This window comes from Lactuca saligna, chromosome 3, assembly GCF_052625555.1.
Source record: "Lactuca saligna cultivar CGN05327 chromosome 3, ASM5262555v1, whole genome shotgun sequence".
Classification (NCBI taxonomy): Eukaryota; Viridiplantae; Streptophyta; class Magnoliopsida; order Asterales; family Asteraceae; genus Lactuca; species Lactuca saligna.
In genome coordinates, this window is record NC_136419.1 from 34,111,433 (window position 1) to 34,183,521 (window position 72,089).

Genomic DNA, 72,089 nt, shown 5'->3' on the forward strand with positions numbered 1-72,089 from the left:
AACACAAAAAATTTGCAGTTTAATACAATATATTCACAACTTATTTACAAGTATAATCTCATATTTCAGTGTACGAAAAACTCATTTATATTTTAATACATACATAAGTTATCTCATACTTAATAAGCAAACATCAAAAGAAAAATATATACGTGAATCATAAAAAAGAATAATTTATCTGAAATCAACGAAGATGATGAGTGAGAAATAAAAAATATCATTACTCTTCCACAATCGCCACCATTAACACTGCCAAGTACCGGTCTACCATACGTTGCCATCAACCATCGTCACCACAAAGCATCAATGTCAACACCAACAACATCATTCCCTAAAAAATCAGAAAAGGATTAAAAAAAAAACAAAATTCGCAGTTTAATTCATTATTTCAGACACTAATTCACAACTTAATTTAATATTTCAGACATTAATTCAAAACTTAATTCAATATTTCAGACACTAATTCACAAGTTAGTGCATAAAAAAAACACATTCATAACTTGACTTACATATTCACAATTTAATGCATAAAAACACATATTCACAGTTTAATACACTATGTTCACAACTATTTTATAGGTATAAAATTCAAATCTTGATAAAAAAAATAGAATTCATAGTTTAATAAAGCATTTCAAGACTCTTATTCACAATTTAATCAAACACCTTGTATGCTCTATAAAAAGATATTCAGATGATCGATTTAAAAAAAAAAAAAAAAAAAAAAAAAAAAAAAAAAAAAAAAAAAACCTTAAAACTTATAAAAAATAATATATTCTCATATTAAAATTAATTAAAAAAAAGTCATGTATTTACAACATAAAACTTATACTTTTTTATTAATAAGAGTTAAAATTAACATTAACATAACTAAATAATTTATGAAACCTTAAAACATCACAATTTAATCACAAGAACAATAATACAAAAAACAATCATACACAAATCATTCATATTTTAACTCAAAGTTAATTAAAAGTTCAAAATTTAATATACTTAATTCACAGTTTAAACGACAAATTCACAACTTAAGCTTAATGCGGTTATTCATATTTCTAAACACACAAGTTACAATTTAATACTCAAAATCCATAGCTTAATAAAATCAATTCACAGTTTAAACAGAAATTATACAGCTTAATGCAGTCAATTTACAGTTTAAAACCCAAATATCACAACTTAATACACAAAATTTATAGCTTAATACAATAAATTCATAGTTCAATACACACATTATCCATTCACAACCATATTATCAACTTAAAACTCTTAGTACAGTCAATTCACAGTTTAGTACACAAAATTCACGGCTCAATGTAACAAATTCATAGTTTAATACACATAATATATGTTCATAGTCATATTCTCAAATTAAAACTTACATATATACATTCATGTATAGAGGCATTTCTATGTACTAAATTGTGAATTTAATATAATAAGCTGTCAATAAAATTCATAGATTAATATAAAAAAAATTCACAGTTTAATACAATACATTCAAAGCTCATTTACAAGTATAATCTCATATATCATTCACAATTAATACATACATAAATTATCTCATATTTCAAAAGCAAACATCCAAGGAATAACATATACATGAATCATAAAAGGGAATAACTTATCTGAAATCATCGAAGAAGATAAGTGAGAAATGCAACATATCCTTACTCAACCATCGCTACCACCAACCACACCGCCAACATCCCTCAAAAATTAGATCTGGATAGAAAAATCAAAATTCACATTTTAATAAAACATTTCAAACACTAATTCTTAACTTAATTCAATATGTTAGACACTAATTCCCAATTGGTGCATAAAAAATCCACATTCACAACTTAATAACTTGCATATTCACAAATTATTACATAAAAACACATATTCACAGCTTAATGACTTTCCAAATTTTTTGGCATTTCATCAAACACCATGTGTGAACCATCACTAACTACCACATGCTACTACCTACCAATATTAATTCACTCATTCACAACTAAAATTTAGTTTAACAGAATTAAACAATAGTTTAAACATTAAAACATCACAATTCACAACTAAAAAAAACTAAATTCACATTATTTGAAAAATGCTAACATAATAACACACATTTAAATTTAATTCACATCATAACAATCATAAAACATAAATTGTGAATACAAATTGATGCAAATATTATAACAAATAAATAAACAAACATGGATTCACAACTTAATTGTAGTAGATTTAAAACTTAATATTTTACGCAAATATTATAGCAAATAATAAAAACAAACTTGGATTCACAACTTAATGACACTTAAAACTAAGATTAACCAAAGCGTACAACAAATTAAAGATTTAAACTTAAATTCACATGTTAACAAAAGAAAAAAAAATCAAAATAAACTATTCTTTCAGATGGATCAAAGGCATAGGAAAACTTTTAGAATACAGAGTACTTACACTATAATATAATGATATTTCTTAAAATATCAAACTAAAAACATGTATAATTAATATTTCAAAATGTTTTTAGATTTAAAAATAAAAATAAAACTAAAAAGTATAAGAAGCAAAAGTAATTTGTATTTCATGTTTTTAATTAACAATACATTAATATTATACCACACTAGCTTCTAGGTTGTAGTGGTAGAAGCAAAATTAAATTACATGTCAATTCGTATGTTATCCATAAATAAATATAAAATTTATTAGATTAATATAATACCAACTCATCGGTATTGGTGATAGAGATTCACGATTGTATTGGTGATATGATTTCAGATCTTAGATATAGTGGCATGTGGTGGTTGTTTTCACCGGTTTCTCTCAAGATATGAGATATTCTGGCGATTTAGATCTAGATCTGATATTTTCCGGTGGTTTAAAGAGAAAAATAAAAGTTTATGTGGTGGTTTGACGGTGTTTACAGAGATTTTAGAGAAAATGGATCTAAAGACCACTGACATTGCTGGTGGTGGTTTGGAATATTCACCGAAGATCGAAGCAATGGTGGAGGAGAGAAATCAGAGGTTTTAGATCTGAAATTCCGAAAATAGATTTAGGTGTTATCCTCGGTGATATGACAGGAAAGAAAAGTGACGATGATGGGCTGGCCGTCGTCGGAGTTGAGTTTGTCGGCGGTGGTGAAGCCATCATCGGCAGTGGTGGTTATGGTTGTGGTGTTCATTAAAACTTGTTGATATATATGAGAGGATATTATTTTGTTTTTGGAATATTGTAAGTAAATGTATCATATCTAAACTTATGGAATGAGTTTAAAAAAAACATTACGTCCTTTTATCTTTTTGTAACTTATACAAAAAATTTAAAAATCAAAATATTAAAAAAGATAAAAATATATTTTAAATTAGTGGTTCTTATGGTTCTTAATTCTCATATATATATATATATATATATATATATATATATATATATATATATATATATATATATATATATATATATATATATATATATATATATATATATATATATATATATATTGTGTCGAGTCGCATTACATTAACGATTTTAATTATAATATAATATAGATATTGTTTACAAATTTTCAAAACAGTGTGTGTATGATTGAGTTTGGGTTTATAAAAGCAAAATTAGTATGAATGTAATAATATTAATGTAACCATTACCATCTTTTAAGACCATAAATTGTATAACGTTATAGATTTCATATCGTAACTATACACCAAACATAAATGCATTCATGGTTTAGTTACGAAAAATGTAACATTCAATTTCCAAAGACAAGATTATTAAACATTAAGTCAATTTATGCAAAATTAAGTGAGCGCCAAATTGAGGTTGAAGGGTGACGATAGGACGTGGAGCATGCGAATATGATGGAGAAAGCTCAAACGAGAAGCGTGATAGAATCATAGAAAGCGCCAATTTTGCTTCCAACATAGCAAAATTTTGTCCAATACAAACACGAGGACCCCCTCCAAAAGGGAAATACACCGATTGCCCCTTGGTTACCTTTGACACACCTTCAAAGAATCTTTTTGGGTTAAATTCCTTCACATCGTCACCCCAAACATTAGGGTCATAATGTGAAAGCATTGTGTGTAGTTGGATTATTGATCCTGCTGGTAAATTTATGTCTCCTAATTTTGTTTCTTTGGGAATCATCCGTGTCATTGCTACCACAGGAGGGTATAACCTAAGTACCTCAAGGAAGATTGAATTAATCTGCAAATAGAGAAATCAAAGCTTATTAACCGAAATATATTAAGAAGATATAGGAAGGGAAAAAAAACTTACAATTTTCAGTTGACTCAACATGTCACTCAAGGCATCAATATCAGGTTTTCTCTCACCGAAGACCTGTAAAGTTTCATCTCTAGCACGATCTTGCCAATTTTTGTGTTGTGCCAACAAAATCATAGTCCAAACAAGTAAAGTCGCGGTAGTCTCTTGTCCCGCAAAGTAGAAGAGCTTACACTCTTCAATGACATCGTCAATACTTAGTCCAAATTTGCTATTCCCTTGTTGTTTAATTTCTTTATAATTGGAGTCTAGAAGTATGCCGAGAAGGTCGTCGTTGCTACATTTCCCACTTTTCATTTCAGTCACTCGTTTATCAATAATACCCCTTACCAAACCCTTTACTTCGTGGGCAATCGATTTAATTCTCTTGTTGCTTTTTGTTGGCAAAAATCTATAATCGAAAATAAAACAATTGTTGAACTTTGAAGTAGTAAGTTTTCTAATAACCAGAAGAATGTCCACAAAAGATTGTTGGATAGATGTACTCACTGTGATCCTGGAATGTAGATAGATTGGGAAGCCGTTATGATTAGCTCAGCCAATTCTCGTTGAAGTTCAAATATCCTTCTTCCTTCCACATAGCTACTACCAAAAGCCGTACGTGAAATCACGTCACTAGTCATTGTTGTGAGATGAGGCCACACATCGATTTCGCAGGAGCTTTCTTCCTTTAATGTGTCTTCCCATTTTTTGATCATCTCATCGCAACTCACATAAAAAGCAGGTACCATATGCTATAAAGAAACATGGTCAAGAACATATTTACAAAACTAGCATTAAAACATAATCACTATCTTTAGGAAAGTAGGATTTTTGGTATTAGACAACATAAATTAATTAATTTCTCGCATGTCAAACAATAATGGATTACACATGAAGCAAAACCTTAAGTTTCTCGACATGAAAGGCAGGATTGATGATCTTTCTGTGTTTCACCCATTGATCACCCTCGACTAACACCAAACCTTTTGCTAGCAACGTTAACAATGGATTTGACCCTTTTGCCTTTTGAAAATCTTCATATTTTCCGAACATCTCCCGTATCATTGTCGGATCTGTTATATGTAGTATAGGCTTCGGCCCCGCCCATGTAAAACAATTCTTACCTATCCAGTCATCAATCAAAGTGTAACGAAAAGGAAATACAACTTCAAAATGGAACTTTAATTAGTATATAAAATTCTAAACTCATACATCAAACATTAGAATTTTTGGCAGCCATCTACTACTACTTCTTTTAAAATCTACCAACCAATACACAAATGTGATATTCGAACATGTGAAGTCTATATGCATCCCCATAATTCGCCTCACCAGTCATGAGAAAGATAAATCATAATGTTTATAGGTGAAGAATGTTATTATGACCACGTTTATTTTATTGAACCTAAAAAGTGGATTCTCACCTTCTTGCTTCAAAAGCAAACAAATACGGACTAATTGAAAAGTTTTAAGTATAGCATAAAGTGATAACAAAAGTAGATACCATGAGTGGTAACGACGTTATGAGCAAACGACAGGACTCGTGGAAGAATATCGTCGGTTAGGTTTATAGGTTTTAAACTCGCCTCAGTTATCATCTTCACGATCTCTTTCACGTCTCCATATAAAAACTTGTAGGAGGTTCCCTTGAGTCCTTGGTCTCTCAGAGACTTCTCGGTATTCTTTGGGGTCAACCAAACCCAATCCAAGAACCTCCATGCATATGTCAACACCATCAACATAAACCCTATACCACCAAACACTCCAATCATGCTTAAGGTTGCCTCCATCTTGAAAGGAGCTATTAGTTTTTGGTGTAGTAATGAAGAATGGAACGATGGTATTTATTAATGGATATGTCACTTTCGCTCTTTAAGGTTTGGTAATTACGTACGCTCCATACGTTCTCTTTTATAATTGTTTCTTAATAATATTATATGTCCCTTCTGCGTTTCGACATCGAAAGTAACGGTATCTATTAAGAATGTCATCATATTTAAGGTACACTTTTTATTTTGTTTGGCATTTTTCTCTTGATACGATGCTCGTAATTTACTATGTAAAATTGAGGATATTAAAATAACTGTTTGTTAATTAATAATGATAATAATGACATTTTCATGATACTTGATGAATTAACAAGGATAAATTTGTTATTTACACGTGGCAGCGCATATTTAACCCCTCGAATATGGTTTATAGGTCCTTTAAAATTTTACCAGGTTTTCAAAAAGGATAATAATAATAATCACAAAAGATTTACCGGTAATGCCGGGTCGGAAGGTATTGCTTTGTAAGGTAAAGTAGCATGTTGAATTGCATTGAGATAATCTAGTAAAAGAAGATAAACAATGTAATCTAATTACATAAGTAAAGAAATCTAAATCATTATTTCTTGCAATAAATGAGGAAAATAAGGAAATTGTCTCATAAATTTAACTTTATTGTTATGTATAGCAGCGGCCGGAAAACCAACCCAGAATATATAGACCGTTGTTTATTGTCCGTTAATGTGAGAGTAATTTGATCTTTTAAGGTAGTAGAGACTGAATTTGTGATGACGGCTAAACCATATGGACCATTTATGTAATTTTGGCGGTGGTAGTGGTGGTGGTGATGACAGTTGGTGGGTGGCTTTATGGTATTGGGTGAATATTTTCTAATAAATAAAACATTAATTTAAAATCAAAAAGAGAAATATAAATTAATAAAAAAAAATAGGATTAGGAGTAAAAGAGTGATTTCAGTTTCCATCGTTGTACTCAATGTGTTAAATTTGGTAAACCATAGGGACCAATCGTGTAATTTTGTCTAACAATAATAATAATAATAATAATAATAATAATAATAATAATAATAATAATAATGAGGGATCATTTCTGCCAAAAGACTAAATACTAATAATATGTAATAAAAAGCGAGGGTTATGAAAAATTCAAACGAAAATGAAATTGTTGTTTGTAAACAAAAGCATAAAGGTGAAGGGTCTGTAAGTAGTTTTTTAAAACCAATATAAATTGGAGGATCAAAAGTGATAAAAATTGACAAAGAAAAAGAGCAAACATACATAACCTTAGGGATTAATCTTATCAAACACATCTTATCAAACACTTAGGAAGTTTATTATTCCTAACTTTCGTGTCTTTAATATATATATATATATATATATATATATATATATATATATATATATATATATATATATATATATATATATATATATATATATATATATATATATATATAAAACATAAATCATTTGGTTTGACCAATGACCATAGAGAATGATTTTTTTTTATTTAGCCGTTTAGAATATGTTTTAGTATAGAAAAATGATTTAAGTTCGGTCATGATTTGTTAGGTCAATAATGACGATTCATATTAGTTAATTTCATTAGACTTGAACGGTTTGAACATGAAGGATGCATTTAATATAATTATGAAAATATAAATATATGATTAACATTTTTTACTACTTTGAATACGAATACGTAATTGAAATAAAAAGTATATATATATATATATATATATATATATATATATATATATATATATATATATATATATATATATATATATATATATATATATATATATATATATATATATATATATATATATATATATATATATATATATAAAAAGTGAATATACCTCAAGGATATATAAATTTAGGTATCCAAACTTATATATCCTAGGTATATTCACTTTAATAACATTTGAAATGACCAACACTCTTTATATTAAATTGTTGATTTGTTAAACCTTTTCATGGTTCTTGCCCTTTAAATCAACCATCGTCTATTTGACGCTTAAAAGCAATTTATTTATCTTCTAGGAAAATCTTTCATGATAATATAGTTTGTATAATTACCTAAATGACAATGGGAACGATAGGGGATTGATGCCTTTTCATCAAGAAAAGAACAAACTGTTTTCGTAAGTATTGATCTCATCGGGATGAGAAGTAAATTTCAAGATTTGTGCGCCCTAAATAAAGGACAATAGATAAATAACTCCTATGGTCGTGTAACCCGAAGAATGAAAACTTGAATAACAAGCCCAAAAGCTATCAGAATTTGGGTTGGAATATTTCATAAACATTTGGATAATTTCAATTTTCAGGGAACATTTAGAAGATATTTTCCAAGATTTGTAGTATTCGACTATTTGAAAAAGCCAACTTAAATTAAAAATAAAACTAACTAATGAGAACAAAAAACTAGAATGACTTTAAAGGACTTACAACCATCAAGTCCAATTTACAAAATATTTCCTATTTCTATTAGAAAACCATAAAATAGAAAACTCATGAATAGAATCAAAAGTATCCCCTCGTTTCAACTTTCCACGGGCAAAAAACTTATCAGTAAATCTCAAAATATCCACATTGTAGTTCAAACCACTGCACCAATTGCACTCTTCTTAGGGGGTGTTTGGATATGAAAAAAGAGATGCTTATTGCTTATTCCCACAATAAACTAATTTAAGTGTTTGGATAAAATCTAGCTTATTAGGCTAAATAAGCTAATTTTAATAAGCATTCCTCCCCATGCTTATTGCTTATTGCTTATTGCTTATTCCCACCACAAATAAGCTATAAACAATAAGCTAAAAATCTAATCCAAACACTCCCTTAACTAGGGCTGTTAATCGGGTTAACCCGATCGGGTTTTGGGTTAAACGGGTTTTTCTAGAAAAAATATTCACCCGAAACCCGACCCTAATAAGGTATGGGTTAGTCGGGTTCGGGTTAACCGGGTTTTGGGTTTGTAGGGTCGGGTTAGTCGGGTTGAAGTTGAAATGTAAGATTAATTTATGCTGTGCCATTTTAATATATAATCCACATGTATAGGGACTTAAAATGTAAAGTTGGTATACGATATGATTTTTTGGAGTTTCTTTTACCATATTAGTACTGTAAACAGTGAATAGAATTCGTAAAACTGTTATAACACAATCTTACTGCACTAAGAAGAGAGGAAAGTTATGTCATTTTATACATCTTTATACATAGTAATTTTACAATCTGGTTTGTTTAAATAAGAAATATGTATTAGTTGTAAAATCTCATGGGATCTTGAATTCATATCATTCAAGGCAATAAAAAAGTTTTGGTAATAAATTCTTAATCGGGTTATTCGGGTTGACCCGAAACCCGAATTGTTTTGAAAAAATCAACCCTAAACCCAACCCTAATAATAATTTGGGTTAGTCGGGTTAACCCAAATAACCCGATTAAGAGTTCTGACCCTATTAAACCCGACCCTAATTACCTTATTCGGGTTCGGGTCGGATCGGGTTAATCGGGTTCGGGCTTTTTTGACACCCCTATTCTTAACAGTCACACACGTTCATATTTTGGAATTCGTACTTAGGATAATCCAAAAAAAAACAGAATATGGATTTAAGAAAAAATATGAGATCAATTGCACTCTTCTTAACAATATTCGACTATATTACTTGAGGATAATCCAAGAAAAAACGGAATATGGATTTAAGGCAAAATATAACATCGAAAACATAGAAGTACCTTGCTTTTGTGTTATTTGAGACAATATTTTGGGTAAATTATTGAAATCGTCCATGTGATTTGGTCAAAACAACTTGTTTGGTCCCTAATTTTTATTTTGCACTTGGATCGTTCCTATACTATGTTTTCATTGTGGTGTTGGTCTCTGCTATACTTAAAAATACTAAATTACCCTTATTATTTCTTTATTAATTATTTTATGGTTTATTTACTTTTTATTAAATAACATTATTTATAAAATAAAAAGATAATATGTATATCCCCATCACCAGCCTAACCGTTCACCTCTATATCCCTCTGTGGGTTTAGAGAAATGAAAACGTGATGCAGCCTCCACTGCCACTCCTTCAACACCGGAGTCATCCACCACTACAGGCGACTAAGTGCATCACGCATCGGAATCCAACCTCACAATTTATCTCCCAAACCGTCAACCCTAGATCGACCCCCTTCATTGTGTCTTTAAAGCAACCACGTCCCTACGCCTCTACTCACTCCACTGTCGTAATCCACTCTCTCAGCCCTTCCTCACTGGTGAAAAACTGTTCATCAGAACCACCGGTCACCACTACCTTATCCAGGAAACCCAAAATCATGGTAAAACGTTAGAATCTGAGACTTTGATCCTCCTTCACCGCTCCATCTCTTCGCCCCTAACCCCAAATGTAATCCGGTTTCATCTATGTCGACTGCATCTACTCCTTCATCAGCTCCTCCATCTCTTCCCTCTTCATTTGGTTTCATCACCATTATTCTTCTTTACTTTCATCCGTTCAAAATAAATCATTATAAAAAAACGCGATTTTGCTACGGAAGGAATCAGTTGCGAAAAGCTGAAATTCCGTTGCAAAAGATGATTTGCTATGGAATTTGCAACGACCCATTTCTGTCCCTAAAAACATCGTAGCGGGGGTTTGTGTGACAACCCGATATTTCAACTCTATGTAACGACTTAAAAAGTCAAGTATTGTAACCACGTTTGTTATAATGAAATTAAATTCGAAAATAAAATATCCAAAAATCACTAATTAAATTACCTATTATGTTAGATGTCATTAAACTGTGATCGTACGTAAAAAGAACGCCCAAATCTGACTTCGTATAAGGAAGTTATGAATTTTACAAATTCGGCTTAGCAACGAACAGTTAAAAACTCAAAACAGAGATCGAGCGACTTTTGACCGGAATGACCTAAATGAGAATCAAAGGTCTCGACAATAGTTTTTCAACGGTAAAAAGTTTGACAAAAACAGACGTCAGATAATGAAATTATGAATTTCTAATGAAATTTTCTTACCGCGACCTTTTAAAAATAAATAATAAAAATAATTTCAAAATTTGCCGATGGAATCTAAACGAAAGTTGTAGAGTATAGTGTCACCTACGCGTGGATATAAAGAACGTCGAAACGGAGTTCGTATGAACAAGATATGAATTTTTGAAGTTTATTAAATATTAAAAATATATTTTTAAATTTAATTTCGGTATTATCCGAAGGCTGAGTCACGGGCCGAGTACGCCCAGCTTACACGCGTACGCCCAGTGTACTCGAGGCCTAGACCTCGAATCGTCCATGTCGCCCCTATGCGAGACTATGCCCCGTCCCATCCGGAGTTCGAAGCAGTCGAGGATGCGGTCACGCATGACGCACGAGTACGCCCAGCGTACTCGCGTACGCCCAACGTACCGAGGCGGTTCCCACCCCCTATAAAAGGGATGCGAGGGTTCCGAAGAGAAGGGTCAATTCCTCTCATCTTTCTTGCGTTTTTGCCTCGTTTTCCGTGCACGTGCTATCCCGAAGTCCCGGTTACCTTGCTCAAGTCCCGAAGGTCGTTTGTGCTCCCAAGATTCCCGAGAATCCCGAGAAAATCCACTTTCTCGAGTTGAAATTCTGTCCAGTTTTCATCTCGCCTTCTTCAATTTTTCAAGTGAGTTCATACCCCTACAATCCACAATTTTAAATGTTTTATAAATACTTTTATATGCTTTTAAGGGGGGAATACAAGTAAAACACTCGATTATTATCGCGTGTTATATAATAAAGTTTCATTATACGCTTTTTATCAATGGAATCATATATGATTTATAACTATTATAGGGAAACTTTCGTATGCAAATTATACCACGATAACATCTTATCTTTTGAAATAAGAAATGATTTATGTATTTATGTAAATCAAACACTCTGTTTATACTACATGTATATGTGTCCAGTTGTGGCACTATAAAAATTATACTTTTCATAACAAGTGAGCATTTTCACTATAGATTATTATACAAACGAAACGCACTTTTAGGAAACTATAATAGGTATAGTTTTACGAGAACACTACGAACTTTTACATACTGGAAATATTATTTCAAGAAGTTACTTTCATATACAAGAACAAACGAACATTTTCACACGTAAATCTGTTTTATACCAAGTTTTGTGAGACATTAAACTTCACGTACGCTCGAGTACACATTTCAAGTCCTGTATTATATACCAGAATTTCTTGGAGGGGAGCATGGTGTTTGTGTATAGATCTATACGGGATTGATAACCCCACACCCTGACATTTAGCTACAGTACACCATTTGGGGTGATAAACGTCAGAACATTCCAACGCCTGAAGAACGTTGTGTATAGGCATTTCTAGTCAACAACATGGTTATAAAACTCACATAGAGTATTAAAAACACATTGATTTACGGGGTTTTTCAGACGTATTGAAGGTTTTATACTTACATAAATTAACTACTTTAGGCATGAAAAAACTAATTGTGATACAAGTTTGGAACTTCTAAACCACTACTCACAGATGGGAAAACATCAACTTTCTAACAAACATTGGTTTTGATTTAAGGCTACATTTATACCAGTAGGAAATATGGGATTTTCTAGAAACTAACAAACAAAAACAAACCATTTCATTTTAGTTCTTACAAATACTATCATTTAAATACTTATGAAACTCACCAACTTAAATGCTGATCTACTCTTTCAAAACTACTTGTATGTCCCAGGGACTCAGTAATTGCAGGTACCAAACAACTTTTTGAAGAAGGAACGCTGCGGCGCCAGTTTAAATTCATATTTTTGGTATCATATTGTAATTGGTTTTGAACATGTACTCTTTTAAACAATGTAAACTTACAATTATATATATGATGGTTGTATTGCTTTCTTTACTATGTATTCATTTGTTACGTTACCACATGAAGTCATCCGCCCCCGAACGTTTCCGCCGTTCTGGTTTGGGGGTATGACAGTTTGCAACGAAAACGATAATTCCGTCACAAATGTGACAACGGAATGAAATCCATGGTAGATGGTATTCCGTTGTGTATTCTGTAGTAGGATTTCATCACATAATCCGTGGTAGTTATTCCATCACAAATTATATGGTGGTAATTCCCTAGCAAGTTTTATGGTGATGAATCCCTAACAAATTCCGTGGTGGTGAATTCCTAGTAAATTATGTGGTGGTCATTCCATAGTTAATTCTGTGGTGGTAATTTTGTAGCAAATTTCGTCGTGCTGAATCCCTAGCAAATTCCGTTTGATGACTTCCTAGAAAATTTCATGGTCATGAATCCCTAGCAATTTTCGTGGTGTATATTATATACCAGATTCCATACGAACTAATGGATAATTGTTGTTCGTATGGATAATTGTTTATAAATTATATCCAAATTATTTTGTAGTAATATATGAAAAACAAAAATAACAAAAAAATCTAAAGATTATATCATAAAATAATATAATAATTATTTATTACATGGAAAAAGGGAAGTCGCTAATGTAAAATAAATAATCTATAATAAACATATATCAATACTTTATGACTTATTAGTGTTGTTTTCTAAAGACAATAATAAGATTCATTGTCATTTGAAGTTGTTTTTCAAGATGGTCGACCCTTGTTTTGTTTTCTTCTTGTTGGGCATTCATCATCTTTAAGCTCTCCGTTTTGCTCTTTTTTTTAGCAACACGCTCCCTCATTTCTTCTATTTCATTATTATTTTTTTCCGGAATGTAAGATACATCCGTTTTACCGTTCCTATTGGGAACCGCCTTTGAAAAAGAGTCTAATCCATAAAGTTTTCTTTTTTGTCATGATCACCAACAACATCATAAAATAGCTTCTCCTCCTCAAATTCAGCACCTTCAGCTTCCAACTCTTTTTATTTTTCTGTACATGCCGCCTACAAAATAAAAATAATATAAGTTAAAAGATATCAAATTTATGAATGATATTAGAGACTACCTACAATATAAAAGTTTAACACTGAAATGAATATTACATGGGGTGGATCACGTCTTAATTTCCACTTCTGCATAAATACCATAAAATGTCAAATATACATATAACGACCGTCTTCGAGGTATTATTTTATTTTATATTTGTTAATTTATTGATGGGCTAAATGTAGATAGAAGGACTAAGGAGTGGACTTAAGCTAGTGGGCCGAGACCTTGGGCCACCCATAAGTTGTACGCTGGGCGTAGCCTTGGCGCACGCGGGGCGTAGAGGCACATTGGATTCGGGGGACGCATGTACGTACGCGCATCATCGTAACACCCAAAAAATTCAAGCCAAATGTAAACTTTTCAAAAACACTTTAAATCAATTGTGAGATTTGGCGATTAGTCTTAATTGTTTAAGACACATATGAGCTATCTTGGATAAAGGTGTATGAGATTAAGAAGCCTTGATAAAGGATTATCAAAGCATTAAATATTAGAAACATGAACTTAAGAAATTCAATAGGCATTGTTTTTCTGTAAGTTAAGCTGTTTTCTGAATACATGTCAAAGCTAGTGGGAGCATAAGTGTTATGTTTATAATAATCATCATGATAGTAGGAGCATAAATGTTATGATTGTATGATTATTAATGCAAGTATTGCAAGTTAGCAATATTAATTATAGAAAACAAGAGTCATGCTTTGCAAAGTTGTAAGGGTTGCATAGTTGTTTTGCTATAATTAAGGGAGAGAATATTATGCTTCATTTCAAAATGTAAAGGCTTAGATTGTGGAATGTTAATAATTTAGTCAAGGAAACATAGTGTGTTCACGAATTTCGATTATGATTACGACATTCCTCTTCATAACTGAAATTGCGAGAACATAGTACATAAAATATTATGGCAGAAGATTGATAAAGTATCAAATATTTATGTAAAACATTATGAATCGTGTCCTATACACTTCAGGTATAGGATCGATTGCAAATGCTATAATATTTGACCATTCTAATATTTTCCAAATGTCTAGCGCATTTAGAGGGAAAAATGACAAGAATCGGTTTTGACTAAGATAATTAAACAACTATCAAAGGACAATCCAAAGTTCGCCGAGGATTGGTCGCTTGTGAGTAGTTGGAAGTATAGTATTGGATGGAGTATATCGACATTATTATGAATGCATAAGATTCTATTAAGAATAAGTTGTCATATGGTAAGTATGGAAAGGTTTCCATACTGGAAGTTAGATATTGAGAATCTATGTCTAGATTAGAAACTTTATGCAAATGGATGTTCAAAGAAATGTACTTTGAGTGAGAAACATCACATCTATGGAATTGTCTTGTAACAATCTCCGATAGAGGACTTTGTAATTTCATTGGCAATAGTAATTGTAACTTTAGTGCAGTGACATTACGAAAGGATCATTGCATAAAATGTTAGAATCTAACACATTCTATAAGTGGGAAGAATTTGATATTCTATCACTTGTGGAAAGCATTAGGAGTTGTGAAATGAGTATGATTGGAAATGTGTTCATTTGATCTATTTCACAAAGTAAGAACCATAGGTAAGCATTGTGTGCATGCTAAGAGCATGGGACAAGTGTAGTAATAATTCAAGTAAGAAGTTTATTACCCGAAACGACAAATAATGAGTAATCGATATGGTGATAAATAAAAGGTGTTTTATTTATACTCAAAGGTTTGAGGCCATATGGGATTAGTATTATTCTTGTGTTTCACTTTGCATGTTTTGACTTCCTGAATAATTTAATTGGTTCAGAACAGTCAAATTATTCAAATGGGCCACAGTCGTTCATATGTTGGAAGTAGGTATGAATGAAGACTGTCATGAATTGGTGTGTGGATTGTCTAAAGAGTATTAGACATAAGTAAATGTTTGCTGCAACGTTCATGAGTGCTTAAAAATATGATTTGAGCATTGGATTAAACCCACGCTCATTTGGATCACTTCATGGATTTTATCACGAGTGATTGGTGAGACGATAACATCTTTTATTCTTGAAACCGAGATGTGTGAGTTGTATCTTGCAAATCGGTTGCACATTGATAATATGTAAACGCACCAGTAACTTGGTGTTATAAAACATATTGTTGTGTGTGATTCGGTGAGTGAGTGCAAGCGAACATTGAGTCAAAGTTTATCCGTTCCTTTTATCCAAAGTAGGATAAAAGCGATATCTTTGGGCCCCTCGATGATTTAGTGATGACAAGCGCAAATGCTCGGCCGGGCTAGGGATAATTTGATTTGTTCAATTAGTCAGTCGTCATAAATCGGAAGTCGGGAAATAGTACAGAGAGAATGATTAGAAATCATGTATTATACGATATCTAGAATGGAGGAATATATGATCTCTTATCTAAAGGACACGCGTATCTGATAGGATCAGAGTTGACAGCGGCTTTGGAAAGCTACGATTGCAGATCAGGATCTGAAGTCATACACGGAATAGTTATTAGACTTATCCAAGTGGGAGACTGTTGGATTAGTGTCTAAGTCCATAACTATTTTGGTATGTACTTGACCCGATGGTGCATGGTCCTTTTGGGTTGCCTTCACCAAAGCAACTTGATAGGATGAATTATGGAGAGAAAGGATTAAACATGATTTATCATTTAATAAATCATATTGTTTAATTAATATTAGTCAAGAATTAAGTTTGTGGCTAAAAGAGATTAATTAAACTTAAGGGACTGGAATTGTAATTATATGATAATTGCAATTGGGCTATGGATTACCTTATTATATAAGGTTGGACGAATTCTATGGGGAGACCCATAAGAAATCGTCCAAGGCCTTTAAGAAAGGAATCCATGGGCTGCTTAGGTCTTAAGTAGTCAGATTATGGTTTCCTAGTTTAAATCCCTAATAGCCTACATGTATAAATAGCACCCTTAAGCCCCAAAAACGTGGTGAACTTGTTCTCTAGAGTTTTGGACGATTTTGGGCAGCCTCCTTCTCTTATCCTTTTCATCATCTTGCTCTTGGTGTTTGTGAACCATTAGAGGAGTGACATTTGTGACTCTAAGCTTTCTAAAGTCAATACAAGAAGGATTTGAGATTGTTATTACTACATAACAATCAAGGTAATATCTTAAACCCATTATTATGTTAATATTGATTATCATATGCTAGATCTAGGGTTTATAGTCTTGGATAAGTTGCATGTACAATAGAGAAACCTAGATCCAAGCATTAGGGTTTGTATGAGCACATAGGATGCTCTTATGACCAAAACCCATCAGGAAACTCACCTCGTAGCCTAGCTGCTGAAAGGACTGCTCCAGAATCCGTCTGTTGCATCTCCGGTTTCACCCCGGCTACAATATCCATGAGCATCATCAATCAAATACTGATAATAATAATACTGAGGGTAAAATGATTCTCATACCACTGGTCCAAGTCAACCTAACTGTCAAAGACAACATTCAGTTGACCTGAATCGTCGAGTTGGGCCGCCAACTCATCGAGTCCTTACTCTTACTTCCTTGATTCCACTCGCTACTACTCGTCGAGTTTTGGCGCAAACTCGGTGAGTTCCTCTTTGCTACTAACACTCCGACAATCTACATCCGACTCGCCGAGTTGTATGAACAACGTCGAGTTCTCCTTCATCAGATGATCATTCTAGTTGTGACTCACTGAGTTGTATGAACAACTCGTCGAGTCTGTTCTTGAAGTATGAAGATGGCCTTGGACTCGCCGAGTCAGGGCATTGACTTGTCGAGTTCTTCCACGGATGAGTCTAACCCTCGAACTCACCGAGTCCACCTCTCACTCACTGGTTCCACTCGGCATAACTCGAAAAAGGAAACATAGGGGACTCGCGACTCGACTCGCCGAGTCAGAAGAACGACTCGCCGAGTCGTATGCATGCAAATACTATACACTCGATTATGCTTGAAACTAGTTCATGCTATTAGTAGATCTGGGTTCCTGGGACTTGATTTACACGTAACGTTTCCAACTTTACGTGTAAATAACATCAAATGAAGGTTTTAAGGTTAAAAGCACACTATAATAGTAGATCTAGAGCTTTCATGCAAAATGGATCCATAAAGGTGCTAAATCTAAGCTCCTGGAAATCAAATCTAGCTAGATCTGAAGGTTAATCAACTCCATGAGTCCTCTATGCTACTACTAAGCTAAGAAATGGTTCAAGAATGGCTTTAATGGCTTCGCAAAGGAGATTTAAGCATAGAAACAGAAAAGGGCCAAGATATACCTTACTTTCTTCTGAAATTCCCCAAGGATATATGATCTCCTTCTTCTCCTCTTGATCTACCTTCCTTTATCTCTCAAAATCTTCAAAGAATACACCAAAATCACACAAAATGCAAAAAGGACTCTAGGGTTTCGAGAATGATGCTCTGAGGGGTGATGGGGGCTGACTAGAGGCCCCAAAAGTTGTTTAAATAGGGTGCAAACCCTTGAAATTAGGGTTTCATCCAGACTGGCGGACTCGCCAAGTCCGGAATATGGACTCGCCGAGTCGCCAACTTAAACGTGCTCGAAATCGCAACCCTACTCGACGAGTCCAGCTACTGACTCGTCGAGTTCCCCTTAAAAACTTGAAAAAATATAACAATAAATAACAATATAAATATCATACCAGAATTAGGGTGTTACATATTTAATAGCAAATACTTCGTATTTATGTGTTAGAAGAAAGTAACTACACACTCACTTGATCAGAAAATGATCGGACAGCGCCTTGTCTCTTGGACTAATCTTTTCCGACGAAACCGGGATGTTTTCTCAAAAAATCAAGCTTCTCGCGGGCAGAGCTTCGGCTTAGGAATTTTACTTCTCGGGATCTTTGGGGCTTCGGGACTCGCTTCAGGGTTCGAGATTAATATCGGGGATTTGGGGTATTTTTTGCACGCAAAACGATGCAAAAATGAGAGAAAAAGAAAGAAATGAGCAAAGAAACTCGGTTGCTCTTGTGTTCTATTTATAAGGGCTGAAATCCCGAGTTCCGCTGGGCGTAATCCTCCGTCGACATGTACACTGGGCGTACATCTAGGTACGCGGGGCGTCCCGGGTGGATTGGACTGACGCGTCAAGGCTTTCGATATTATCCGATTTTATATTTAAATAAATATATTTTAATTATTTAAAAACTTCAGAAATTCATATATTCCTCATACGAACTCCGTTTTCGACGTTCTTTATATCCACCCGTAGGTGAGACTATGCTCTATAACTTTTGTTTAGACTCCGTTGGATGGTTTCATATTTATTTTCATTATATTATTTTTAGTAGGTCGGGACAGGAAAACTCCGTTATAAATTCATAACTTGTTCATCCGACATTCGTTTTCATCTGTCTTTTTACCGCTGCACTACCATTGACGAGATATTCGATTCTCGTTTAGAAATCACTCGATCTAAAAATCAAATTTCAGGTTGCATACTGCTAAGCTGAAACTTAGAAAAATCATAACTTCCTCATACGGAGTCGGATTTGGACGTTTTTTTTATGCACACTCTCGGTTTAACAAACTCTACGACTTTCTTTTAGATCACTAAGGCTAAATATCGCTCTAACATAATTCACTTTTTACATCACACAACGTTGTGTCGGTTCTGTCGCGAAACTTTGACATGTCATAACTTCTTCGTTATAACTCGGATTTCAACGTTCTTTATATGTACGGAATCCTTGTAACATATATACTAAAACTTAGTTAAGATTATTCATTGTAAATAATCTTCTATAAAAAAGTCATTTTAGACGCTTAACGTCTCTAAATTGACTAGGTCGGATCTACGGGCGTTACAACCCAAAACCGAGACCCAACCCAAAAGCAACAGAAGCCCAAAATAGCCTAACTTTCTAAACTCATAGTTGGGAGTACGCTAAGCGTATCCAACTCATACGCCATATGTACTCACCCTTGACCAACTTATGGGGTTCCAACCTAATACGCGCATCGTAGATGGAAACATGCCCGCCGTACCAGTCTATGAGCCGATCCTCATTTGGATGGCTTAATCCCTTAAGATCCTCTCGTCCAAACTTTAGATCTACTCTAAAACAAGATCTTAATACATAAATTTGGAAGCTTTAAGCTTATGTATGGCTTAATAAGCCCCAAAACCCAATTTTTACACTCTAACATCATGAAATGAACATCAACCCTTGCATGGTTGAGTTAAACCCATAAAGCTACCATTTTTATGCACAAGGGACCTCACAAACACTAAGATCTAACATCCTAAACTTCTAGAGTATCTTATACTTACAAGAAACAACTTAAGGGACCAATATATGCCAAGAACTTCAAACTATCTAGATCTAAGAGATGAATCAATAAGGTTGCAACTTTATACCTTCTAAGACTTGCCAATATGATGAAGATTTTGGATTTTCAAGATCCACACCAACTAATGCTTGATCACTAAGCTTTTACTTCTTCACAATGCACAAAAACACCAAAAGTTTACTTCCAAGGCTTAAAAACACATAAAGAAAGGCTAGGGTTTTGGGGGGAGTCTTTAGAGTGAAAGAGGCTGATGAGGGGCAGCCTCAAGGTCCATAATAACATTTAAATAGGGCTAAACCCTGAAAATTAGGGTTTGTGGTTTGCTTACGTATGCATGGCGTACACATGGGTACTCCCAACGTATGCCATCAACACCCACGACCCACTTAAGGGAGTACGCCCACCGTACTCCATGTTATGCCCAATGTACTCAGTGACCAAAAATGCAAATTTTTCTAAAACCAATTCCAATATTGAAGAGTATCTGAAACTCAATCATTTCAGATTTCAACAAATGAATGAATACTTGTTGTGATGTAATTTTTTTAACTATATTTGAAAGACTAATTCTTAGTAGAGTATTAACGTGAACATTAAGAAGAATGTGGAAGATCGTTGATTATTTATAGTGGTTAGTTATCTTGATTTTATATTGGAAACATCGGTAACTTTGAAGGCTAATTCGCAAACAGCATGATTATTTTCATATTTTGTGATGTTAGTTGAGAATATGGTCATTTTAGTAGCTCTTTTTAAAACTAGGGTGCGTATATGTAATGATTAGTATTAGAAGGGCATAAAGCAAACTTTGTCTATGAATGAATGATATGAAAGAGGCGCCGGAACCATTTAGGGTAAAGCTGTGCAACGACAATCTCTCTTCTCGGTGACTACCATCCAAACGAAAATATCCAAGGCGAAAAGGGAACAGTTGGCATGCAATCTCTGTACCCTTTCTTGTAACTCGATCGTAAATCCAGTTTATCGTCTGTTCTATTATGCCCACTATGGCTACTGAAAAATCAAGCGTTTCATTGGCTGAAGAAATCAAAATCCAAGCTAATGAAGCTTTTAAAGGTAATCTATAAGTTCCATTCTCTTCAATCGAACCGTTTATTTAACCGTATTACATGAAGTTATATGTGTACTCACATATGTATGATTGCCGATGGGTTTTGACAGCCAATAAGTTTTCTCAAGCAATTGATTTGTATACACAAGCAATCGAGATTAACGGTGAAAATGCTGTATATTGGGCGAATCGAGCTCTGGCTCACACTAAGTTAGAGGAGTATGGTAGCGCAATCCAGGATGCATCCAAGGCTGTTGAGATTGACCCCAAGTATTCTAAGGCATGTTGATTTGTTTTGGTTTTTAACTACAACGCTAGAGTTGTATACTTTGAATCGTTGATGACACTTTTACAAATTTAGGGTTATTACCGGCGAGGTGCGGCATATCTTGCAATGGGAAAGTTTAAAGATGCACTCAAAGATTTTCAACAGGTTTGTGTTACTTTTGACTCATTTGATTAACATGGAGAACGATTCGTTTTTATCTGTTAGATTAAACTTAGTAGATGTAAAACATATGTATATGAATTTCTCTGCAAGCATGTGCGTGTTTAACACTTCTATGAATTAAATACATTGGTTTCCGCTTGAAATTGAGAGATTTTTAACTGCATGATGTATAGAGACATCAGTTTGTCACTGATGTTGTAGGAAACGATAGGATGTTTGTACTGATTTTAGGGTAATTGTACTTCACTCTTTTTATCCACTTTCCTGTTAGGGTTTTCTTGATATGGTTGATATCTGTAATACCCCAAATCCAAAGTACACCCAAAAGTTAAAAAACAATGAAAGCTTTACAAAGCATTACTAAAAGATTTACTTCAGTTTCTAAAGGAACCTGCCAAAGATTTCAAGGTTTGAGCCACAGCTGCTATATGACATCTAATAAAGATAAAAAAATGTTAAAAAAGAGACTTCTATGGTCTTCCCACTAATTCCACGTTATTATCCCTTATGCCAATTATACTTTTCTTTATCACATTGGCTATATCAGCAATTTCATTACATCAATATTGTTAATCTCCGGTTAATAGAGTTAACCCATAGATGATGACAAAAGCAAAGTGCTTTCATTTGTGTGCAAGATAGTTTTAGACCCCCGTTACCTTTTTTCACTTAAATCTTTAATGGTGTTTTTGTGCTCAAGTTTATGCAAATAATCTTGTACCCATGTATACTATGCAGAAACAATAGTCAATTGAAAGCTAACAATTGTGTATATATGAAACTAGGTAAAGAGAATATCTCCAAATGATCCAGATGCTTCAAAGAAATTGAAGGAATGTGAGAAAGCTGTTATGAAGCTCAAGTTTGAAGAAGCAATCTCTGTACCTTCTTCTGAACAACACTCAGTAGCTGAATCTATCGACTACCGAACCATAGGTAGCATTCTTCTTCTTATTTATTTTCTACTTTTACTCAGCTTCTTTCAGAATTATGTTATTTTCAGAATTAAGTGGATGCAATTTCTGGTAGAATGTTGCATGTTTTTGATACCTACAAATATAATTTGTTGTTAGCTACATACAAATGTGAAGTGATTGGAAAAAAAAAGTGATTATTGCTTGTTATCAAGTCGATTAGTTGTTGCTAATGTAGCAATTTGTCATCAATACAATAAGTCAATAACAAACCTTGTTAGGTTTTAAACAATGGTTAATGGTATAACTTAAACACACTAACATAAAAATAAGAAACCCTAACTTAACTTGTCTTTACACACTAATGTAGCAGTTTGTCATCACTCATCAGCCTCCTCCCACCAAAGCCACCACCTTCCACCGCCAGTGTGCCTCTTCCGCAACCCACCGGGAACATCCAAGTGCGCCACATAAGATGCCATGTGGACATAGTGTCATCAGATTTTGCTTATATGGATTCCACACATGCATTAAAACTTAAGTCATAATGGTAAATACAAAACATAAAGCTAAGTGGCAAACTCGTCCCTTCAAAAAGGGTAAAATAGTCTAATAAATAATAATAATAATAGTCGTTGTGTGAAACATTACATTAATGCTTATGCATTTTAATAGTTATTTTGATCATTTTAGGCACGGGCACAGGCTCATCATATCATAGCCCTCAGGTTACTGCAGTAGCAGTAGCAGTAGCACTAGTGGCTGTAGTGATGCTGGTGGTGGGGCCCATTGCAGCCACTGTGGTGGCATTTTCAACAATCACAACTTTTTTGGTGGTCAAAATCAACAACTCTGGTTGGACTTGGTGGGAGGATGGCTCCACTCCTGGTTTCTTAACCAAGAGTCAAGTACTCAACATAGGTTTGAACTTAGTAAGGAAGGATCATAAAAAAAAAAAAAATTAAAAACTCTTATAAACAATCCCATGAAAGATTCAAATCTTAGAATATAAGACTGATGATTATTAGTATGCACTTGTGTTTTATGACTTTTATCTTTTCTTCCTTCCCAATTCCCATCATCCAAACAAAAGCTTTTATGTGTTATATGCTTATGTGTCTTAAAATTTGTTTATTTTTATAATAATGAGTTATTTATTTATTTATTTATTTGTGAGATGTAGATGTGGAGCCACAGTATACTGGAGCAAGAATAGAGGGGGATGTGGTAACTTTGGATTTTGTGAAGAAAATGATGGATGACTTCAAGAATCAGAAATGCTTACATAAACGGTATGTTATGTTATGTTGAGAAACTTGTAATTATTTTTTTATTTTTTGTTATTGTTTGTGTTGGTAGGTATGCATTCCAGATTGTTCTACAAACGAGGGAAATCCTAATGGCATTACCTTCACTTGTTGACATAAATGTTCCAAATGAAAAACACTTCACTGTTTGTGGTGATGTTCATGGTCAATTCTTTGACCTTATCAACATCTTTGAGCTCAATGGCCTCCCTTCAGATGAAAATCCTTATCTCTTCAATGGTGACTTTGTTGACCGTGGCTCCTTCTCTTTGGAAGTTATTCTCACACTGTTTGCCTTCAAGTGTATGTCTCCATCAGGTAATAATAACAAGAAGGATATTTACCATTCTGCCCTTGCTGGTTGTTCCAACATTCAACATATATATACATCTTTTTTTTTTTTTTTTTTTTTTACAGCCATACATCTTGCTAGAGGAAACCATGAGAGTAAAAGCATGAACAAGATTTATGGGTTTGAGGGAGAGGTTAGGTCAAAACTGAGTGATAAATTTGTGGAGCTTTTTGCTGAGGTTTTCTGTTATTTACCATTAGCCCATGTTATAAATCATAAAATATTTGTGGTTCATGGGGGTCTCTTTAGTACTGATGGTGTCAAGCTCTCTGACATTAGAGCCATTGATCGCTTCTGTGAGCCTCCAGAGGAAGGTAACGTGTACTGGATTATTACCTACCTACCTACCTACCCTTTTCATCTTATGTTTTTGTTAATTAAATTATCTTTTTTTTTTTTTTTTTTTAGGGTTGATGTGTGAGATATTATGGAGTGATCCACAACCTAACCCTGGTAGAGGACCAAGCAAACGTGGTGTAGGTCTCTCTTTTGGTGGAGATGTAACAAAAAGGTTCTTGAAGGATAATAATCTAGGTAATATTTTTATTTATTTTTTATTATTATAATTGCAAAAATGGGTTTATTTATTTATTTGTTTATTTTTCAGATTTAGTTGTGCGATCTCATGAGGTGAAAGATGAAGGGTATGAAATTGAACATGATGGAAAGCTCATCACTGTTTTCTCTGCTCCAAACTATTGTGACCAGGTAATAATCCAATTTCATCTTTTTAAATAATATTAATTTCATTTTTAATAGTAACTTCTGTAAAATTTTATTGGTGTTTGCAGATGGGAAACAAGGGTGCTTTTATTCGATTTGAGGCCCCCACCATGGAGCCCAAGATTGTCACATTTTCAGCAGTGGTTAGTCTGTTTTACCCTTTTTCCTGACACAAATTCTTATTTGTTTATTCAGGGGTATTTTTGTAATATCATATATTTATTTGAAAATTCAGCCACATCCTGATGTGAAGCCAATGGCATATGCAAGCAATTTCCTGCGCATGTTCTCTTAGGGTTGGTTTTTGATTGGTGAAGATATGATGGATGAAGTGAAATGCTTTCTCTAATCTACAATTGCACATATTGCATGAAACTTCTGGGACACGTGCTGTTTTTGTTTTTGTTTTTGTTTTTTTTTTCCCTCTCTTTTTGTTAATTTTACGTGTTTCCATTTATAGTTAATGTAATGGAAAATCAGGGTTGCATGAATTAAGATTAAGGACGTTTTGTATAATGTGTTTCTGTTTGTTTTAACCCTGTATTTATTATCATTTTCTTAGAAACTTTGGTTTTTTATCCTTTCTTTTTAAACTCCAAGACACCAATTGAATTGTGTAGAACAATAAACAACTTATGCTTACTTCCTTTGTCTTTGGAATGTTAGAATTTGAAGCACTCAAGGTTATGTGAGTAGGTTTTAAAACCCTGGATTAGTGAAATAATATGTCAAGATATTGTATGTATTCTTGGGTTAATGATTGTGCTTTGGATAATAGTTTGGACTTCTACGTTAATTTGCTACTTCAATTTATGAAAACTCCAATGTTATAAATTATGAGCATAAAAGCTTGCAATGAGCTTCAGAGGAGTTTTTAGCTTTGTATTTTATATGATTACTGTTTATAATCCATTTAAACGTCAAATTATATATTAAACCAAATTTAAAGAATCAATTAGAATCACATATAATGGTATTGAATCACCAACAGAAGTTAATATCTGGATTGGAAACTAATGTAACATCTAATGGAGTCGAACAGGGTTTTGAAATTAAAAATAGTTATATCTTAAATCATTGGTTAATGTTGATGATTAGTATGTTAAGGAGTGTTTAAAGCAAGAATTTTAATGCGAGATAATCATACTAATTCATTAGGAATAAAAGGAATGAGGCGAGTTTTGGTTTGGACATGTTTTAAAAGCTTAAAATTGCTTAAAAGTTTGACGATTAGCCTTTTGATTATGGATGAGGAATCTAGTTATATATAGGGGGAGGTACCACGGTGCATGATTTTTGACGTACGACATAGAAAATGGGCTTATTTGGTTAAGAAGTAGCATGAAAGGAACATGGGGTATCAGAAATGAGGATGTTGTTGTGGATTTGTACTTAAAATCTTATAAATTGATACATGGGGACGGAGCAGGGTATATTATTCTCCAATTAGTTCTTTCATACTATTTTATATTATATTATAAAACATATTATTAATATCTTGAATTTTAAAAGGTATAAGTTACAAAGTTTTTTTTTTACAAATCAATTATGCATAAGTAAATTATTAATACTTGCTAAAAGTTTAAAGATTTGAATTAAATAAAATAATTAAGAAATTCAATTTGGAGAAAATAAAAATTTTAAAATATTAAATTCATGTATATGAAATTAATTTATATTTCTTAAACTAAACAAAATTTTAATTAATTTACATGATTAAAATAAAATTATAATATAAACATAAATATTTTATTTAAAAGTGACATTATTTATTATATAATAACTAATAATAATATCTAATAATTATTTCCCCGTAAGAAATTATTTGTAAAAAAAAAACTATTTATCACGGCCGCTATATGCGGGCGCACACATCTAGTATACACACACACACACACACACACACAGAGAGAGAGAGAGAGAGAGAGAGAGAGAGAGAGAAAGAGAGAGAGAGAGAGAGAGAGAGAGAGAGAGAGAGAGAGAGAGAGAGAGAGAGAGTAAATTACACTAATGGCTCCTATGGTTTAGGGAAATTTGTAGGTTTGGTCTCTAACTTCTTTTTTAACTCGGAATGTCTATATTGTTTGTTTTTGTTATGTGCTTGGTTTCTGTCTTACCTAAAAAGACTATTTTGTCATTGATTTTTTAATTTATTTAAATAAACACACTCGAACCCCACCCGCCCTCACCTTATCTTATCTGCCCTACAATTTTTTATATTTAAATAATACTATTATTAGGTAAGATAAGAACCAAACGCGTAACAAAAACAAATAGTAGGGACCAAATGCGCAAGAAAAACAAGCAACATGGATCCTCCGAGTTATAAAAATATGTTAAGGACCAAACACGCAAATTATCCTAAACCATAGAGACCATTTGTGTAATTTACTCATATAAAATAAAAGAAAGATATTTGAGAGGATTATAAAATAAAAGAAGGAGATTTGAGAGGATTCTTGAACACTTAGACAGTTGTATTCTAAATGACGTGTTTATTTTTTTCACATTTGATGGGTATTAATATACTATATTAATTCCTAACATAGTTAGGAATAGTATTCTTCATACCTTTTATATTTTGACGATGTTATTTTCATTTCTTTGCATAATTTCACTTTGTCTTGAATCGACATCTTTTTAATTTTTTTTATTTGTTTTCGATTTTTGTTTTTACCTTCCCATCTTCTTTGCAGTGTCTTTCACTTTCTATTCTCTTACATGCACCGTCCTTATGATTCCTACTGTTACTGTGAACTTGGGGATTCCGCTTTTATCTACACCGGTCTTCTAGGTTTCTAATTTGGGTATGTATTTTGTGATTTGTAATTGATTTTGGAATGTATGGTTATGTACTGGTGCTTCTGTTATTTTTTATGTTTAGATTTGATACAATCTTTTGGTGCAATCTGTTTCTTTCTTTTATTTTTTGTTTGATGCTCCATAATCACCGTAAAAGGGGTTCCACATTTTTTCCATCGGGTTCCTGTCGTACTTGTCGAAATTTGCAATTGATTGATGTTTATGTCTTACCGGCTTACTATGACTATAGGAACTTTTTTTGTGTTTGTGAGAATTTTGTGGCGTTATTTTGGTTTCATGAAAGGGTTTTGTACTTATCTTAGGCTGATCGTCCATTTTATACAAAGTGTTGCGAATCCGCGTATGTTGGTAGGCTATTTTGACAATGACCACTTTATGTATAACGTAAGGGCATACAATTCTATGTTTGCTATGACATCTTTTGGTGCACAGGTGAATAAATCTATCAATAAAGGTCGTGGACCATATATCTTTAAAGTTTATGGTTAAATTTCAAATTGGATTGGGTTATTTTCTCATGAGCTAGGAAAACCTTTGCGCTTTCTGCAGATATACATGTGTGACACATATAATGAACTTTGTAATAGACTTAATTTTTTCCGTGATGAAGATACATAATGTTGTATTGTCTGTAGATATTGTAGAATCCTTAATGCAAATGTTGGATACACATAATGAGTATGTGCGTACCTTTAGGATGGCGAAGGAAGTAGCTCGTGATTTTCTTAGTAATTGGATGGTTTGCTAACAACAACACCAAGAACTAGATGGATAAAGTACCATAACCACAGACCCAATAACACACACGAAACTTCCTGAACCACTAAAACGAACAACACTTGAAAGCACATGTAAAAACAAAAAATAACTATACACGAATAAAGACAACACTAAGCTAATATCCACTCACTATACATGTACTGTTATTGAAATGCCACATTTGAAATGTGAAAGATACAAAGATGATAAACAACCATACAATAAAAAAAGCAGAAAGAAGTAGTATACTCGTTACACCAACGTATGTATAACCTTTTGCAAAATTATTTTGTACAATGCAACATTACTTTTGCAACATAAAGTACCCTCTGATCTAATATACTAATCATTTTAATAAAACACCCATACTAAATGAAACCAACATAAGACCCCCTTACTGCTACAAACTCTAAAGTTCATAAAATTAGTATTATGGAAACTACACACAAAAAAATAATAATCAAATGTATCATCCTTGAAAAGTAAATTTAGTTCTAAAAACTCATATATTAAAAGGTCAATTGTCCAAATTTTGGTGAACATTAGCTCATTGAACCACTTTATAAAACTCACTTAATGTAATGTAGCACTTGGTTTCCGGTATGTGAATTTTATTTGAGCATTTCCCTATTTTAGCCTTGGACTCGGCGAGTCATAAGGTCTGACTCGCCGAGTAAGGACGAGACTCAGGACACGTTTAAGTTGGCGACTCGGCGAGTCCATATGCCGGACTCGGCGAGTCACCGCTGTTGGATGAAACCCTAAATTTCAAGGGTTTGCACCCTATTTAAACCCTCATTCCGCCCCAACCTCGTCCCCATTCACCCCCAGAACTCCCAACCTCACTTTTCCCTTATTTCCTTGAGAGATTGAAGTGTTTTTGGAGTGTTCTTGAAGATTTTGAGGAGAAAGAAGAGTAGATCAAGAAGAGGAGAAGGAGACCAGGCATCTTTGTGTCATCCCAACGTTTTCCTTGAGGTATAGCTCGTTTCCCCCCTGTTTTCAAGCTTGTAATCTCTTTTAGCTTCATAGGAGTCCTTCTTGGGCTCTTCCCCAAGCTTGTTTGTGCTTTGTGGGTTGTAATAAGTTGTTAGCCTTTAGATCTAGGCATGATTTAGTCCCCGGAACTTGGATCTAATGCCTTTATGGGGTCATATTGCATGAAAGCCCTAGATCAACCTCTTTTGGTGCACTTTGAGCCTTAAAATCCATATTGGTGAATATCTACATGTAAAGTTGGAAACTTTACATGTGATTTGTGTCCTAGAAGCCCAGATCTGTGAATGGCATGGACTGGAATTGAGCAAATCGGCGTATTTGATGGATGCATGGCTGCGACTCGGCGAGTCGTATATGTGACTCGACGAGTCTGGTCGCGAGTCACTGTACTGGTCCTTTCATGATGTGTCGAGTTGAGTCGTGAGTCACAGGGGGTGACTCGGTGAGTTGGGAGCTGAACTCACCCATGTTTGGACTCGGCGAGTCAATGCCCTGACTCGGCGAGTCCAAGGCAATCTTCATAGATCAAGAACAGACTCGGCGAGTTGTTCATACAACTCGGCGAGTCTTAGCATATGTGTTCTTCGGATGAAGATGAACTCGACGAGTTGTTCATACAACTCGGCGAGTAGGATGAAGGAGTTGAATGTCAGTTTAGAAGATGAACTCGTCGAGTCATAGCCCAACTCGACGAGTAGAATTAGGGACCCAGGACAATTGTCTGGACAGGGACTCGGCGAGTGGAGATCCACTCGGCGAGTCGGGTCAACTAAAAGTTGACTTCGAATTGACTTAGGGCTAGACCAGGGGAAAAATGGTTTTTTTACCCAAAGGACAGTTAGCAGTGTATGATTAAATATATTGTGGGAATTACAGCCGGGGAGTTTCCGGAGTAGCAGCAGCAGTAGTAGGTGATCAATTCCCACACAGATCAGCAGCTATTTCGAGGTGAGTTTCCTTCCAGTAGTAACGGGTCTAAGGCACCGAGGCCGGCCCGTATAGACGAGACGTTAGTATTAGAGTGTGGGCCGAGCCCGTATCTATTAGTTGAGCTGATTATGATATATGCCAGTATGATAGCATTGTTTACACTTGTTGTCTGTGCGATACTTGTATGATAAGAGTTGGCGGTTGAGTGTGGGCGAGGCCCGTATCTCTCCGAGAATGGAGTGTGGGCTAGGCCCGTATCTCCCAGATAGCGAAGTGTGGGCGGGGCCCGTATCTTCATGAGTGTGGGCGGGGCCCGTATCTCCTAATTGCATGTTATTTGTTAAATGCTTGTATGGTATGGGGTATTATGGGGGAGCTCACTAAGCTTTGTGCTTACGGTTTCAGTTTTGGTTTCAGGTACCTTCTCAGCTAGGGGAAAGGAGCCGGCGCGGTAGCAGCATGTCACACACACACACCCTCTTCGGTTTCCGCATTTACGAGCTTTTCTGGGATTGATACTCTGATATTCTGATTAGTTGTATGTTTTGGTTTTCAGACATGGTTCAGTTTATATTATGGATGATCGAATGATGTTTTAGTTATTAATATTTTCTAAAGTAACATTTTTAAACAAAAAATTTTTGATGTGAAAATTGGGTCGTTACATGTAAATAGCCAACTACGATTGCATGTACACAACTTGCGATCGCAGGTTTTCATTTATCATTTTCGGATGAATTTTTGGCACAAAAGAACCTCGAAGACAAGTTGCGACCCAACATGCGATGGCATAAAGGCCCCGTGCGGTCGCATAAAGGCAACCCGCGATCACATGTTGTGCCTAAGATGTCTAAAATTTCGTCTACTTTTCATATCATTTTGAATCACATCAATCGGAGTTATGGTTCTCGAGATATGCTCAAAATACTGATAGGGAGTCAAAGATGCCAGAAACATCCTTTAACTTTAGATTGCAGATTCTATCTCCGTGTGATCAATTTGATAGAATGTTTCTTGAACAAAGCATCTTCTAATCATTCCTCAACATACCCCATAAGTTCCAAGCTCCATTTTAAGCTCCAAACTCACATCCAACTGCTCCCAAAGCACTGCTCCACTCAAATTATCTGAAATTGACATGAAAACATGAGCAGTACGAGAATTCTAACAAAATACATGAGCTGAACATTGTTTATCTAAATGACATGAAAATATACAAAATATGATGCTCAAATGATGATAAAAACTACCCTATAAGATGCATGAAATGACATCTAACTGCTACTGTTCTCGTTGGACGAGATTCATGGTTTTTCATCAAGAACTCATTGTTTTGCTCTACAACAAGCTGTTATAACCAACAAATCAGGGCTAAGATTTCTATCTTGTACACGATGATTTCTTTGTGTAACCTTGTAACATTACATATAGTATAAATCAAACTTCAATACTATTTAAGTCTATACATCCAACAATTGTGATCCAAGTCGAAACCACATTGTATAAACCCAAAACCTAATCCGATAAGCTAAGACTACTCAACTTTAGGCCTTAGTCTAAGTTTTCTTGGCCCAAAACCCTTACTTGGGGCCAAGACACTCTTATTGGGCCCTAATGGACCGATAATCTTTCCAATTGGTCTTTTGGGTCGAAAATCATCATTTGGGTTTCCTATTCGGCCGTGAAAATTATTCTTAAAACATAATGGGCCAAAAACATCTAATAGGTATTGTATTGGGCCAAAAATCTCTAATGGACCATCTAGTAGGCTGAAAACCCCCTAATGAGCCCTTTTGAGCCGAAAGCTCTTCCACTAAATCTTATTGGGCCGATAAACTGCATATGTGCCATAATGGGCCAAAAACCCCTATTGGGCCCTCTCATAAAAACTGAAAACCTTTTTATTTTCTCCACTCCCTTTTAGGCCAACCGATTATTAAAAAAGGAAATAAAATGCATGCAAAGGTTGACACATCATTATTATACCACAAATAACAAAGGGGTTTATCCTTTATGCATCTAGGAAAGGAGTATGGACCAACAAATAACAAGGCACAATCCCTTCCTCTCTCATCCCTTTAATTGGCCGAACCACCCTTCATTCACCACTCTCATTTCAAAAAAATTCATCCAACTCATTTCACCTCTCTAACCTTCAACTTTTTGTCTCATCTCCTTCTCTAAAGCTCGTGGGTATATAGGTGTTTTTCAAGAAAGTTTTCATTAAAAATCACAAGCTTGGTAAGTTAATGTCTAACTCAAGAGTTTTTACTTCATGCTTATGTTTAAAACACTCAACTTATACACTTAGTTATGTGTTAAACTCCTTAGAACAACCACCACTTCAAAGATCTCTTCAAGGCACAAGCTAGGACTCGAAATTCCTTCATCTTTTTCCTCTACAAACCGAAAAAGCCCCAAGGTGAGCTTCACACCCCTTGTTTTCAAATTTTCATTTTTTTTTGGGGGGGGGGGGGGGGACACAAGTCAAAATCTTGTTTATATCCTTGAATATTCACTTGCATGTGTATGTTTTATATGTATATGTGTGTTGAAATGTTGTGATCTCATGCTAGAAATCCATGAACTCGAGATTTGTATAAGTCTCAAGTTGTTGGAAACAAAGTTATTTTGTGTAGCTTTACATGTTTTGTTGTTATGCCAAAAATGTTTTCTTTAATGTGTGATAAAATCACCATGATGTTAAGAAAAATGTTAAAACAAAATTTTGGTGATGAAAGCTTGAAAAATGGAAAAATATGGAGAATTACACTTAAAATGGTAAAATTTGTGAATCTATAAATTTTTACTACAGTAAAAATAAAAATGGGTTAATTATGACCATTTCAGTAAAAATGGGCTATTTTTGACAACAATGTCAAAAATAGGCTACTTTTGACAATTATGGTAGAAATGGGCTATTTTTTATAACTATGGTAAAAATGGGCTATTTTTGATAACTCTGGTAAAAATGGGCTATTTTTGACAACTATGATAAAAATAAGCTATTTTTGACAACTATGGTAAAACTGGACAAATTTTGACAATTGTGGTAAAAATGAGCTATTTATGACAAAAGTAGTAAAAATGGGACAAACTCACTTTTCCACAAAAATTTATGTATTATAAGTTGTCTGTCAATAATAATTTTTAAACACTCCTAATAATCTGTCTAAATTATGACAATAATTATTGTGTGTCAAACTGCAGTCGTAAATATACACTAGTAACATTATTTATAACGTTACATAATGGGATTCAATATTTGCGTAAATTCTATTAAGGCTCTTGTGAGACACTTCTTCACCGTACCTATTTAGTGTACCCGTAAGACCTTTAGTTATAACCAAAGTCTCTTGGAGGGAGATTGGGATATTGTGTATAGATCTATACGGGGTTGACACCCCCACACCTAAGCTGTTTGCTACAGATAGACATGCCAGTCTAGGGTCATAACTATTTTTAGAAACCGACGCTTGAAGAACGTCAAGACAGACGCTCTAGTCACATTAGTATGGTTATAACGATTCACATATGGAATAACAATATTATTTTAAAATTTACACAAAGTATACACTCTACCCATTTTATAAAGTACAAAACTATGTGTCGTCCGTCTATTTTGTAACTAGTTTCACCACTCTGGTCTTAAGGTTTAAGACCACAACTTTTCGTATAACAGAAAATATAGGATTTTCAGGGAATACACTCTATATAATTTCAAACAAGGTAAACAAAGAATACATATGCAATTATACATGATTTTGAAACGAGACTCACAAACTATTTCTAAAGAAAATATCGGATTTTCTGGAGTTTACAAACTATTACAAAGTTTTCTTATAAATATGTTTATGAACTCACCAACATTCTATGTTGACGCTTTTTAAAACGACTTGTATTCTCAGGAACTCAGTGAGCAGGTTTTTCAGCCATGGACTTTGGATAATTGTTGTACTTTTATCATCATACATTATGTTATTTTTGGATGTATTTTCATGAACAAATTCAAAGTTGTAAACAATACATGTTGGTATATTTAATGTATGATGATGTGTTTCATTCATATTCAATTGTTATGATATTACAAGATGAAGTCACCCGCCCCTGGATGTTTCCGCCGTCCCGGTTCGGGGGTGTGACACATGCAGACATGCATTCGGTTTAGAATATTTTGTTAACTTTTGCAACCGATATTGTTGAATAAATGTAATGTTTGTTGCATGAAATATGGAGTAAGTTTTCTCTAACATATCTTCATCAATAACTTTTTGTCCACAAATCACAATACTTGAGTTGTGAACATATTCTGAACAAAGCTGAGTTGTATTCATTTACTTTCTTGAAGTCTTGAAACCTCAATGTTCTCCATTCATCTCTACCATTTGGAAGTATAACTTCCTTTTGATGATCAAATCTTTCTTTCAAGAGATTCCAGAGAATACTTGGATCAGTAATATCAATATATTCAAATCTCAACATTTCATCAATATGCTTATGAAGGAAAATTTGTGCTTTCACCTTGTCTTGTGCTAAACAATTATTAAATTCATATATAACATTTGAGATTCCCTTGGACTCAAGATGCATTTTTACATCTATCATTCATGACACATAGTTTTTCCCACTAACTTCAAGTGCTGCAAACTCGAGCCTTGCAATGTTGGACATATTGTAACTATAAATTTAAACAAAATAACAAGAGATAAAATTAAAATCCATTTATTTCAATATATATTGTACAAAACAGAAGCGGGAGAAGAATCACCCCATACAAGACTAAGAAATGATAAAATAAATCAGGATCAAATACATCCGGTGTGAGATTGAAAAATAGGAAGCTAAGTGCTATAATCATTATAGTTGCGCGAATCTCAACCGGATGAATCATTTTGATCTTGATAACCTTGAAAAGAGAGAATATACTCCTTTTTTTTGTAGAAAGAAAATATGATAGTGATGTTATTTATAGTAGAAAAATAACCGTTGTTTTTGCTATTTTTATAATTAATAATGTTTTTACTAAGTAATACATGCTTGATTAAGATATATATGATTTCCACTTGTTTAATAATCTTGATTAGAGTTTTCGTGTTGATAACGTGTTATAAATTTGATGTAATTAAAACTAAAACAAACAGAATTAAACTAAAACATTATAAAATAAAAGAAGGAGATTTGAGAGGATTTTTGAACACTTAGAAGATTGTATTCAACATAGTGTGTTTATTTATCACATTTGATAAGTATTTATACTACATATCATTCTATTTTTACATCATCAAAATAGTAAATAAATAGTTAAAGGAAACTATTTGAATGATAAAAAATATTCATCCATATGCTATGTCTAACTCTCTCTCTCTCTCTCTCTCTCTCTCTCTATATATATATATATATATATATATATATATATATATATATATATACACACACACACACTACAAGAAAAATCATGAATAGCTACGGAAAATTTTTACGGAATCAAAATCCGTAGCAATTTTAATGCAGAATATGTTACGGAATGGCTTGCGTAGCTATAATGCTACGGAAACGGTTACGAAATTGCATTCCGTAGCTAAATCTTAAATAGTTACGTAAAGTTTCTATGGAATCAAGATTCGTAGCCATTCTGCTATGGAATATGCTACAAAATTCTTGGTTGTAGGTCATTTGCTACGAAAATTATTACGGAATTGCATTTACGTAGCTGAATCATGAATAGTTGTTACGAAATCGAAACTCGTAGCTATTTTACTATAAAATATACTACATAATTTTTAGTTGTAGCTAATTCGTTACGGAACTTGTTATAGAATTCATATCCGTAGATACTTTGCTAGAAAATTCGCTACGGAATCAAAATTTATAGCTAGTTAGCTACAAAATTGAAATCCATAGTTATTTTGCTATGAAAATTTGCTACACAATAAAATTGTGTAGTTAATCTACCATGAAACTTGTGACGAAAAGGATATTTGTAGTTATTTGTGTATACGACTGGTTTAGGAATTTGCAAAATAACTACGAAAACAAAATCCGTAGTTATTTCTCTACGAATTATTCCGTAGTTAAATAGCTACGTAATATCTCTCCCGTAGCAAAATATAGAAAATTATTTTAAAAGGAAACTAGTAAGAATCTTAAAACAAGAGAAGAAAATGATATATCGTAATTAAAAAAGTTATGATTTTTTCTTCACTTACATAAATAAAATATATATATATATATATATATATATATATATATATATATATATATATATATATATATATATATTACGTCTCATTATTTATTTTTATCTAAGCTACTTTTTCCCCCAAATCATTGCAGTCACCCTCGTTTTCTCTCATTGACGGTGGAAGCAGCAAAATTTTCCCCAAATCAGATCATATGTATCACATTTGGAAGTAGCATAAGACGATCACGTATGAAAAGGAATATCTATAACTTCGGTGGCGAATTTGATCCGAACATCTCAGACATCCGCGGTGTAATTAAGGATCTTAAAATATATTGTAATTTGATCCGAATATCTATAACTTCGGTGGCGAATTTTAGCCATAATATTTTCACATTTTGACAAATTTAGTCATCGCCGCCTTGTATTGTAAAAAAAAAAAAAAAGAAACCCAGAGGAGAAGCTCGGGTTTTTTTACTAGTTGCTATTAAAATATATTGTAATTTGATAATGGTTTTTGATCATACACCATTTTCAGCCCATGTTTCATTTTTTTTTTAAGAAAATACAATTATAGAAGGTGGAACCGTGAAAATAAAATTAATGTTAATTTAGTAGAATATAACGCATAATACTTTTATTAGAAACATCAAACTATCACAAAAAATATTAACTTGTTTACAGTGAATTTGAATAGTATAAGAAAGAAAAGTATAATAAGTTATGAATGCACTGAAGACGGGTCGGGGATAGGTCCACTTTTAAAAGGGAGGGGATTCAATTTCCCGTACGTCGAGGGACGGGGAAGAAGATATGATAGGAGACTCGGTGATGATGAGAGAATGACTGACCCCACCTCATCCCTACCCGTTTATATATGATGGATCTTATGTATTCTTAAAGTTTTCACATAAAATTGAATAGATTGTGTAATAATTATGTGGCAACTATTAAGGTTTTGTAGAGTCGTATGTATTAGAGAATACTTGTATAGAACCATTCACGGTACTCGAGGACACACCATTGTTTGATCACTTGATGTGATATCCCACACGACAACCAAACTTGAAGCTTTTGTGATTCAAAAAACCACCCGATTACCAAAACCCCATAAAAAGACACACATTCACACACACTCACTCTCTCTTCCCCAATCATGCTTATTATTCTCCTATTCCTCCTCCTGTTAACATGCCACCCCCGTCATGTCACCACCAACAACCACCTGCAACCACAAGATACCATGGATCCATCGGAGCTACAAACCCTCTACAGTATAATGGAAACACTCTCTCTCGACCAAAAATGGAGACTCAACTATCCAAACCCATGTAAACCTTCCGCTTCTTGGGTTGGAATTGAATGCAAACGAGGTGTTACAGACTCTCATCTTCATGTCACACGACTTGATTTTGGTACCTCTCCAAACCCTACCTGCAAGAACACTGCTACCTTTCCTTCACAGATCTTTCAGCTTCCTTACCTTCAGTCTGTATTCTTCTTTCAGTGTTTCACCAAAACCAAAACAACACTTTCTGTGTCAAAGAACAGAACTGGAAGTCCTGGACCTTCTTCCCTGCAGCAGCTAAGTCTCAGATCAAATCCTAGCCTTGTTGGCTCTATACCTTCTCAACTCTTCTCTCATTTATCTTCACTTCAGATTCTTACCATATCACAAACCAGAATCTCCGGCAGGATCCCGCCGGAGATCTCGCAGTTGAGTTCGCTTGTTCATCTTGACTTGAGTTATAACCAGCTCACTGGGGCTATACCTGTTGAACTGTGCAAGCTCAGGAACCTAGTGGGACTTGATCTGAGCTATAACTCGCTTACGGGTCCAGTCCCCAACGCAATTGGGCAACTGGGTATGCTTCAAAAACTAGACTTTAGCTCGAATTTACTCACTGGAAGTGTTCCGAACAGCGTTGAGAAACTCACTTCTTTGGTGTTCATGGCACTGAGCAACAATGGATTTCATGGAAAACCGCCGGTTGGATTAGCGAATTTGAAGGGATTGGAGTATTTGATCATGGACAACAACCCAATGTCTACCGAACTTCCGACGGAGTTCGGCCATCTCCCTAAGCTACAAGAGCTCAGACTTGCCGACTCCGGCTACTCCGGCGAAATTCCGGCCATCTTTTCACAGTTATCGAATCTAACCACATTGTCGTTACAAAACAACCGATTAACCGGAAATATTCCGCTGGGTTTAGGAAATCTTTCACATATTTATCACCTGAATTTGAGCAAGAACTGGTTGAGTGGAGAGATTCCCTTTGATTCTGGTTTCTTGAAGAGACTGGGGAAGAATTTGGATTTAAGTGGGAATGGGCAGTTGTGTTTGAATCCGTTGCAAGCATATGATTCTGTGAAGCTTGGAGTTGATGTGTGTAATAGAAGCAACGCACGTGTAGGTAATAGCAGTTCTAGGATTCAGCCATTGAAGAAATCTGAAGGTCGAGTAGTCGAATTTAGTAGGCCAGCTTTATTCTTTGTGTTTCTTGGTTTGGGTTGTGTTGGAATTTGAACATTCATGTTTCCTTGTATTTTGTATTGATTAATCCATTTTATGCATCATTTATCTTTGAATTTTGTTGTGATTAAATTTTGGGCTTACCATTTAAATTTTGGAAAGAGTATATATATATATATATATATATATATATATATATATATATATATATATATATATATATATATATATATATATATATATATATAGGTTCATTTGAGACCATTCTAATTTTGTGAGACCAAATCTAAAAATAATTTTAAAATGCAAAATAAATAGAAAAATCCAAAAATTCTTTTTTTAAATCTTATTTTCGGAACTTGAATTAACTAAAAAAAATAAAAAAAAATCCCGTTTTTTTTTGAAAAATATGTGAAATATTCTAAATAAAATATTACACTGACATATTCTAAAAATAATTTTAAAATGCAAAATAAATAGAAAAACCTAAAAAAAAGTTTTAATATTATTTTCGGAACTTGAATTAACTAAAAAAAATAAAAAAAAAATAAAAAAAAATCATATTTTTTTGAAAAATACGTGAAATATTCTAAATAGAATATTACACTGTACATATTCTAAAAATAATTTTAAAATGCAAAATAAATGGAAAAATCAAAAAATTCTTTTTTTAAATATAATTTTCGGAACTTGAATTAACTAAATTTTTTTTAAAAAAAATAGAAAAAAATACGTTTCACGGTCTCACAAAATTAGGTCGTCTCACATGAACCTAACCCTATATATATATATATATATATAAGGGAGGGTTCAATTGAAAAAAAAAAGGTTGAGAATGGGGGAATCATTCTCAGCCAATCATTTATTTTTGTCACAAAAGGCTTCAACGTACCAGCAGAAATGGGAAACGAATGAACATGTGTTTTTCAATATAACATATTTCGTTAAACTATGCTAATCATTACCTTAATATATACAAAAACATAGTTTTTTTTTTTTTTTTAACTTTTATAAGCTACTTTTATCAAAAAATGATTTTAAATATACCAAAATTCATGATTTTTTATTCTCTACAAATAGACATTCATATTGATATAGTTTTAAGATAATATATATATATATATATATATATATATATATATATATTTTATATTTTCAGCTATCGTTATTCATAAATGAATAACAATGCATCAGGTTTTATTACGGTACATTCGTTATTCACTTATGAATAAAAAGTATGTTTTTTTTGTTTTTTTTTACAATTTAAGTATCATTCATATATGAATATAGCATATAATCAACACAGTATATTCATATTTTAATATTGAACAATGAATTCACTTGTGAATATTAACATAGTATACTCACTTGTGAATATTAGATGATATATTCACTTATGAGTATTAAATGATATTTCATATGTGAATATTACATAGTATTACATGGTATATCACATGTGAATATTACAGAGTATATTCAATTGTGAATATTAGATGATATATTCACTTATGAATATTACACAGTATATACACATATGAATATTACAAGGTATATTCACTTTTGAATATTGAAGGTATTTTGACAAATATATATAAATTTTATATGTTATTCACATATGAATAACATACAGACTTGCATATTTGTTTTGACAAATATATAGGTGAGAAAACATATTCATATGTGAATATAACGTGGTAATTTAGTTTATGCATTTCATCAAACAGTTGGAGTGCAAACAAGTTAACTATTTTAAAAATGTTAAAAACATCAAGTTATCTATTCCAAATCATCATATACTTTCGATTTCGACTTCAGATGTGACATCATATCTCTGATCGATTTCTCAATTAGATTTTGATTTCCGAAAATCCGATTGGGAACTTGTGAGTGCCAATTCTAAGTCCCTCAATGTTGACTGTGATTGCGAGTCCAGAACTTCGATTCCAGTTTCATGAACAACAAAGAAATTCCGGTTTAGTTGAAGAAATCTGGATGATTATTGAAGGTTAGAGGAAAATTTTTTATGATGAACGAACAGTTATCGAATTCTCTATAGTTACATATTTAAGATTGAAGGTTATTACGATATTTACAAGTTTGTCACCGTGTCTTTTATGCTTAGATTAAATGAGTGACTGAGAATGATTCCCCATTCTCAAACTTTTTTATTTTCTTAATTGAACCCACCTCTCTCTCTCTCTCTCTCTCTCTCTCTATATATATATATATATATATATATATATATATATATATATATATTTCTTGCACTAGCCTAATTAAAATTACAACACTAATAGCCAACAAAGGATTTTGTAAGTAACCTACCTAATTCGGCTTTAACTTGACGTGTCTATTAGGCAATCAAAAGAAAGATTGAGATAGTCATACAAACCCGTTTTGTTTGGCTTCACTGCTCCAAAATTAATTCGTTACAAAACTTCCAAATGGTTTAATGTGTTATGGTAAGAACATTATCAAAGAGATTCCTTTTTAGACATCAAGGTTTTATGATTCCCCAATCATAGGCAAGAAGAACTGTAATATTATTTATACCATGCATATCTAAATTCCACCGCTGAGAATGTTGTGTCCATATGGTTGTTAAAACCCTGACACCAGAAAAAAAAAAAAATACCTTCAACACTTTCCTCATTCTCGTTGGAACTCGCTCGTAGAACCATATCCCCATCAATCTATCTCTTGTCCAAATTCGCCCAAAGTTTGTTAAGCTATATTTTCCAAATAAAAACATTAACTTTGATCGATTGATTTTTGTACCATCTAGTTTTGTTCCCGCCAACAATTAAAAGCTTTTTTTTTTATCAATAGCATGTCTAGTTGAAGCAACCAAGTAATTACTTGACCAAACAAACTCCCAAAGCCATTTATCATCTATTGTAGCCAAACCAACATTGTGCACAAGTCTTTGAGGGCTGCCTATTGCAACAATTTACCTCCACGACATGGTTGTTGACACAACCAACCACGAAACTTTAATAAGGCAACCTCTCCGACACCAATTCATCTACATCGTCACACCGAAAGATTGTTTAGGAGAGTATCCATTAGTCCTCCCAAAATCTAGTTTTTATATCATTTCCCATCGTCTCTAAACAATACGAATCAAGGTTTATTACCTTGATCTTGAAGTCTCTTCACCATTCTGAGAATTTCCACCCATACTGAAGCCACATATTCATTCGGTATAAGAAAATTTAAATACCAATTAACACCAAAAATCCCTTTCATAACATCCACCTATGGCCCATATTGGGTTTAAAAAATCCATTTATGCTTGTATAGCAACGTTCTATTAAAAGCAAAAACTCTTCTTAATTGAGTAAATCTTGGTCACCCATACAGGAGGTCTGAAGTTGAAACATTGGGTGTTTCAATCAAACGATGGTCAAGAGAAGGGTGTGTGACATAGTTTCTAAAATTGGTTGCTTAGTATTATTGCTAAATGGAAGCCCTTTCTCCCATACCTCACAGTATATGAGATTCATAATGATGGTGAGGAACCTATGAATGACATTCTCTTGGACATCAGTAGAGAGATCAAGTTCCAATCACTAATATGGTTGGTGCCTTAATGATCATGTTTCAATCAGTAAACTGTGTGAAATATTTATCACATTTTGGTTGAATGTTTGGATATTATTTGTGTAGATGATCCAATTAATAGAGATAACAACATAATATTCCATGAAATATTTTTTGTAAGGATCTTGTATTTCATAGATGTTATATCATATGTTAACTTATAATAATATGTATAAGTTACCTGTTTGTCTTCTTGTGCAACAATTAAGATTAATCAGACACTTTATATTCATCCCAATATAATTCTTCTCTTTGAATCTTTTTAAGATGCATGTTTGTCTTTTCACAACATACTAGTAACTATGATACACCGAACAATTACTAAACTTTTATTATCCTCATGATCGGGTATATCTGATGACATGTGTTTAGAGACCAAAAAGAATGCAAATTTATCTGATCTACGTCCATGTAGAGATTAGACAATATATAAATAGTAGGGTTCAAAAGTAACCATGAACCAAAGGCAAAATCACGAGGCTTGCTAACTAATACAAATCAAATTGAGGGTAAAATCCATTCATAAGATCATTTGTGTCTATTTATAGACAAATGGATGTGATTCTAGATATGCTCTTATTGTATATTTGGTTTATCAACAACAAATATATCACTACGAAAGTACCTCCACCATAGATATAGAGAAAGAAAACATTCAACTTAAAAATATCTCAAAGGGAGCATATAACGCCTGCAGATTCAGGCTAATCAATTTAGAGGCAATAAACATCAAAAAATGACTTTTTGATAGAAGATTATTTAAAATAAATAATCTTAATTAAGTTATATTATATATCACAAGGATTCCGTACATATCAAGAACACTGAAATCCGGGTTATAACAAAGAAGTTATGAGTCGTCGAAGTTTTACGACAAAACCGACACGACACCGCGTAACGTAAAAAGTGAATTTTTGATAAATTACTTTTTAGCCTTAGGAATCTAATCAAAAGTCATAGTATATGTTAAAATGAGAGTTTATATAAAAAGAACATCAAAATCTAACTTTGTATGAGAAAGTTATGATTTTTTAAAGATTTAGCATAGCAGTGCACAGTCGGAAATCGAATTTTAGATCGATCGATTTTTAACCGACAAAACCTAAATGAGAATTGAATATATCATTAATAAGATCTCAATGATATAAAGACAGTAGAAATCGGAGGTCAGATGACAAAGTTATGAATTTTTAACGGATTAACTGTCTAAGTCTGTTAAAATATAACTTTAAAAATAAATTCAGAATTAGCTGATGGAGTCTAAATGAAATTTGTGGATCATGTCGATTCCTACACATGGATATAAATAACATCAAATACGGAGCTTGTATGCGAAAGTTATGGGTTTTAGAAGATAATTAGTTTTTGGAGTGATCTGCAAGTGACACATGGCGCGATCTAAGCTGCTGCTTCTTCCCTACGCCTTGCCACCAGATGGTGACACATGGCATGAGTACTCCAATCCCCATCTATTACGCCCATCGTACGGCCTTCAGACAGGCTATAAATAGAGGCATAAATCACTTGTTTTTGTCACATCTTTCTCACACTTCTCTCCCAAATACCCCCAAAGCCACAAGGCTTTTTTCTAGCCCTTCTTAGGTGTTAGAGGCAAGTCCCAGAGTGCCAGAAGGCTTCAAGAATTAGAGCTTTCGGCTCAGAAGTTGTGCCCGCATAGAGCCCAGTTCTTCGCTAAACTCCTTTGTAAGTGATTTATGCTTACCCTACTTTAAATATAACTTATGTTTCAGTTCATTATCGTTATTATGAACCTATAAACAATATATGTGCTAAGTATTATGAAATATACAAAGTGTTATTATAATACCATTTAACTTCTTATGGTACGGGGGATCTGGTTTGAAGGTCCGCATAGGGTTGTTGGATATCAGAACCACTTAAATGTCAAAATGGTCTTGCCCTCCGATGTTTAATGTATGGCCCATGTCTGTACATAGTAGTTGAAAAGTATTGTTTAACACTTATAAAACAATATAGCTCGTAGACCTTGAGTTAATAATTAGTCACAATAAATATTAGACTAAAATCTAGTGATAATGATACTAGGTTTTGTTGAAGGAAAATAAAATTCTTAGCAATGAAGTGTTGCCCGAGTTTGGAGTCATCACTTTAACAAGTGAGTGCATAATTACTTTCATCTTACACATAGATATGAAGTATTTAATATTAATACATGTTATATGTACCAATAAGCTTCTAGCTTAGTGGTATCTGGTGTTGCCCTCCCTCCTTGAGGTTGAGGGTTCAAGTCTCGTGATGGACATAGGTGGTGCTTTAGGAGTAGTGTAGGATTAGAATAGAATTTTCTGTTCCAAAAAAAAAAAAAATACATCTTATGTGTGATTATTATTTATGCTCCTGATATCTATGCCAGATGAACGATTTATACATGTTTTACGAGATTTAAAATGTATATGTATTTTTAAACCTATAATTATATTGAATAACGATGGCTAGACGGGTGATGATAGATATGTGATGATGAATAGGTGAGGTGAGATAAGAGATGATTATGAGATACCATAACCTTGACCTGGAATGTTGCGATGTAGTTATATATTAGAGTATAGATGGTGACCACTAACTAATCTAAACAAGTCATGTGGAAACTCGGACATGCTCATAACCTATAGGCAAGGTTGTCGAACTCATTACTCGGTATTTGCTCGACCGACTGCCGAGTAGCAGTACTCGGGAGTACTCGGATTCGGTAATTCATATAGAAATATTTTAGGAAAATTATATATGTCAAAATCATAAGTTAAAATCCTAATTTGATTGAAATATATAACAAAATTAGATACATGTAAATACATAAAAGTTGAAATACACACAATAATCTCACTTCGTAAAAAATTACTAAAAAATTATATATATATATATATATATATATATATATATATATATATATATATACATATATATATATATATATATATATATATATATAGTAATAATCACATGTGTGTGTTAAATAATAAATCATCAAGTGTATTATACATATTAATTATAAAATTCTTGATTTTTTTTTTCTCTTTTTATGACAATTTTGACTCTTTGACCGAGTTTGAACGAGTTGGTCGAGTTTGACTTTGTTGACCAAGTAGGCCCGAGTAATACCTAGTAGTTTCGAGTTAGAGAGATGTTGACCGAGTTTGACTTAATCCAATTTTTTTGCCAAGTTCACATAACTCGCCTTGGTGGAGGGCCGTTTTTGAGTACTCGGCCGAGTAGGCCGAGTTTTACAACACTGTCTGTAGGTGATGAATTACGAGTTTAGACGATGTAGTAACTACTCATTCATGCGATGATACTCTAACCCTTACTAGACATGTATTGGAGGAGTAATCCCTGAATCAATACTATCTATGCGATGTAGGCGATCCTTAAGAAAAAGTCATTAGGAACAAACATATAAGGGAATGTTATGTATGGTGATGAGAGGTAAATACAATGTAGGAGATGACCCTTAAGGTAAATCTTTAGGGGAGAATAAATAAAGATAATGAGGATTGGTAATCGAGTTAATTGTTTAACATAAAGTATGTGAAGAAACAAATTAACTATATTATTGTGTGTTGAAAACCGTATGTACTCACCAGGTTTCTCAACCTCACTCACTCAGTTTATTTGTATCATATGTGTCGATACGAATATACATTTCACTGAGAGATTAAAGGAGATGTAAATCATTAGTGTAAATGAACGTAAGTTCTGTTTATGTTTATGTTTCTGTATTAACGATGACATCTCAATGTTTTAATATAAAAAAAATACATATCTTCGGAAATGCTTTGATAATATAATTATCATGTTTTCTGGGAACAAATTTCTTAATAATATTCTTTAAAATGAATACTCTGGTTTTTAAATAAGCATAAATAAATTTTTTAAAATAACCGTAAATTTGAAGATGTCACAGAGCAAGAATAACATGTCGAGAGACATGAAGCTTTCAATAAGACGATACATGCATTCTACCCACATGAAGATATCTTTTTAAAAAAGCAAACAAACAATTTAAAAAGATCTTAAAAGAATAACCGAAATCAAAGAGAGCATAAACAGAGAAAACCCATAAAAAATATAACTTTAAAAGCAAAAACTTAAATGTATAAACATAAAATTATATATATATATATATATATATATATATATATATATATATATATATATATATAAAATGATAATAATAATAATTAAAAACTACTTTTAAAAGTAATTTATAATAATAACATATTATAGTTTTTTTATATTAAATTAGTTAAATAACTAAAAGAGAAAAGTAATAACATAATATAATTTAAGCCTAAAAAAGGTTTTATTTAGCATCGTTCTTCCAAAAACCAATATTGGTACTTGATAAAAACAAAAAAAGCAATCATTACACTTTTAAGGAAGTATAACGTTTTTTAATAGTTTTTATAAGCTTACCACGAGTGTTATATTAAACGGAAAAAAAAAAAATACTTATCCTTCATTTTCAAAAGGGGATAATGATTTAAAAGGGTATTTTTTTTTATTTGTACATATTTAATCAGATTTTTTTTGTCCACATTTACCCCTTCAACTTGTTAAACTGTACACATTTAGTCATTATGACCGGTTACTCTAGATTAGCCGATAAAAATTACTTAATAGGGTAATATATCTCTCACTTTGTACACATTTAGTCCTTAATATTTTTGTATACATTTAGTCCGTAATATTCTTTTTGTTCTAAAATAAGTCATATTTATTTGTATATTCATTCAATACTTATAAATGAATTATTTAGGTTTTTCTCACGACAACTTACGTGAGATAGTCATATGGTGGTGGGATAAGTTGAGGTGGTCCTACTATATGTTGTAGACCAATATAGTTGGTGCGGGCCGACTGTAAGACGTAGGCACGGAGGCTCGAGAATAGCAGTTGGGTTAAGGCGACATGCCGATAAACCCTGGGTATTCCAGTCTGATATCTGATTGGATCTGTTACGTTTCGCATTCCAGTCTAGTGACTGGTTGAGCCAAGATATTCCAAACTGATGAGTGTAGGCTCGTTATGTATGATAATACATTTGTTGTATCGGGTATTTTGGGGGAAACTCACTAAACTTTGTGATTACCAGTTGTTTATGTTTTCAGGTTCTATTTTTGATCGTGGGCAGGCGAAGACATGACTGTACACACTCATTAACAGTATTGAAGATTACGCGTTTCTTATATTACTCCAATTTTCGATAAATATATTTTGGAATAAACGGTTTTTCTTAATAATGGATTTATAATTATGGACTTTTGCCTTATTTAAAAATAAAAAATTTGTATTGTGAAAATGAGACATTACACATAAACATCAACAACCCCACACAGTTCATCAATAATCGTCCCACGTAAGATGTCGTGAGAAAACTCTAAAGAAATCATTTATAAGTACTGAATTAGTACAAAAACAAAAATGACTTATTTTGAAACAAAAAAATATTAAGGACTAAATGTGTACAAAAATATTAAGGACTAAATGCGTACAAAATGAGAAATATGTTACCCTATTAAGTCATTTTTCCTGGCTAACCTAGAATAACCGGTCATAAGAACTGAATGTGTACAGTTTAACAAGTTGAAGGGGTAAATGTGGACGAAAAAAAACTCAGTGACCAAATATGTACAAATCGAAAAATATATTACCATTTTAAGTCATTATCCCTTTCCAAAAGTGTTAATACTAATATGAAATTATTTTTTTTAAAAAAATATATGTAGTTTTGGTTCAACTTTTTAATTTCTCGCCCATGTTGTTTCCAATAGTTATACACATGGTATTTCTTCCATAGAATTTCTTATGACATCCATTGGTAAAAGTTTTTTTTTCTACCCTCTTATCAGATTTGAAAAAATTTGTATACTCTAAGGACAATTTTTTTATATTACATGTAAAAGACTACTAAAACCTTAAATGTTGGTGATTCGTTATCATCAAAGTTATTTAAGTGTAATATGATTAATTTTTTGATCAAAAGTGATCTTGATAAATATTAAACAAGTAAGGGATGTATGGAGTCCATACTTTTTTAAATTTGATCAAGTTTCAAAGTACACTATCAGTTAGGGATAAAGCCCCTGAATGAGCGGGGTCCGATGGCAGCGTCCTTGGGAGTGGGGTCTGAGGGGCAGAGCCCCTGGCTGGGGTCGAGATACAGTTTTTTAGAGAATTGACTATTGGTTTGACCCTTATCCAAATACCCGTTTTTATGTCAGTTTTGGTAGTTTTATGACAGTTTGAAACTGTAATATGACAATTTTCAGAAAGAGATCATAAATCGGTTTTTGGTCTCATTTTCTTGTATATTCGAAATTCATAACAATCAGATTATATGTTCTTAATTTAATATTTTGAGTCTTATCCGATTAAAGATTAGGAATGTCGCCCAAATACTTTAATCTGAAAGTGATATCACAATTCTCAGAATTTCAAAGCCTTTCTATACCCCAAATTTTCTAACACTAAATCAGTAGCAACCGATATTGTTCTCCCGCACCCTTTAGAATTACTTCAAGTTGGCAACTCCTTCTCATCCCTAGTCCCCGCCTTGTTACCGGCCATCACTTCCATTTCCCGTTTACTGTTATTTTCCTCCACTACCACATTACCGCCCCAACCTCTATCACCAGTCGACGGATTGTACACCACGAAACCATCGCCACCACCTCACCTCCTCTTATGTTGTGATTATCATTACTTGTTAACACACAATTATTGTTAATAGATGATTATTATAGTTTGATGTTGATTCTTCATAATTATTGTGTTTATTTATGATATTATTAACCACACATAATGATAATCACCTTGCGGTATGAAGTTAGCATTTAAATTAGAATATTATTGAGAGAAAATGTAAAGATGTTAACTTTGTATTTATTACTATAACACTAGGTGTGAGACACGTGTATTACACGGGTTTATTAAAAATAAAAAATTTAATATCAATATGTAAACATTAAATAGTTTATAAAGTAATTGAAAAAAGATAGTAAATCAATGAGTTTGTAACGTTTATATGAATTTATTCTCAAATTAATAAAATGATAACATTACATGAATAAAATGAGAATCTTCCATATATATAACCGTAAATTCTGGAAATTTAATCTAAAAATAAAAAACCTCAAAAATGACAAGTGAAAAATAAAAAAAATGAAAAAAAACAATAAAAAGCTATGTGGCAAAATGAAGAATAAAAAGACATGTGGCAAAAAATCATTTATTTATTAGAAACTAGATGAATTTCCATGCATTGTGCGATGCAAGTTAAAAATATATTGTTAGAATATTGAAAAAAATTTGTGTTTATAATGGTTATGTTATTGACATTAATCTTGACGTAATATTTTTACATTAATGTGTGTGTGTGTGTGTGTGTGTGTGTATATATATATATATATATAATCTCAACTATTTTGAACAATAATATTCAGTGAACATCATCACACCTTCCTCGTTAATAGAATTAAATATAGTTATCTATTATGTAGTATTTTTAACAATTGTTATGATTGATTAATTTAAATTTTTTACTTATGCAATTATTTTTTAAATTTCATTAATGATGTTCATTTAAAATACAATTTATTTGTTGCTAACGTTTTTTAAACCACTTATTATTAATAATAAGTTAAAGAAGACTTTTAAGAAACACTTAATATTATTATTTAAATATGAAACATATAGTAAATAATGAAGTTATAACATTGACAATTTGCATTTCAAAAGAGACTTTCATAAATAATATGACATATCCATGATTTTTATAATTTGATTTTATTATATATAACTATTATTATACTTAAAATGTTAAACATATACTAAAATACAAAGTAATAAGATAGACAATTTGAATTTTAAAAGAGACTTACATGGATAATATGGATAATATGATATATCCATGATTTTTAATTAATTATTACTTTGAAGCAATACAAACATACAAACATATATACAATATTTACGTAAATATTATTTATATCACATTCCATAACATATGATCGATAACATGAGTCTAATATAATTTACATTAAAATTTCAACCACAACATACAACGATTGCCTTAAAAGAATACTTAAACCAAGAAAAATAAAAAATAAAAAAAGAATCTGTATATAAAAAACTTACAAATTAAAAACTTTAACATAATAACATGAATTGAAAAATGGTCCAAAGCCCTCACACCAACACAAAAACCTTTAGACTTGTTTTCTTTGTGAATTTTATATGTGATTGGTATTTGTGTAGTTATACAAAAAGATTGGCCTTTTATACTAGACTATCCATTAATTGTTTATTAAACATATTATACTAGGTGAATGCCCGCACGTTGCGCAGAAACACGTATATAGTTGAAGTCTTTACAAATATGTGTTTTTTTTAATATAACAATAACGTTGTTAAATTTGATATAATAATTTGTATATACTAAATTGATATAATATATTGATTATTTTGAATTATATGATAATATATACATTTATTATAACTTCAAAATCTCAATCATTTTAATGACTTCTACTCACGAGTTACACACGAATAAAATTAAATATAATATATGATTTGATGTTATTTATAGTTGTTTTTATTGTTAATTAATTTTTTAAAATTTATTTGCTTAATGTTTTAAGTTCTATCATTATAATTATTTAAAACATCAAACATTGTTTTTTTTTTTAAAGCTAACAATATAATTATTTATATAGAGTTGTTTTTAACTATTTTATTGTAAGTTATTTTAAGCTACTTATTTGGAATCTTTTAACGATTATAAAAATATATTTAAGAAATATTTTAGTTAAATTGATATTACAATTTAGTTTTTGCTTTTATCACTATAATTTAACACTTTTAACTATTTACAAAATATTCTTTACTTTTTTAAATGGAACTGAAATTTATATTTGAGTTGACATTGTAATGCGCAGAAAAACCTATATAGCTGAAGTCTTTACAAATTTATATTTTTTAAAATATAACACTAACGTTGTTGTTAAATTTGATATAATAATTCGTATATTAATTTGAGATAATATATTGATTATTTTGAATTATATGATAATATATATACATCTATTATAACGTCATATTTTCAATCGTTTGAATGAACTTCTACTCGCGAGTTACACATCCATAAAATTAAATATTAAATATGACTTAATATTATTTATAGTTGTTGTTATTGTTAACTAATTTTTTAAAATTTATTTGCTTAATATTCTAATTTCTATCATTATAATTATTTAAAACATCAAACATTATTTTTTATTATAAAGATAACAATATAATCATTTATATAGAGTTATTTTTAACTGTTGTTATTATAAGTTATTTTAAGCTACTTATTTGAAAATTTTTAACGATTATAAAAATATATTTGGCAAATATTTTAGTTAAACTGATATTACAATTTAGTTTTTGCATTTATCACTATAATTTATCACTTTTAACTATTTATAAAATATTATTTGGTTTTTTTAGTGGAACTGAAATTTATATTTAAGTTGACACTGTAATGTTATATTTAAATTAACAATTTAATTATATTTGTCCACATTATTCAAAAGTTGTAGTTTTAAACTTATAATGGTTTACATGCAACAACATTTTAAATATAATAAATTAAGTATAATATGTTAAAATTTAAAGACATAACTTTATAAATAGAAGTAAATATATATTGTTTTAAAATTGAAATTTAGTCTATTTATGATTACACTTTAGGTTTGATATTTATTTAACCTTATTAACCAAGTTACAATCATTATTAGAAAGTCACTATCATTTATCACTTTTAACTATTTATAAAATAATCTTTGGGTTGTTTAAGTTAAATAAAATTGATATTTAAGTTGAGCCTATAATGTTATATTTTAATTAATAATTTAAGTATTTTATACAAATTGTTCAAAAATTATACCTTTAAAATGATAATGGTTCACATCCAACAATATATTAAAACTAATAAATTAAGTATAATATGTTAAATGTTAAAAAACATAATTTTATAAGTAGATGTAAAGATATTATTTCACTATTGAAATTTAGTTTATATATGATTACACTTTAGATTTGATATTTATTTAACCTAATTACCAAATTATAATTATTATTATTATAAAGAAATTGAAAAGTCTTGGGAGTTTCAAATGAATGTGGTGAAAGGAAAAAAGAATAGGGGTTTCAAATGCATGAGATTTAAGAAAAAATGCTAGTTTTATAACTATGTATGATAGGTTATAAAACCTTTGAATGGTAAATCATTATTAAGAGACTTTTGAGTGGTATTCATTAAAATAAAAGGTTTCAAATGAATTTGGTTTGAGTAAAATGCATCATGGGAGTTTCAAATGAATATGGTGAAAAGAAATTGCTTCCTTTATATGTATACTAGGCGAATCCTCGCGCGTTGCACGAGAATAGAATTATATAGTTAAAATAATAACTTTCACCAAATTTTTATTTAATATTTCTACTTCGAAACAAAATGTTAATAGTAAAGCAAATATATAGTTAACATATTAGTTTTATTAAACATTATAGTTTAACTTTTAATCCATTGTGATATATACAATTATTTGATAATTTTATAAACCGTTTAAACTTGTGTAAATTATATATCAAAAGAATGATAATATAACATATAACAAAACATATGAACAAAAATATGAACAACAACTTTTAGTAACATAAAAATAGAAAAACATCTATTATAATATTTGTATTAAAACAGATATATATACAACGAATAATAAAAAATATGAAAAATAAACACTATAACTTTTAAGAACATCAAAACACTAAAACATATATTATAACATTTATATTAACTCTTCATATTTAAGTCATAAACCTCTTCAAATACATTAATGTTTTTAATGAGCAAAATTTTACAACCTTATAAAAGAAAGGAAAATAAAAAGTTATTAGTGATTACTAATTAATAATAATAAGTTAAAAACTATTGAGTTTTAACTAATAAATATACATACATTAGAAAACTCTTGAGTTGTAGTGTGAGTTTCAAATGAATGCGGTACTTGGAAATGTATATTTATTATTATTATTATTATTATTATTATTATTATTATTATTATTATTATTATTATTATTTTCTTCTAAATAATTGGTTTTGATGCATCATTTGAATCCCTTCAATTATTAAGCATAAAGATATTTAATTATAAATTTATAACATACATAGGTGCATATACATGTTAAACAAATCACACACACACAAACACACACACACACACACACATATATATATATATATATATATATTCGTAAATGTCATATGTAATTCTTATGGTAGTAATATGGATAAATTATTTTCATATGAAGAACATATCACGATAAGTCTATCCTAATTACATATTAAATGTTCAAATTATGTTATCTTTTAAATATGTTGTGTAGAATAACCCAACAAAAAAATAATATAAAATAAACATAATCAAAATAGAAAAACTACAATCAAATAAATAAGAGCAATTGGTGGTTGAATATATAAATAAAGATGTTACATAAACATACATTTAAATCAAAAGAAAAAACTAACATTCGTCAACTTTGCTCAAACAAAAAAACCTATATCCATTTTATGAATCTTCTTTCTTCATTTAACATCATTCAACCATAGAAACTTGATGACAATTATTCACTAACCTGCATTCAAAATATTTTTCTTGAAAAAGAAGGATCAGAAAGATATTCCAAGCAAAACATTGATCTTTGGAGAGTTACATTCAAGATTGAGTAATACACACAAATCACATATAAAAATTAAATGAGAAACTGAATATAAAGAAAGAATAAAAATACTTCATTTGTTTGGTTGAAAGAAAAAATCATATTACAATTATCAACGATACGACATAACCCATTTTTCAAATCATCATATTTGAATCGTGAATGCTTCAACTATATGAAAACTTTTGAATCACAATATCTTCAAATCCTTCTTACATGTAACATTTTATATAACACAAAAGACACAAAAGATTGACCTTTTTATAGTAATCTTTTCACTAAATGATAATTAAACATAATATAAGTTATAAAACTTTTGAGTGCTAAATCATAATTAAGAAAACGTTTGAGTTGCATTAGTTAAAAAAGGGGGTTTCAAATGCATGAGATTCAGGAAAAAATACTAGCTTTATAAGTATGTATGATAATAAAGATGATGAATTGAATTTATTGCCTTTTTGTAATTGGTTGTGATCAAATAATTAAAGTTTATTGTGGAGTTTTTCATGTTTTCATGAAAAATCTTGCAATTTTTTCTAATTCTTTTAGGTTTTTAATTTTGACTTTGATTTTCAGATTTTGTACGTTTTGTTTGAATTTGGTCATATTTCATATTTCATTTTTTGAGTGTCATCTTAGTTTTCCTCTCACTCTTCTTTCACTCACCAAAAGACAGTAAATTGTCAGCTTTTACTATCATATATATATATATATATATATATATATATATATATATATATATATATATATATATATATATATATATAAAAGCTTAGGTACCTAACCACATCATACTACGTAATTTTGTATCATATTTGCATTGTAACCACCCAAAGTTCTTAAAATTCAACGTCATAACTTGATTGCTTCCAAAATCTTTGGACTTTCACCATTATCTTCCTTCAAATGACGTATTTTTATCGCAGACCCCCTGGTGGGCTTCATATACTGCGTTACAAATCAAATGGTGTAGGAAGAATATAATGGTGAATGTCTGAAAATCTTGGAAGTAAATCAAGTTAAGGGTTGAAGTTTAAGAACCTTAGACGATTGCAATGGAAATATAATGAAAAACAATGTAGTATAATGTGGTTAGGTACTTAAGCTTATATAAGGTTGTTAGGTATATTCATTTTTCCTATATATATATATATATATATATATATATATATATATATATATATATATATATATATATATATATATATATATATATATATATATATATATATATATATATATATATATATATATAACAAATATTTTACTCGTTTTGTAGGCAATTAAAAATCATGAATTTTAATTATATATTTTTTTAGTATATATATATATATATATATATATATATATATATTAAAAATTGAAAAAAGATAAAAATAAAAAGTCTGACCAATCACCCGAGAAGAAAGAGTGAGAGATAATCTCCCTTCACCCTTTCTCGCAACCCCGATATGGTGTTTCGGGTTGCAGTTCCCTTTCTCGCTCTCCTTTCCCCACTTCATACCTAACAAATTTACAACTTTGGTTTTAATGACACTCGTGTATGGTGAAAGAAGTGGCAGGTTCTAAGGTGGTGTGTTGGCGTAAATTTGCACCGGGTGTTAGCTGGAGATGGGTGACGGATGGTCATTGTGGCGGGGTTATCTAGCAAAAGTAACTAGGAAAAGACGATTGGGATGGTAATGGGTGATGGTGCTAGTGGTGGTGATGTTGTGATAGGGTTCACGTTAAAATAGTTTAAGTGTTAAAATCATAGTTAAAAAAAAAAGTAAAAGAAAGTTATAGGTAATATTGTCATTTAGAAGGATTAAATAAAGAAGAGTTAACTGTAACAGCCAAGTGGACTATGTGTACAACTTTTAGAAATTAGAAACCATATACACCAATCATGCTAAATTTTGAAAAGTTGTTCAAAAGCTACATATAAAATATAAACCATAAGGACTAAAACTAATTAAAAGTCTTCCTACAGTTTAACCATTTTGTGATTTTTGTCATAAACTCCAAATCCAAACATCTTTTTGTAAATGGGAGAAATAATAATAGATATAATGAGATGTGCCTGGTGAAGCGACAATACCTCCCAGATGGTCGTACTACTACTGGATCATGTGGTTGGTTTGGGTCCCAACCTCTTTTACTTTCATTTCAGGTTTGAAATTACTTGTCAACTTTGCTTCACAGTACTAGTATTATTAGCATCTTCACGTGCTACGTCACCGTTTTATAAATTATAGATAACACTCCTTTTTAGTGTTTTATAAAAACATTACCAAGGACGATAAACTAATATTTTATCGTTTTGTCTAAAGTGTTATTAGTGTATGGATATTAAAATTAAACATTGTTATTTATAATCTTAAAAAATAGTAGATGTAGATAGTGATATAGAATATAGACTTGAGTTATTTAAAATGTGGGTTAGATAGATCAAACAGGTCCATTTTTGTTATAAAAAAACTCTATAAACAGTTAAGTATTTTATATACTTTTTTTTTCTATTATTAATCAAAAAGTCTTTGATATAAATTATGATATATATATATATATATATATATATATATATATATATATATATATATATATATATATATATATATATATTACATATTTGATATAAACAATAACTGCAATTCAACAAATTTTAAGTTTAAAAAATAAAAACGACCGTTGTTGACTGACTTATACATTCGATTTAGATCAAGTTATTTACTATGAAAATATATGATACTTTAGCAAAATTATGGTCAATGTTGTCTACATATATTTGCTATTTTACACTATAATAAACTTTTAAATTCAATATTTGGATGATAAATCTCACTAATTTATAATGTATAATTCAAGAATTTGATTGAGATCTACAAATCGATTTATAAGCAATTAAGCATCAATTTCATGGTAGACATGAAATAAAGTCCCAAGCAATGAACGAACCATGAATACTGGGTTACCGTGTAGCCTTGGTCAAATTAAAAACACTTCCCATTATTTACAGCGTAGGCCCTCTACTATGTGTTTTATTCCCTTCTATGATTCTATTTCTTACACAAAAAAAATCATCTGTTTTTACTGATATTTTCGATTATAGATAATAGAGGCGTTGATGAGGCGACTCTTCATTGCAAATTTACGAATATAATAAATCGTCACTTTTATATATATATATATATATATATATATATATATATATATATATATATATATATATATATATATATATATATATATATATATATATATATATACATACTAGCAGTGTACCCGCGCAAAGCGGCGAAACGTGTAAATTCTTTCGGTGATATGTTTCCTCTACAAAAATGTTATGTTACAAAAGAAAGTACATGTCGAAGACAAAATAATCAAACTATGGTGTTATTTGGGAGATGAAATCATTTTTTGTTCCTGGACGGTGGGATTTATAGAAGAGGAGGGAACAAAGAGGTATATACGATTGGAGGGATATTTGAATCAACATACTAAATTTAAGGATATCTAAAAGGGTTCAAAATTTGAATGAATCTGGGATTTGAGGGAACCATATCAAATTGCTGAGAAATATAAGGAGATTTGATGATAAAATTTTTGAATTCAAAATGTGGTTAAAATTTAATATTATTTTATTAATGGTTATTTGTACTATCAGCTTTATCATTTGGACGTCTTAAAAAAATATTGTTATTATAATCAATCTATTTTTAGAAATAGTTAGATTTCTTTTATAAAATAGTAAAGATATATATATATATATATATATATATATATATATATATATATATATATATATATATATATATATATATATATATATATATATATATATATTCAAGTTCATTTGAAACCATTCTAATTTTGTGAGACCGTGAAACCAAATTTAAAAATAATTTTAAAATGCAAAATAAATGAAAAAATCCAAAAGTTCTTTTTTAAAAATTATTTTCGGAACTTCAATTAATTAAAAAAAATTAAAAAAAAATCCAGTTTTTTTTTTTTTTTTTTTTTGAAAAAATACATGAAATATTCTAAATAGAATATTACACTGACATATTTTAAAAAATAATTTTAAAATGCAAAATAAATGAAAAAATCAAAAAATTCTTTTTTTAAATATTATTTTCGGAACTGGAATTAACTAAAAAAAATAAAAAAAAATCCTATTTTTTTTTAAAAATACGTGAAATATTCTAAATAGAATATTACACCGTACATATATTCTAAAAATATTTTTAAAATGCAAAATAAATGGAAAAATCAAAAAATTCTTTTTTTAAATATTATTTTCGGAACTTGAATTAACTAAAAAAAAATAAAAAAAAATAAAAAAAATAAAAAAATACGTTTCACGATCTCACAAAATTAGGTCGTCTCACATGAACCTTACCCTATATATATATATATATATATATATATATATATATATATATATATATATATATATATATATATATATATATATATATAGGGTTAGAATTAAATATGAATTATAATTATTGTGTCAATGGATAACCAAATTATGGCCATTAGATTAAAAGGAATGTAAAGTTATGTTCATAATGTATATATTATTGATATGAGTTAACGTTTACTCTATAATTACATGCAAATAATTATAAGGACATTTATAACATTTTATTAAGAGAGAGAAATAAAAATTATTTATATTTTATGCAACAAAAAGGCATTAATTAATAAAAATCAAAATTGAAAATTTCAAATTAATTTTTTTTTTTAACTTTTACGGTTGTCAATTTACATTCTTAGAGAACAAAATTTTACTGGAGATGGGTATTAACGCTTCCAAGGATATAATTCAATTTCACTTCTTACCGTTCTCATTTTTGAAAAACAAGTTGTGAATTACAAGTTATATATATGAAAAAAGAAATAAATCCGTCGCTACTAAACATTTATATTTTTTCATATTACACGTCAAAAGATATGACACAAGCTTAATTATATCATTATTTTTTAAAAATAACAAACTTTCTTATATTATTCTATGATAATAAATAGAAAAGATATCATTTTTAAAGAATAACAATTATATCGTAATTTTTTTAAAATAACAAAAATTCTTATATAATTCTGTAAGAATATAACTTTTAAAGAATAACATACATTCTTAAAAATAAGAAACCTTTTTCTATTATTTTGTGAGAATATAAAAATATAACTTTTAAATGAGAATAAAAAAAATATATCATTTTTAAACAATAGCAAGTGTATCGTGTCATTTTTAAAAGTAATAAACGTTCTTATATTATTCTACGAGAATAGAAAAAATATAATTCTTATATTATATCAGATATTCTATGTAAATTATTTTTAAATTTGCCGATGTGAGTATATTTATTATAATATAAATAAAGAAATAAGAGATGATAATGGTTTAGATTAATCACTTTAAAATAAAAAGATATTCATTAAATAATTAATTCGAAAAACCATAAAACGAAAGAATGAAAAGCAACATAACGAAGCAAATACAATAAACAATTTAATATATAACAAGAACCGTAAATTAAAACTGAATAACTTTTACAATTAGAAAAATTACAAACGCCCTCACCCACTTTACTTAGTCTCTTCTTTTACCACCTACCCACCATTAGGGACGATTTCTTTTTTTTCTCTACATTAGCAAAAATAATAATAATAATAATATAACATATTTATAATAGCTATATATCTTGAATTTTAGTAGAATATGGATCAATTTCAGCCTCAAATTGTTTTTGTTATCATCAAAGTTAGTGAGGCTATGGATGATCATACAAAGACGAAAGAGAATGAAAAATATGGTTATATAATTCCATAAAAAATGGTTTTTACATTTAAATTTAAATTAATTTCCATAAATATCAGTATTTAATTTAGTTACCAAAGTTACTATAATATTTATATATAAAATGATTGGTCTATATTTAATCATACGTTTACATAATAATTAACTGTTATATATAATTCTAAATATATATATATATATATATATATATATATATATATATATATATATATATATATATAAATTGATCATTAAACTTTTACTCTATACTTAAAGTATATTTTACAATCAGTTAGGTTGATGTAATTGGTATATACATGTCATCTACCTAACATATGAGATTGGAAAAATATACCCAATTGTCATTGTTTTCACATTTGAGAAAATAACTATCGTGGCATATGGTGTTGTATGGGGATTAAATATGAGGGATAATAATATGAGCGGATAAGATAGTTTATATCTTCTACACAGTGGTCACTATGTTTTTTTGGTTCAAAATGGACCATTAAACTTGTGTTAACCGTCAACAAATGGTCCTTATGACCAGTTTTAGTGGGTTTAACCGGTCATAGCTTAATTTACGATGCTTAATTTTTTTTAGATAAATAAGATAATTACGTGACACTTACATGTGATTTCTACCCGTTATATAAATTGTTAGGACACAACCCTTTGTTACTCACCTCAATTACAGATGAACCCTCCATCGGTCACCATTTCGATCGATCACGAACTTGAAGAGAGCAATGACAGGAGATGCAAAAGAACACACCTTAATTATCGTTGATTTCCACTATAATGACACTTTCTCACATAAACTGCTAATGTCTTTTGATCATGATAGAGCATTTGTACTTGATGTTGACTTCGGTGGGTTGGAGTTCTCTGAGTTCATGGTTTTTGTTGAAAAGCTTACAAAAATAGACCCAATGTCGTCTACTACTGTTCTCCTAAAGAAACTTTGTGTGAGGGGTTGCATATCATCAAAAACGATGGTGATTATAGGGGGTTTATCGAGTGTGCCATAGCTAATAACAAAAGAATTGAAGTGTATGTGAACCACTTCAAGGAACCTTTGTCTGATTGGATAGAAATAGAGAATCAGAGATATTGAGATTGAAGATGACAACTGCAATGAAGATGTTGATTCCAAATTATCTGATGATAGCAAATGTGAGCACGAAGAGGATAACAAGGTGTTTTCAACTAAAAGACTATTAAATGATTCTTTTTTTAAGGTAGTATGTCCAGTCAACAGAGATGAAGGTTAGAATGATGAAGAAGATATTGGTTGCAATGAACCACCTGCTTAACATGTGCATGATGAAACTCGATAATAGGATAAGATGGTTCCATATTTTAGGTATGAACTACTCTAATCCTGAAGAGCTGAAACATTATATGAGCAAATATGTAGTTGCACAAGGATCTGATTTATATTATGAAAAGAATGATACGAATAGACTGCTAGTAAAGTGTTGTAAATCAAAAGAGCTTTTTGTCATTTTAGATTGTAGGCCTCTTGGATGAAAAATGAAATAACTTTCCAAATTAAGTCACTTCAAGATAATCATAATTGTTGTAGGACATTCAAACTTGGATCAATAGTGACTTACAAATGGATTGGCAAACATTTTGTAAATCCATAGAACTCAGCTTGACGACGTTATCTATCAGATCTATGAGGTGGTGGTGGAAGTACATTAGATTTCTCAACGGTTTGTTCAATCTCTTGTTTGGTTCTGGTGTCAACTTCAGGTTCTTCAATGGTTAACTATTGAATCTCATCAAGAGAAACATGACTCCCACTAGTTTCTTGGTATATTAGCTCTCTTTCATGAAAGACTGCTCTACAAGCAACAAAAACCTTATTCTCATTAGGCTTGTAGAACAAGTATCCAAAAGATTATTTAGGATAACCAATAAAATAACACCTTTCAGATCAGGGTTCAAGTTTTTCGAGTGCTTATCGATGAATGAAAGCCTCACAACTCCATACGTTAATTCGAGCAAGATAAGGACGAGTCCCTTTCCACATTTCAAATGGTGTTTCTCAAACTTCTTATTTGGTACAAGGTTTAAAATATAAGCATCCATTTCTTAAGCATAACCCCATAAACTAATTGGAAGTGTAGAACGAGTTATCATAGAACAAACCATGTCAAGCAAGGTTGGATGTCTCCTTTCTGACACGCCATTATGTTTTGGTGTTCTTGGTGGAGCTAGTTATGAGACTATTCCACAACTTCTAATATGATCGTAGATGTCATCACTCAGATACTCTCTACCCCTATCAGAATGAAGTATCTTGATTTTCTTGCCCGGTTAGTTCCCTACTTCACTTTGGAATTTCTTATATGCCTAAAATGTCTCAGAATGATGTTTAATCAAGTAAACATATCAATATCTACTGAAATCATCAGTAAATATGAGAAAGTATCTTTCACCATGTTGAGTCACGTGTCTGAATGAACCATATACATCCGAATGGATGATGTCCAACATATCCACTCCTCTCTCATAGTTTCTTGTGAAATGAGACTTTGTCATCTTTCCAAGTAGACAAGTTTCGTAATCTCCATTAAACTATAGGTTAAATGGTTCCAAGATCCCATCTAACTGGAGCTTGGCAATTCTCGTCTTATTGATATGGCGAAGGCGATAATGTCATAGACATGATTTATCCAAAGAAGTTGAAGTAAAGTTTAAGATTAAGTTACTGTTCCTACTTACACCAATCACAAATTCATATATGCCAGTGCAAGGTCTTGCTTTAAAATAAAGAGTGTTATCTTTGTAAACCAAAATAGAAGCTTCATTATTATCAAAACCAAAAGTAAAACCGTCGATCCACAATGCATAAAAATAAATACATTTTCTTGCCATGTAAGGTGAATAGCAACAATCTTTTAACACAAATGAAAAATTAGTAGGAAATCAAAGCTTGTAGTCTCTAATCTTGGTAACAACTACTCTGATCTTGTTCCCCATGATCTATTCAAGCTTTGTCTTTGTTCTTCTTAAGATCCTTTAGATTCTTAGGGCAAATATGCTTCCAATGGCCCTTTTCTTGGTAGTAGTAGTATATGGCCTATTTAGGGTCATTCACTGGTGCGATACTGTCCTTCTTAGGGTTGGGATTTGGATTACTAAATTTCCTGTTCCCTTTTCCTTAGGATGAGGATAAGAGGACATCTTTCTTTTGATGCCACCTTCCTAGCAGTCTTAAGCATCCTATGTAGCTCCATGATTCTATTTTCTAAACCATTCATATAGTAGTTCATAGTGACCTGCTTGTATGAACTAGTTAAAGAGTTAAGGGTGACATCAATATCTAACTCTTGAGTAACTGGGAAGCCAATACGACCGAGTCTGTCAAAGTACCCTTTCAGTTTCAACATATGGGCACTCACATAACCATTATCATGTTGCTTGCAATCTAGAATAGATTGAATCACTTTGAATCTCTCTGTGCGAGCTTACTCTTGAAACATGTCTTTGAGCTGCTCCTTCATGTCTTAAGCCCCAAGATTCTCGTAACTCTTTTGGAGTTCAGAAGATGAAACATCCCAAATTTACATTCTTAAAATTTCCTTTTAATTTAATAATAAAACCATAGTCATCAAACATCATATAAAAATTATAAACAATGTATCTCAAAATATTATAACAACTGTCAAAAATATCAGAGTATAAACATCCCAGCCTGAACAGATGGTGTGTGTGTAAACTGTAATCATCCCGAGCTCCTCTTTTGAAAACCGAAGTACTTGAAAACAAAACTGAAAACCGTAAGCACGAAGCTTAGTGAGTCTCCCCAAACTACCACATACCATAAACATAATCATTATACTCAGAGATACGGGTCCCGCCCATACTGAAGGAGATACAGGCCATGCCCACACTCCGCCGACTAGGAGATACGGGCCCCACCTACACTTCGATGACTAAGAAATACGGGCCCCGCCCACACTCCACTGATTAGAAGATACGACTCCCGCTCGTACTCTACTGACTAGGAGATACAAGCCCCACCCACACTCAGCTAGTCATAAAAATACATACAAGCATTACACAAAAAACAAGTATCACTAAACATATAAACTTGTACCATATCAGCTATCTATGAGATACGGGCCCCACCCACACTCACATTCCTAACAACACATACAGGTATCACACAGACAACAAGTATAGCAATCCAATAATCTGACTGATATCTATACTCAAATAATAATGAGACACGGGCCCCTCCCACACTCAACTACTAACATATCACATATATGGCCAACCTTGGTGCCTTTGACCAGTTCCTACTGGAAGAGGACTCACCTCGCATTGATGGAGTCCCGCAAATAAATCTTTGGCTGCTAGCAGACAGATCCCTAGACTGTCAACATCAAACTAAAACCCAATTAACCATTTAGGTTTCCAATGCATAACTATAAAAGCCCCACTTAGGGTAAAAGAACCATTTTACCCATAACCTAGTTTGGTCCAAGATTAAGGCCCAAACTCATACCCTGAAACCCCAAAAAGTCAAATAATCAACCAAGGCCCAACTATGGCCCAATTTTCCAAATTGGGCCCAAACCTCTACATCGTCTTGCCTTAAGGCCCAACCACTTATTCTTGGTCCAACACTTGACATTATGATGGTCCAATATCTCATAATCATCAAGGTCCAGCTATGGCCCAAAACATATAGGCCGAATAGGAGGCCCAACTCCAAACCCAACAAATTAGGGTTTTCACGTGAAATGATGGTTAGGGTTAAGTGTTCTCACTTAATCCATTAAGGACTTAACCCATTAAGTCCATTATTCCACTAAGTAAATGATATGGAGTAATTTGGAGCTTAATACGCAATCCAATCCCAAATGCAAAAAGTGGGTCCTAATAAGCCCAATCCAACAAATTAACAATTAGGGTTTTCTAAACCCTAATTAGGGTTTCTAACCCAAACACGAGCCAACCATGTCCAACATTAAGCTTTTAGGTCCATTAGGGTTCTACTGGGCCGGGCACCACCCACTGCCACCTCGGGCGGTGGTGACCGGCGGTGGCCACCATTATCAATGGTGATGGCTTGAAATCTTGACACAAAAATAACATATATCCTTTCACACATAATGTACACACACAGCCACCTCCTACGGTGGCTGGTGGCGGAAATGGGCAGCAGAACACAGTGGCATCCACCACCATGAGGTGGTGGCGGTGGGTTTTCTAGCCTAACACACAAACAGCCCCACAAGCACATCCACCAACATGTATATTCGAACACACATCCATACAACCACCGTTTAGGTGAAAGGTGTCACCGGAGAAGAATAAAACAACAGCCCAAGGGCCACTGACGGCCAAAATGATGATTCTGATGCCGAACCCATGAGAAAGAGATGAACAATGGGTTGCGGTTGACTTACCTTTCGGTTCCGACGAGTCGTGACCCTCGCACGACGACGTCGACATAGCCCTTCATCAGTCATCGATGATCTTCCGACGATTTATGAAGTCATTGGCGGCTGTAGGGACGTGACAGAGACATTAGACGTCGCAGCAGAAGGCGAATGGAGTGGTTGTCGGACTCGGCGATGCAAGTGATGGCTGAGATGGTCCAAGGATGGTGGCGCCTGAGTCCCTTTTGGTTTAGGGTTTGCTATTACATTGAACGAGAGGGAGGGGAGGGTACCGAGTTTCATTCCCGTGTCCCTATTCAAACATTCTATCCATCTTTACAAGTTCAGTCCCTCACCACCATACCTTTTCAACTTTAATCCGAAATTTACCATCCAACCATCAGCTTCTAAGAATCTTGACAATTTAAGTCCTGAATTTATCCTTTTGCCCTTGCTTCCATAATTCCTTCCATATTGAGTCCTGAGGTTACCAATTAACCCCTTAAGCCTTCAAATCACTTTAATTTAAGTCCATTAATTACCAAACGCACCCTGACTTTCAAAATCCTTATCAAATTAAATCCAGAACTTACAGTTTTAACCCCCAACTTTTAAAATTATAACCTTTGGCACCCGGAAACCAAACCCCACTAAAAATTACGGATTTTAGGGCTACTATTCATATTTATTTAATTAATAAACGGGGTGTTACAACTCTCCCCCACTTAAATAATATTTCGTGCTCGAAATCATTCCTTACCATTTCTTATACGCCAAAACACTCAAGTAACATGGTCACCCTCCTGGGTACACCCTAGCCTTCCTAGGGTGACCGTGATCAATCTTCTCAAAGCCCTAAAATCCGCAGTTTAACTTATTCCCCGCAACAAGATCACATCTACTTCATCTAAATTCTACTGTCTCGAGATGGTCTAAATCCCTGACAGACCACTCTTACTGAATCGTTAATGTTAAATATAGTCCGCTTATCCCACGAATGACTACTCAACTTCTAATAGTTCGGGGTTCCCACTATAAAACTAGATCACAAACCTAATTATCCCTAGAAATCACTTATACTTGGCCCAGGCTCAACAATCCCGTTGTGAGTGAATTGTCACTATCCATTTAAACCAGCTATTCCGTCCGTACTTGCAACCTAAACTCAATTACTAACACTGCCAAAACACTGAGACTGTCCGAACACTGAACTACCTGAAGCAGTATGTTGCGACATGTCTACATTCCAAAATCTATCAAGGCCTTCCTGGTCTCAAGTTATTCGTCGGTCATCTGAAATACCGGGTTCCATTTCAGCTGTTGCTAAAAGGACCCCCACTTAGTCGCCTCACCCAACTTCCGAATGAAATCCTTCTATGTAACTAGTTTCTACTGGTTATCATGCCAATGAGGCTCTAGTAACTTTCTGATCTAACTGATCGGGTCTATACGTCAAGTCCTGGCATCCGCCAACTCCAAGACTAAGAGTGATTGCTACCTGACTAAAGGTAGCTTGATGTCACAAGCAATCTTATTTGGTCCATTGCTTCCCTGATCCCATAACTATAGTGATGCTCCCACGGTCTTATCACTGGCTCAACCATATCTAGTCCATCTGGGTAATTCCGATATCCAACTCGGGGATCTCCATAACCTCACTACTGCACCTGAATTGGTGGGTACTACTATTCCTTCCGCGTCATAATAATGCGCTCATGCTATCTACCAACCAAGTGAATGCTACGGCTACACCCTCAGTCTCACAACACACTAGCACTATCTGACTACTAGTGAATGCTACGGCTACACCCACAGACTTACAACACTCTAACACTATCTGACTGCTAGTGAATGCTACGGCAACACCCACAGACTTACAACACTTTCTCACGCTATCTGACTGCTAGTGAATGCTACAGCTACACCCGCAGACTTATAATGATCTCCACATTAACTTATTCATTAATTACTGATCCGAACACATCCGATGTCGAGCATACACACGACCTAACATCCAAAACTGAACCCATGTCCTGACTGGAATCCTCAACCTGATTCCCTAATGCTTGCTAGCAAACATTCCGAGAATACGATATCATCATAGGCAAGTTTTTACTAAACTTCCATCTCATACTATCCTCAAACCATACAACCGCTTGGGTTGTCTTCCTTCCTAACAAGGATGCGAAACTTAACCTAGTTTCACAATTGCTCTTGCTTCCAAATCCTTAGACGATTCTCCCCCACTTGGATTCAACTATCGTCTTACAACATACAAAACTGGAGAGATTCTCAATCCTTCTTACCATCCCGTGACCAAATCTATTGGAAACCATGCCTACCATTGCTAGTGTTTCAACACTAACCCATCTAAAAGGTTACAAAACTTCTAAGAACCCGATAAATACTTCCCGAATTCACAATTAAGGAAATGATCTTCCGCTACCCACTAATAGTTCTTAGTATGCAATTGGCATATGAACCTTCTTGAAAATATAATTCAAAGACAACCAGAGGATAATCCGAGGATACACCTACTCAACACTTAGGACGAAAGGCTCCATTGTGCAGTTTCCTTCATGTGTTGTACTGAATCCAACCTTGCTGGATTCCCTCTTCCCCATGTACTCCAGGTCTATATCCCACTCTCGAGCTCTAGAAGTCATATCATTCAGGATTTCACACCCCTTGAGATACTCACGGTCTCCCTACTATCATTCTGCAATAAGTCATGATACCTTACCTTCTTCGTTTCCTCATCTTCTGAATACTGTGGAACCAACTAAACTCTCTCTCTCTCTCTCTCTCTCTCTCTCTCTCTCTCTTGCGCGCGCGCGCGACTTGGCAGTGATCCTTGCCACAGTCTCCATATCTTGGCAAAAATCTAACAACTCTTGCGCCAACTGCTGCGCCTCAATCGCATGGGCACGCTCTCCTAAGATCTGGTCTAAAAGTCATCTCATGACATAGCATTAACCACATCATCACTCAACCTTCTACCAACCTCTTCCCATTAATCACTTGACCTGACCTTCATAAGGCAAGAAACAAGTCGGTCCATGTCCCCTTCGAGACCACAGTTGGTACGAAAATATTGGCGACATCTGCAATCACCTGTTGCTAGCCATGGGTTCCCTAGCCCATGATAATTTGGAGCTTCTCAATCTCTGAACTTCTAAATCATCATCGCATGCATCCCTATCATGGCTGCTATCTTGGTGCAGCATGCACTCATCCTCAAATCACAATATCTAAAATGCCCTCCTTGATCATACTGAAGTTCACAGGAGTCTGGTCAATGATACTGTGCATACTCTCGGATGGAATCAACTCCCTCATCCGACCATCAAGCTTCCCGGATCTAGAGTCCGAGCCTAATCCATCGCCGACACCAGATCTGCCATCTGGTCTACAATGTAGCATCACTATACTCGAAGACATAACATCACAATCTTCATAATACTCATCATAACTTGAGGGATCTCACATACTACAAGTTTCCTAGTTTCATCTTAGCATTCCTTGATTCGAGTATGGATCCTATGCTTTCAGTAGTACGGTCCCATACTACCTTCCACGTCTATCCGTACTTTCCTCAAGAACCGCCTTGACTCCAGCAAGTCCCTTTTACTACCACTGTTGTTCTCATGCTAATCTCGTCCTAGGCTTGCCCTAGGGTATCCTCCAACTCACTCCATATTCAGCTGCTGAAGGACTTCCCGGTAATGTCAGTTAGCTACCTTATGAACATAGCCACATGCAATAGAGATCAGATAATCCTTCGAGTAAAAGACTCATCCTTAAAACGGTTAGACTCAAACGAGAGTTGCGCAATAGGGTCAAATCCATCACTCTGAGATTATCCAGCATGTGACACATGTGACTTAGCATATCACTTAATAGGTAGCTCACATTACTAAGAGTCCTACAAATCACAAAGCAAGCAATATTCGGACAATGGGAAAACTAACCACATAACCCAATCAAACTGTTCTATCCTCTACTCAGGAATCTGTACTAGCATGCAAGTCATAAAGCTCATACACAAATATCAGGCATAACCTAAACAAGCTATCGTACCCCTGGCTGGTTAATTCTAGCATGCAAGTCTACTAGCTGGTAAAAGCATACAAAGGCATCTCTTCCTAGATCCTTAGTTGCAACTAGCATGCAATTCTCATAAAGCTGACACATATAATAGGCACATAAGGCATCCTTCCTAGATCCTTAGTCCTAATCTAGCATGTGGTTCTCATAAAGCTGATACATGTATCATAACATAAACTTGTATGGGTAATTTGGGAGTAATTACTTGAGCTCGGTTGATTGCATGCACCACACCCTTTTCTCTTTTTCTTTTAAAATTAAATTTTGCTTTTTATAAAACTCCTTTCTTTTCTCAAAATCCTTTTATAAACATGGTTTTTTTTTTGAAAACTTCTATACCAATCCTTAGTTTGAGTTCAGACATACCCAAAAGCATGCCCGAATCCCTCAAACCAAGGCTCTGATACCAACTTGAAACACTCTAAATTTACAGTCTAAAATTTTCGTTTTAATTTAATAATAAAACCATAGTCATCGAACATCATATAAAAATCATAAACAATGTATCTCAAAATATCATAACAACTGTCAAAAATATCAGAGTATAAACATCCCAGGCTGAACAGATGGTGTGTGTGCACTGCAATCATGCCGAGCTCCTCTTTTAAAAACTGAAGTACCTAAAACCAAAACTAAAAACCGTAAGCATGAAGCTTAGTGAGTCTCCCCAAACTACCACATACCATACACATAATCATGCTACTGAGAGATACGGTCCCCGCCCACACTCAAGGAGATACGGGCCCTGCGCACACTACACTGACTAGGAGATATGTTCCCCTCCCACACTATGCTGACTAAGAGATACGGGCCCCGCCCACAATCCGCTGACTAGGAGATATGGGCCCCGCCCACACTCTGCTAACTAGGAGATACGGGCCCCACCCACACTCTGCTGACTACGAGATACAAGCCCCACCCACAAGTAGCTAGTCATAATACATACAAGTACTATATAAACAACAAGTATCACTAAACATATACATTTGCACCATATCGGCTATCTATGAGATACAGGCACCGCCCACACTCAACTACTATGAGATACGAGCCCCTCCCACACTCTATGAGACACGGGCCCTACCCACACTCACATTCCTAACAACACATATAGGTATCACACAGACAACAAGTATAGCAATCCAATAATCCGACTGATATCTATACTCAAATAATAATGAGATACGGGCCCCGCCCACACTCAGCTACTAACATATCACATATACGGGCGGGCCTTGGTGCCTTAGACCCGTTCGTACTAGAAGAGGACTCAACTCGTATTGCTGGAGTCCCGCAAATAAATATTTGGCTACTAGCTGACAGATACCTAAACGGTCAACATTAGAATAAAACCCAATTAAACATTTGGGTTTCCAATGCATAACTATAAAATCCCCGCTTAGCGTAAAAGGACCATTTTACCCTTAACCTAGTTTGGTCCAAGATTAAGGCCCAAAATCATATCATAAAACCCCAAAAGTCAAATAATCAACCATGCCCAACTATGGCCCAAATTTTCAAATTGGGCCCAAACCTCTACATCGTCTTGCCTTTATGCCCAACCATTTATTCTTGGTCTAACACTTGGCATTTTGATGGTCCAACATCTCATAATCATCAAGGCCCAGCTATGGCTCAAAACATATGGGCCCAACTCCAAACCCAACAAATTTGGGTTTTCACATGAAATGATGATTAGGGTTAAGTTTTCTCACTTAACCCATTAAAGACTCAACCCTTTAAGTCCATTATTCCACTAAGTAAATGATATGGAGTAATTTGGAGCTTAATACACAATCCAATCCCAATGGCCCAAAAGTGGGTCCCAATAAGTCCAATCCAACAAATTAACAATTAGGGTTTTATAAACCCTAATTATGGTTTCTAACCCAAAAACGAGCCAACGAAGTCCAACATTAAGCTTTTAGGTCCATTAGGGTTCTACTGGGTCGGGCACCACCCACTGCCACCTCAGGCGGTGGTGATCGGCAGCGGCTACCATTATCAATAGTGGCGGCTTGAAATATTGATACAAAAATAATATATATCCCTTCACACATAATTTACATACACAAACAGCCA

At 32.6% G+C, this 72,089-nt stretch overlaps 3 protein-coding genes across 4 annotated transcripts; 2 read left to right on the top strand and 1 right to left on the bottom strand.

The window, feature by feature from the left end:
* Window positions 1–3,768: 3,768 nt before the first annotated feature.
* LOC145033526 (cytochrome P450 CYP72A219-like) lies at window positions 3,769–6,047 on the bottom strand. The gene is made up of 5 exons (XM_078982122.1): window positions 5,762–6,047; window positions 5,161–5,381; window positions 4,765–5,009; window positions 4,270–4,666; window positions 3,769–4,197 (listed from the first exon to the last, which is right to left on the bottom strand). The coding sequence occupies exons 1-5, from the start codon at window positions 6,045–6,047 to the stop codon at window positions 3,769–3,771; spliced, it is 1,578 nt and encodes a 525-aa protein (XP_078838248.1).
* Window positions 6,048–21,163: 15,116 nt separating this feature from the next.
* On the top strand, window positions 21,164–25,715 carry LOC145035118 (serine/threonine-protein phosphatase 5-like). Of its 2 annotated transcripts, XM_078983707.1 has the most exons (12): window positions 21,164–21,395; window positions 21,501–21,670; window positions 21,752–21,823; window positions 22,627–22,777; window positions 23,449–23,676; window positions 23,939–24,047; window positions 24,115–24,380; window positions 24,480–24,728; window positions 24,823–24,948; window positions 25,022–25,122; window positions 25,206–25,280; window positions 25,373–25,715. In XM_078983707.1, exons 1-12 carry the CDS (start codon window positions 21,317–21,319, stop codon window positions 25,430–25,432), a joined length of 1,686 nt encoding a protein of 561 aa, XP_078839833.1. In that variant the 5' UTR covers window positions 21,164–21,316; the 3' UTR covers window positions 25,433–25,715. The 2 variants fall into 2 exon arrangements, with proteins under 2 accessions (XP_078839833.1, XP_078839834.1); XM_078983708.1 differs by lacking the exon at window positions 23,449–23,676 and having other exon boundaries at window positions 21,165–21,395.
* Window positions 25,716–37,765: 12,050 nt separating this feature from the next.
* RLP29 (receptor like protein 29) lies at window positions 37,766–39,421 on the top strand. The gene has a single exon (XM_078983709.1). It carries the CDS (start codon window positions 37,986–37,988, stop codon window positions 39,357–39,359), a length of 1,374 nt encoding a protein of 457 aa, XP_078839835.1. The 5' UTR covers window positions 37,766–37,985; the 3' UTR covers window positions 39,360–39,421.
* Window positions 39,422–72,089: the final 32,668 nt, after the last annotated feature.

What these genes read in the sequence shown, in the direction of transcription:
- RLP29 (XM_078983709.1), top strand. Translation starts at nt 37,986, where the DNA reads ATGCTTATTATTCTCCTATTCCTCCTCCTGTTAACATGCCACCCCCGT.
- LOC145033526 (XM_078982122.1), bottom strand. Translation starts at nt 6,047, where the DNA reads ATGGAGGCAACCTTAAGCATGATTGGAGTGTTTGGTGGTATAGGGTTT. An exon ending in TAACGTCGTTACCACTCATG is followed by an intron (nt 5,382 to 5,761) that starts GTATCTACTTTT and finishes ATGACTGGATAG; the next exon opens with GTAAGAATTGTTTTACATGG. An exon ending in TTCATGTCGAGAAACTTAAG is followed by an intron (nt 5,010 to 5,160) that starts GTTTTGCTTCAT and finishes GTTTCTTTATAG; the next exon opens with CATATGGTACCTGCTTTTTA.
- LOC145035118 (XM_078983707.1), top strand. Translation starts at nt 21,317, where the DNA reads ATGCCCACTATGGCTACTGAAAAATCAAGCGTTTCATTGGCTGAAGAA. An exon ending in GAGTCAAGTACTCAACATAG is followed by an intron (nt 23,677 to 23,938) that starts GTTTGAACTTAG and finishes TGTGAGATGTAG; the next exon opens with ATGTGGAGCCACAGTATACT. An exon ending in CAGAAATGCTTACATAAACG is followed by an intron (nt 24,048 to 24,114) that starts GTATGTTATGTT and finishes TTGTGTTGGTAG; the next exon opens with GTATGCATTCCAGATTGTTC.